Genomic DNA, 72,089 nt, shown 5'->3' with positions numbered 1-72,089 from the left:
CAGAAGGGTTTGTTGAGAAAGGCAAGGAAGATTGGGTATGCCAGTTGTTAAAGAGTCTTTATGGCTTAAAACAATCACCGAGGGCATGGTACCATAAATTCCACAAGTTTATGCTTTCTCGAGGCTACAAACGTAGTGAGTTCGATCATTGTCTATATACAAAGAAGGCTAAGGATGGTAGTTGGCTGATCCTTATTTTGTATGTGGATGACATGTTGATTGCTGGCAAGCACTTGGAAGAAATTTCAGCTTTGAAGTCAAAGATGGCAAAATCGTTTGACATGAAAGACATGGGTGAGGCCAGTCATATACTTGGTATGCGCATTGAGAGAGACAGATCAAAGAAGTTGATTTGGTTATCTCAAACAGAGTATATTGACAAGGTTTTGCAACGTTTCAATATGGAGAAGGGAAAGGCACTGAGTGTTCCATTGCCACCATATGTGAAACTTAGCAAACAAGATTGTCCTGTGTCTGAGGAAGAACAAACTGAAATGGATAAGATTCCATATGCGTCTGCAGTGGGTAGTTTGATGTATGCAATGATTGCTACTCGCCCAGACATTGCATTTGCAGTGGGAGTAGTAAGTCGATACATGTCAAACCCAGGCAAGAAACATTGGGAGGCAGTGAAAGGAATATTGAGATACCTGAAAGCTACAAAGAGTATGCGTATATGCTATGGGAGTCAGGAGCTAAGTGTAAAGGGTTTTACAGACTCAGATTATGCAGGTGACTTAGACAACCGAAGGTCTATGTCAGGGTATGTCTTTACATTGGCTGGTGGAGCAGTATCATGGCGTTCTAGATTACAAGATTGTGTTACTCAGTCTACTACAGAGGCTGAATATGTTGCAGCATCAGAGGCATGCAAAGAATCAATTTGGCTTAATCGACTAGTAACAGATTTGGGAATCAAAGAAGAGATGCGTGTGTTATATTGTGATAGTCAAAGTGCTATACAATTGGCTCGCAATCCAGTTTATCACTCAAAGACAAAGCATGTGGATGTGAAGTATCATTTCATCAGGGAAATGCTCGAGGATAAGCAACTTCAGCTTGTCAAAGTTCACACCACAGAAAATCCTGCTGATCTACTTACAAAAGGACTTCCCTCAGAGAGCTTTGCGCATTTTCACAAGCAGTTAGGTGTAGGGTAGTACATCACTTCTCTACATCTCTTGTATATTAGCTTCTCTCACACTTAAAGTACCACATTGGACTTTAAGTGGGAGGTTGTTGGGGTATAAAGCCCAATGTGGTCGCCCAGGTAAGTGGGCGGGCTGCCAGGTATGTACACATATTCTTTTGTAAAAACCTAATAAGAACTCACTATGCTCTACACATTACAGTAGAGCGAGTTCACCATATCGTCGTGCTCTTCTTCTCGCATTCTCTCTCTAGTGTCGCACTTCCGCTCGTACTCCTTCAAAACATTAGGGCATCGTCAGTAGCACCTTCATGTGCAAAATCAACATTGTCAATATTCATTCTACTCTATTTATTATTGTCAGCCATGCTAACTAAACTTTTGTATATGCTACTTTGTGCTTGGTAACCTCAAAAACCTTAGTTTCTACTTTTCTTTACCTTCAAAAATTAGCTCTCAAGCAGACACACCCGTGGTTTAGAGACTATTGATTGCAAAAGTAGTGGAGAGGGTCTAACATTGATGTGTTGATAATGGTTCCTGTTGAGCTTGCTAGTAGCTCAATAATGGTTAAGCCAAAGGCAAGCCCCGAGAGACTCCATTATTAAGTCTATAGTTCCCAACAATGTACCTTAAACTAAGTCCTTTTCAACCAAGATAATAGATCCCTATCCCACTTGCCCTCTTACAATGAACAGGTCCAACCTTTCATGGACAGCTTAAGGAATCTCTTGTAACATTTAATGGTCTAGTAACTTGTGTGTAGCGGAAAATAGCATAGACATAGTGAGCATTTCATTAGAATAGAATCCTAATGAGCATAGCAAGAGTGCTTGGATGGAGAGAGCAACAAAAAGCATAACACCTAGTTAGATAGGCATGAACAATACTTCAAAGAGAGAGAAATTAAGCTATTGACAATAGTTGAGGACCGGATTTACATGGAGCCGGTCCCCCCTCCAAAAGGCTTTGTATTATAGGTTTTCCCCATCAAGGGAGACATTTTACAATACAATACTTTGTGTTCCTTCAATAAATTCTCGGTGCAATGAAGATGGAAGCTTCAAGCACCATGCTCACACTTATAAAACACAACATCAATTCCCTCATGATCTCAAACCCAAGACCTCACACACCTTCGAAGGGTGAGAGCTAGCGAGGTATGAGAGTAGATTGAGAGGAAGAAGGAATATTCTTACAAAAAAGAAGTATATCTCCTCACATAATCACTCATAAAAGCTTAACATAGCTTAGTAATTAGCATGGTAGAGGAGATGAGCATGCATTGGAGCTTGGTTGGATTTGCATCACAAAGCCAAGAGTTGTTGGTGTAGGCCTCCCTTCTCACAAGCTTGGAGTAGATGATGAGCTTTCCATTAAAGCTTGAGAATGAGAGAGAGTCTTCTTTACTTCACACATGAGATTGTGTGAGTGTGTGTGTGTTTCTCTCTCATCCCCTACTAAAAGGGCTCGCCCCCTCCTATCTAGGGATATGTGAAGACTTTTTGGTCTTCACATAAGCATTCAATATTACCTAGAGTTTGAGCATTGGATCTAACCTTTGAATTTTGGAGCCTTAGCATTTTGGAAGTCTTAATGGGCTGAACCTTAGGGTCTTTGAAGCCCATTGTTACACATTGCTCTTTTGCAGATGGCCCCCCTTTGGATCCCTATTTTCCCTCCTTTGGATCCCTATTGTGGCCGGTCTGCCAGCTTAACCAATATTATAGCTGTTCCCCCCTTGGTACTTCCCCATATTAAATGATCAGTTTAACATGAGAAAATCATTTAGGAGAATTAGATATTAGTTATTATGACATTACCTCTCTCTTGAAATCATAGTTGTCCTCGACTATGGGATAGAGAAGATAAAGGCTATTCATTAGTCCTTTTTCTAGCGGGTAGAGGATCCCTATCTTACCCTACAACATCGTTCCACAATGGATGACTAATCCATTTGGCGCTTGAGAGCCTAAGCTCCCGCAAGCATGTCTGCGCATTAGTCCTATCAATCTTCCATAATAGAGTGTGTTTGGGAGACATCGTCTCCGCAAAATTGATCCTAAGCATGCATACTTCTTAACATTTGTGCACAATAAAGAAAAAGAGAGTCTTATAAGACAAAAACTTTGTTCATTTTAAACATTTGTACATTTGCTTACTCTAGGGAAGCATTGTAAGAATGGACAAGGTTTAGGCTATCCTTTAATTGTATGCCTTGCATCCATCTAGAATCTTCAAAAGGATAGTTCTTAAACTTAATAAGATACCATCGGATAATCTTACCGCCTCTCAATAACTTGTCTTTATGTCGGAGAATGGACTCGGGCTGCAGTACCTCTTCTTGGTCCTCAATCTCCGTTGGGTCTTCAGTAGTTGGTTCTTGAGGTGGTTCTCCTTTGTAAGGCTTTGGTAGGCTCACATGAAAAGCATCGTGTATGAGCCAATGACTAGGCAACTTAAGTTGACAGGCCATCTCATTGATTGGTCTAAGAATTTGGAAGGGACCATAGTACCTTTTTGCTAGCTTAGCATAGTACTTTTGGTGTCCCGTAGGATTCTTGCCCGTCATGTGCCTTAACCGAGCCTTGGAGAATTTAAGCAAGACCCAATCATTATCTTTAAAGGCTTGGACTCTTCTGTGCTTATCAGCAGCATCCTTTTGCCTTTGCTGTGAGATAGAGATAACATCCTTAATCTTTTGGAAAGATTATTGCAGGTCTTGGCTATACTCATCTGCAACGAAGAATTTCTCGTGTCCCTTAAGTAGTAGGGGACTTTTAGATCTTCCCTCAAATACCTCAAAAGGTGTTTTTCCCATGGAGGTATATACAGTATTATTGTAGACATACTCCACCAAGGGTAAGTACTTCTCCCATTAGGATCTTTCATCTACTTCCGTTACATAGGCTTTTAGTAGATCAAGAATTGTTAGTTTAGCTATTTCACTTTGGCCATCCGTTTGCGGGTGATAGGCCGAAGAGAAATTTAGCCTTGTCCCTAAATTCTCAAAGAGACCCTTCCAGAAATTACTGGTCATTCTAGGATCTCTATCCGACACTATGGACATTGGCAAGCCATGGTACTTGAAGATTTGTGATATGAAAGTGTTGCCATTTGATGGGCTTTGATAGTCTTTTGACATGTATAAAATGAGCTTGTTTGCTGAACCTATCTACTATTGTCCATATTCCCATATTCCCATGGATAGACTTAGGCAATTCAAAGATAAAATCCATGGATATGCTCTCCCATGGTGAATTAGGGATTGGCAAAGGTTGAAGCAATCCAAGTTGCTTCCCTCTATTAAACTTTGTCTTTTGGTATACCGCACATTAGAAGCATACTCTTGTATGTTTGCTTTCATGGCAGGCCAATAGAAATATGTTTCAATCTCTTTTAGGGTAGACGGAATCCCTCTATGCCCCGCATAAGGAGGAGCATGAGATTCATACATTACTTTCTCACGTAGTGAGTTAGTAATGCATAGTGTATTGCCATAGAGAAGATAACCATCTTGTAAAGTAAACGGATCCTCTTTCCTCCCTAGTGCAAGGGCTGAAATCACATCTCTAAAATTGGGATCAATAGCGTACTCATCTATCATAGAAGACAAATCATTGTGAGTTGCTATGGAAACCACATTCACTCTCGGGCGTCTTGAGAGTGCATTGGCTCCTTGATTATGCTTCCCAAAAATGTGAGCAATATGAAAATGAAATTGCAAAAGGAAATTTGACCACCTCATTTGTTTGTCGGAGAGCTTGGTCTGCATCATGAAGTACTTAAGGCTTTGGTGATCCATCCGCGGAATGAAAAGAGTCTCCAATAAGTAGTACTTTCACGAGTCTAAGGCATGTAGAACTGCGAGGAGTTCCTTTTCATATATGCCTAAAGCTTGCTCAACAAGGTTGAGCCTTTGACTTTCATAGGCTATGGCGTGCCCTTCTTGGAGCAAAACAGCTCCAAGGCAATCACCACAAGCGTCACATTAGACCTCAAATGGCTTTGAGAGATCCGGCAGTGTAAGCACATGTTGAGAGATAAGCTTTTCTTTAAGTTTTGGCAGACCATGTATACCTAACATTTTTCTTTGTTAGGTCATGCAATGGTCCCGCGATTTGTCAGAACTTTTCTATGGAGCATCTATAGTATGCACACATACCTATAAAGCTTCTTAGTTCATGATGATTCCTTGGATTAGGCCATCCTTTTATTACCTCTAACTTTGATGGATCCATTTGGATGCCATCTTGAGAGATAATGTGACCTAAATACTGAATCTCTTGTAAGAAAAACTCGCTTTTCTTTCGATTAATATAAAGTTTATTCTTTCATAAGACTCGCAATATTACCTGGAGGTGTTGCTTGTGTTCGTCTAGTGAATTAGAGTAAACGATGATATCATCAAAGAACACTCCAGTAAAGGTTCGGTGAGGCCTAAACAGCTTCTCCATCCAGTGATTAAATGTGACTGGTGCACTGGTCAAGCCAAAAAGGCATGACAATGTATTCGTACAGACCAAATGTAGTGCGAAATGTGGTCTTTACAATGTCTTGATCAACTATCCTTATTTGATGGTAGCCACTTTTTAGGTCAATCCTACTGAATTAGGTTGACCCTTGCAGCTTATCAAATAGGTCTTCTACCCATGGAATGGGAAACCTATTTTTGATAGTGATCCTATTTAGTGCTCTATAGTCGACACACATACGATATGTGCCGTCTTTCTTTTGCACTAATAACACGGGTGAACAAAATGGAGATGAGCTAGGCCTAACCATGCCCTTCTCAACTAACTCATGCACTTGCTGCATAATCTCCTCTTGTTGAGCTTGAGAAATTCTATAAAGAGGTTTATTAGGCGGTGAACTTCGTGGCAGAAGTTCAATTGCATGGTCATCATTGCCTCATTTAGGGGGGTAGTTCACAAGGGATATCGTCAATAAAAAAATCGTGATATCCGGATTGAGAAAATTGGATAACTCTAATTCTTTGTGATTATTTATATTTTCTTTTGTTAAAGCATTAGCTTCATTTTGAGAATCTTTAACAAAAATCATGTACACGGAAATAGAGCTCTTTATTGACTTATGAAAGCTTGCATATGTACAATGGGTATGGTGTTACCCAACTCCTTAGCATCTATGTACATATCTTTTTCCCTGAACCTAAAGTAGATTTGCCTTTCAGGGAATTTAACATTGGCATCCATGCGATCAAACCATGCTGCCCCTAGGATTACATCCTCATGCTTGAGAGGAGAGATAAAGAAGTCCTCTTTGTCCACATAGCTTTGGACATGGAGCCTCAATTTCCCAATTAAGGGAGTGACTGAAGCTTCTTGCCCCTTCAAAGCACCATTGGCGGGTAGGACGTCTCTCATCTCATAAGCTTGGTGGCCAACTCTGTGGATATGAAATTGTGAGTAGAACTAGGGTCAAAGAGAATAAAAGCATCATGTTCTCTTACCTTTCCCAAGCATGGCATAGAGGAGATCCTTTGTGGTGAGCATCCTCTTCTTGGATTTCGACCAAGGTAGCTCTAGGAAGCTCATTTTGTGTATTCTTGTGGGGGCAAGCACATGCCCTTGCTCCCCACACTTGAAATAGCGATTATCTTTACGATAACGCTCAAGCTCTTCAGGAGAGAGTTTATTTTTGCCTTTATAAATTTCCTTCTCCTTGGAGAGAGTTTATTTTTGCCTTTATAAATTTCCTTCTCCTTAGCTTTATTGTTGTTGGCGTTGCCTTTAGGAGACTTTTGGACAACGTCCTTCCCCTTAGGCTCATTATTATGGTCCTTGTTCTCCGTGGGCTTAAGATTTCTCTAAGTCCCTTGTTGAAAATTAGTTCGTGAAGCCACGGATATGGTGCTTGGCCTTTGGGAGTTGACATACTCCGCCATATCTTCAGTTAGACCCGCACAAAATTGTTGTTTTTGCTCTCCAAAATCCATCATTTTGAAGACAATGGCTTTGAGATGTAAGTCCCAAAACTTGTCTAGATATTTATGAATGGATTTTTAGGGAGAGAGCTTCAAGCTTCACCATTCGGTGAGTACTTTGTCTTTGGCATCGGTGGCCAAAAATTGTTTCATGATGGAAGCTCTTAAAGCTTTCCATGTTTATGGAGCTTCACCGTTTGCCCGTAGGCTAGACCACCATTGCCTGGTGGACTTTTGAAAATGCATAGCTACATGGCATAGCTTAGAGGACTCCGTGAAGCCGTCATCTCCAAACATCGCATCAAATTGTTGAATGAAGTCCAAGACTTTGTCCGTAGCACCAAAGGTGCCATCGTAGGCAAGGAAAGAGATGTTCTTTCCTCCCTCTTTGAACTTTTTGAGGTTGGACGATCTCTTCCATGGGGCATAGGATTTCCTATGGCCTCTTCTTTTTGGTGGTTCAAAAGTTGCACCATCACTTTCTTCAAAGGAGGAAGATGGAGAAGAGGGTGACCTCTTTCTCGCCTTTTTCTTCCCTTGTTCGTACTTGTTTGCACCATCACTTTCTTCATAAGAGGAAGAGGATGAAGAAGATGGAGAAGAGGGTGACCTCTTTCTCGCCTTTTTCTTCTCTTGTTTTCTGTCATCCCTCTTTGAATTATGGAGTGGAGAAGTGTGTGATGGTCTTCTCCATTTAGGGGGTGTTGGAGAGCGTTTTGCCGATCGCCTTGGTGGAGCCATCTCCACCAAGGTGGCAAGAGACTCACTTCTTTCTCGTTCTTTAGGTGGGGGCTCTTGAGTTCTCCTTTAGGAAGGAGATGCGTCGTCAAGTAGTACATTTTTGAGCTCTTCGTACGGATCCTCTTCTTCTTCCCGAATCGGAGAGAGGCCTCTTTTGGAAGTCTCACAAGGAGGCTTCCTAGGTACTCTCTCTTCTTGGTGGGGAGTTTGGGGAATCCCATGAGCACGAAGCTACTGTTGCACTTCACTTTGGAGGGATGGATTGCCCATGGCTTATTGAAGCCTAGAAACAAGGTAGTTAACAAGCATAGGGGCATCATTAGTAGCCTGCTCATTAGCAAAATCAAAGCTATCAACATTAATTTCACTCTCTTTACTATTGTCAGCCATTCTAACAAATTTTAGGTGTAAACTTTTTTAGGTGTACTTTGGCACTTCAAGCCCTAGTTGCTACTCCTCTTGACCCCTTTAGAAAAGCACTCAAGCTCCTGTACCCGTGGCTCGAATATCATTAATTGCAAGGAATAGAAGAGAGGGTCTTTCAACACCCAAACAATACCAGCTCCTGTCAAGCTTCTTATAACTCAATAGTGGTTAAGCCGTAGGCAAGCCCCGTAAGACTCCACTATTGACACCATAGCTCTCGACGATGATGCCCCGTTATCTGTACGAAGCAGGCGCACAACAAGGCTAAAAAATCCCTATTCTACTTACTCAATTGCAATTAATAATACCAACCATTTATAGTTAGCTTGAGGACCTCCCTTATTGAGCAAGAAAAGAGAAGCCATGTGCTATGATACCAATGTAACATTTAATGGTCTAGTAACTTGTGTGTAGCGGAAAATAGCATAGACATAGTGAGCATTTCATTAGAATAGAATCCTAATGAGCATAGCAAGAGTGCTTGGATGGAGAGAGCAACAAAAAGCATAACACCTAGTTAGATAGGCATGAACAATACTTCAAAAGAGAGAGAAATTAAGCTATTGACAATAGTTGAGGACCGGATGAACATGGAGCCGGTCCCCCCTCCAAAAGGCTTTGTATTATAGGTTTCCCCCATCAAGGGAGACATTTTACAATACAATACTTTGTGTTCCTTCAATAACTTGCTGGTGCAATGAAGATGGAAGCTTCAATCACCATGCTCACACTTATAAAACACAACATCAATTCCCTCATGATCTCAAACCCAAGACTTCACACACCTTCGAAGATGGTGAGAGCTAGCGAGGTATGAGAGTAGATTGAGAGGAAGAAGGAATATTCTTACAAAAAAGAAGTATATCTCCTCACATAATCACTCATAAAAGCTTAACATAGCTTAGTAATTAGCATGGTAGAGGAGATGAGCATGCATTGGAGCTTGGCTCTTGGTTGGATTTGCATCACAAAGCCAAGAGTTGTTGGTGTAGGCCTCCCTTCTCACAAGCTTGGAGTAGATGATGAGCTTTCCATTAAAGCTTGAGAATGAGAGAGAGTCTTCTTTACTTCACACATGAGATTGTGTGAGTGTGTGTGTGTTTCTCTCTCATCCCCTACTAAAAGGGCTCGCCCCCTCCTATCTAGGGATATGTGAAGACTTTTTGGTCTTCACATAAGCATTCAATATTACCTAGAGTTTGAGCATTGGATCTAACCTTTGAATTTTGGAGCCTTAGCATTTTGGAAGTCTTAATGGGCTGAACCTTAGGGTCTTTGAAGCCCATTGTTACACATTGCTCTTTTGCAGATGCCCCCCCCTTTGGATCCCTATTTTCCCTCCTTTGGATTCCTATTGTGGCTGGTCTGCTAGCTTAACCAATATTCTAGCTTTTTCTCCCCTGGTACTTCCCCATATTAAATGACCAGTTTAACATGAGAAAATCATTTAGGAGAATTAGATGTTAGTTATTATGACACTCTTCTTAAGCAAGAAAAGATAAACCAATAGCTCCATTACCAATGTAATGGAATTGGACTATAAACATTGAGAATAGCGGAATTTAAAGAGCTGTAGCTGAGAGCATTTTCATAAGAATACTTTGAAAAAATAGAGAGAGAACTTGATTAAAGGTAGCAATACAACCATTATACCTAATTAACTTGGCATGGAAAATACTTTGCAAGAGAGAGAATTAGAGAACTTGACAACAGTTGAGGACAGGATTTATGTGGAGCCGGTCCCCCCTCCAAAAGGCTTTTGTATTATAACTTCTCCCATAAAGAGATACTTGGTACAATATAAGCTTTGTGTTCCTTGAGACCTTGATGGTGCAATGAAGATAGAGAGCTCCATGCACCACAATTATACCTGTAACTTAGCTAAATGAAAGCATTAACTTGTCCCTGGCCTCAATCCCAAGACGTCAAACACCTTCGAAGGTGGAGAGACCTAACATGGAATGAGGGTAGAGAAGAGGAAGAAGAAGTATTTTTACGAGAAAGAAGTAGTGTCCTCTCATACCATTACTCATAGAGCTTAGCATAGCATAGTAGCATAGTAATGGAGATGAAGAAGATGGCTAGCATAGCATTGAAGCATGGCTCTTGGTTGGATTTGCATTTCATAGCCAAGAGTTGTTGGTGTAGGCTCTCAACTTCTCAAGCTTGGAGAAGGAGATGGAGTTCTTGCACAACACATCATGAGAATGAGAGTGTGTGTGAGTGAATGAGAGGGGGTATATGGTCAAGCACACCCCCTCCTTGCTTGGGTCGACCCCCTCTTCTAGGTCAAGCCTGAAAGTGATTGGACCTCCTCAAGTCGGGCCAATCACATGCTTTGTGCATATCAAGCAACAAGGGTACCATTAGGACAAGTTTCCTTATTACCCCTTTGAGAAAGAGCGCTTGAATAATTCTTGAAAAATTAATTAACACACTAAAATCTTATTGGATCCCTTTAGAGGCCAACCAATAGGTTTCAGGCACCTTATGAGGACAACATGGGGAAGAACTTGACATGTGTCCTTGTTGCCTCTTTTGACTTGGCTTGCCTTGAGTGAGTGAGTGTGTGTTCTGTGTCATGCCCCTACTTGTAGGGCTCCCCCCCCTTGTGTAGGGATGACTTTTTGGAACATCTCACCCCTTAAGCACCTTAGCCATGAAGCCCCTCAAGCACCTTAGTCACACCTTAATCATCAAGCATGACAAGCACCTCAGTCAACAAGCACAACAAGAACCTTATCAACAAGCACGATAAACACCTCAAGCTTGGCCCGGGTTCCCATCTCAAGCTCAGCCCTAGCTTGCCTAAGGTACTATGTCTAAGGACTTTTAACACTAACTTGTGGAGAATTTGATGAAGCTAACCCTAAGGTCTTTCAAGCTCCATTAGCTAGCATAGCTCTTTGACAGACCTTCTCCCATTGGGACCCATTGACTTTGGTCCCGTGCTAAGATAGATCCATAAGTACATGTCTATATTGTAACTCTTGTTCCCGTTCATTCTCCCACATTAAATGATCAGTTTAATATGAGAAAATCTTTTGGGTTAGTTAGACATTAGATTTTATAATATCAAAACATTTCAATTCAAAACACAGAGTTTCATACAAAACACTTCAGCTCATAGGAAGTGGAGATGAAGTGTTAGACTGAAGCATCAATATCAAAAACTTTTGCAAAAGTCACACATTAAAGGGATTAGTCACTCTCAAAGGGTGAAACCTTCCCTATGCGCTCTGTATGAAGATTTGGGATTAGACACATCTTCATTTGAGGTAAGGCCTTCCATATGAAGTGTTACAAAATAGGACGTAGCTAAGTAGACATTAGAGTAGTTTGCTTGATGGAGAGAGATAATTTTCACACACGAGAGATTAGAGAGAGAGAGAGAGAGAGAGAGAGAGAGAGAGAGAGAGAGATACTTGGTTCACCCAATGTGGGCTACGTCCACGGGAAAGAAACCACTCAATGGCTTTAGTACTTCAAACTCGAAGTAGGTTACAAAGGGATTATACCCTTAATAGAGCTCCCACTTTGCTTCAGTCTCACCACCTCACATGCACCTTGCTTCATCAACTTCACAATTCTCCACAATACATTTTGTGTGTAGAAGAGGTCTCCTTTCATAGGCCAAAAGGGTTGCCCTTGCTCATGAGAGGCATCGTGTGTAGCCGTCCTTGTGTAAACAAGTCCTTCTTCTGTTATGAGCGCGTATAGAGCTAGAAGAGAGCAAGAGGAGGCACTCACAATGTACGAGAACTTGGGACTCGATGATAAGCTTAATCTTGATTACAAGACTTAATTATTTATCAAGAGAGCTAGATACAAGACTTGGATTACATGACTTGAGTACAAGACAAGGCTTGATTGCAAGGACAATACTTGAACATAAGACAAGAACTAGAAGAGGGCTTTCCTCATAGGAGCCTCACAACTGGTGTTGGCAAGACTGAGGGGTTTGTGGCCCAAGACCCCTATTTATACTAGTGCTTGAGGAGGTTACTTGAGGAGGTTACTTGAGGAGGTTAGGACTTTCTAGGTTCTTCTTGAGGAGGTTAGAATCTTCTCGAACCTTCTGGATCCTTCTTCATCTTTCTAGAGCTTTCCAGAAACTTCTAGGTTCTTCCATAATCTTCTCCAAGCTTCTAGAAACTTCTTGATCCTTCTAGTTCTTCTAAAACCTTCTAGATCCTTCTTCAACTTTCTAGAGCTTTCCAAAAACTTCTAGATTCTTTCGGAATCTTCTCTATGTTTCTAGAAACTTCTAGATCCTTTTAGATTCTTCTAGAGCCTTCTAGCAATGATGTAGGCGATGATGCAGGCAGCGACTGACTCTCACGTATCCATGACATCTTCTCCCATGTGCCCATATGTGGCCGCCCTTGAGAAGACAAGTCCGCCTAGAAATTGACCACCAGCCAAAGACTTTCGCCCATTGGCCATTGACTATCGGCCAACTGATCGGCCATTTTTTTATCACTTTTCGATCGTCATCCATCCATATTATTCCGACAAAAAAAGGAATTTTTTCGACGAGAATTTTTGACGAGTGATTTCTTACGCGTGATGGCTTCTCCTCATAACGGGGACCTTACAAATGTGTGTTTTTAAGACTAAAAATTACAAGGGGTAAATCATGCTCCATATTTAAGAGGAAGCATATCACGACCCTTCAACATTAGAGGAGAAAACAATTATATGAGGGAAGGGCACGTTCCTTATGAGCCAAGCATGCGAGCACAAAATACATTTCCCTTCATCTTTTGAAAACCACTAGTATGTGACCCGCGTGTTGTTGCGGACAAAGAAACATCACCTCTATTTTTGTAGGGCTATCTTCTCTTCCAAGTGGAACACTATCAATACTCCCTTCCTACATGTATAGTCTATTGCATTTCTAAAAGTGATGCATGATACAACCTCTTGATAGAAGACAAACATGAATATATGTAAGATGCTGCAAAGGTTCTCATATAAATTATTTTCATGAGGTGCTAGCGCTTATTCAAGAAATTCAAAAGTGTTGTACTTATATTGGGGTAGAGAGAGAGAGAGAGAGAGAGAGAGAGAGAGAGAGAGAGAGTCCTTTTGGTCTATCTCGGTCTAGCAATGCCATGATACTTGATTATACACATTAGATAAGTTAACATGGTATGAAGAGATGAAAGCTACTAAAACTTATTTGGAGAATGAAGCGGGTTCTGGAATTGATTTCAGCAATAGGAACACAATTGAATTTAATTTCTCTGCTCCACTCTCTTACTTGCTTCTATCCTTGCGTCTTTCTTACGAGCAAGGCTTGGAAGTAGTGCACATCATAACCTCCTATATAGTAAGAAGGATGTCTTTCCCTTAGTCTACCTAGGGTTGACAAAAGTGTTACCAAGTCGAGAAGAACAAATTGGGTAAGCCAGCAAGTTTTTAAACATGAAGGCCCATAACTGCTACACCGTGTAATTATAAAACTTTTCATGTCAAGCTGTGAAAATATTAGGGCTTATAGTTTCCAATATATAAGGAAAGCTTCAAGTTTCAAAGAGATGAGTTGGCTTTCTTTTGTGCACAAGCATGGTAATGGTTTACATCATCACCTTATCACAGAAATGCATAAGTAGCTTAGTACGATAAGGTGCATACTATTCGTTCATGTACACTTTCATATCATTTGTATCTTAAATCGTGATAGAAATGAAAGAAGAATAACGTGCGTAGTTGTTTGTTTTTGCAAGAGTTTTGGCCATTATGCTAAATAGCAAGATGTGGTGCAAAATTGCATGTCATTGATCTCTGTTTTTCTCTCCCCAAATTACAAAATCATGTCCCTCTTTGAGAGAGCAGATTGTATTCAACCATTTACATGCTTGAGCCTATTCTCGTACGCACAATCTCTATCGTAACGACCATTTCAATTAGCTCCTACTCTCTTAAATTTGAGATCGGATGAGGCAGTGTAGGAGACCCTCCTTTTGTATACAAATTATGTCCCTTTAAAATTTGAGAGTATGAGTATTATACCCTACTTAGTGCTTAGCTTTGGATCACATCAAATTTCTTTTCTTGCATTTTAGCCGGGACCATTGCCTACATTTATTTATTTCTCTCAGAACCTTCATGGATTATATTTGTCAGTTGTGACCATTATAACCATAGTCTTCAAGCATGCTACATGTTGAATTTGGTCATATAGGTCTTCAAGGATGTTATGACTCTCTCTCTCTCTCTCTCTCTCTCTCTCTCTCTCTCTCTCTCTCTCTCTCAGAGTCTCATGTCATTTTGATTGTTTCTAAGATATTAAAAACCCCACCCCCTTTCCCTCCTTGAGAAAGTATGTGCACATGTAAGCAATTGCATTCAATAATTAAGACTTGCTGCCTATATTTTTTTAGGCCTCTTGTGTACTTCTTCTTCTTCTACTTCTCTCTCTCTCTCTCTCTCTCTCTCTCTCTCTCTCTCTCTCTCCCCCCCTCAAAACTCAATTGATAGTACTTCTCCCTCAATTATTTATTCTGGTGATGTTAAACATTGTGTGTGTGTGTGTGTGTGTGTGTGTGTGTCTTATATAAGATATGCAATAGGATGACTCCTTGTGAGTAGTGTTTAGAGAAGGTTTGCCTAAGCTTAGCCATTGAGATTTTAGGTTAGCCAGTCTCAAACTGGGTTCAAAGGAAGTGTAGTAAGTAAAAATAGTAAAAAATGCTCTAAAATTGTCGATTTTAGAGATTATTAGTACCTTTGGTGTGCATCTTAATTGAAAGGAGATGGGCATTGTAGATACATCAATAAAATAAAGTCCATTTTGGCTACAAAGGGCAAATGCCAAAAGGTTGATCTTGAGGGCTTGATTGAGAGAGAGAGAGAGAGAGAGAGAGAGAGAGAGAGGGAGAGAGAGATCGCCTACTCAAGGGAGACACACATGAGGCGACTGCTATTTGTTGATACATGGGACTGTCAGCATCTTCTCTCAACGACACTATGCATAGGTAGAAGGGGAGGGTTACGTGTGGAGAGGTCAAAAGTTTAGGAAACTTTTCATGTCAATAAAGAAGTTATAGAATATTCTAACGTCATAGAAACAACAACAAATTATTTTAAAGATTCGAAGCATTCAATAAGATTGGAGTAATATAGAGATGACATGCATAAGTTGAGATCTCTCTCTCACACACACACACTATATATATATATATATATATATATATATATATATATAGATGCTTAATTTGAAGATTTGTCACCTAGGTCTTGAGGCCTCTTGCTATTGTTCCAGTACGGTAACTATGAGATTCAAACTTCATTTGCTCCCCCCGTGCCCCATCCTCCAAAATCTCTCTCTCTCTCTCTCTCTCTCTCATAGGTATATCAATTGTTGGACTTGTTGTGTCACTTTAATGTCTCTCTAGATTGTTCCTACACCCTTAAACATTTTCTCTCTCTCTCTCTCTCTCTCTCTCTCTCTCTCTCTCTCTCTCTCTCTCTCTTCCCCATAGGTATATCAATGTTGGACTTGTTGTGTAACTTTAATGTCTCTCTAGATTGTTCCTACACCCTTAAACATTTCTCTCTCCCCTTCTCTCCTTGTTGCATCATTTGTTAGGCACTAAAAAATTGTCCTCTCTCTTTCTATCTCTCTCTCTCTCTCTCTCTCAGGCTGATTTTTTATGAGCACCCTTGCCTGTCAAAATTTAGAGAATTTATAAAATTTTAATCAAGTCCCATGGTTTTTATCTTGAAACTAAAAAGAACAAAATATCCCAAAATTGGTAAAAGCCCCCTAAACTGGGGAATCTCTCTCCCCATTTGGGGTGCCAATGAGTGTTCATGTTTGTCGAGCATTTTGTCATTTTCTACAAATGAGAAATGTTAGCTACTCTTTTAAAAATACACTATAATGCCAAGAAAACCATAATAGCTTGAAAATTTGAAGGGCTTGAAGGGTGCCCTTGGTACTCTCGCGAAGTTCTTGTAACTGATCTTGGATGCTTTGCAATGCGTTGATGACACCTTCCATCGTCGGCTCCATGATGGCTTGAGAAGATTAAGAGATGGTAGTCGTGCCAAACTGTTATGAGCGCGTATAGAGCTAGAAGAGAGCAAGAGGAGGCACTCACAATGTACGAGAACTTGGGACTTGATGATAAGCTTAATCTTGATTACAAGACTTAATTATTTATCAAGAGAGCTAGATACAAGACTTGGATTACATGACTTGAGTACAAGACAAGGCTTGATTGCAAGGACAATACTTGAACATAAGACAAGAACTAGAAGAGGGCTTTCCTCATAGGAGCCTCACAACTGGTGTTGGCAAGACTGAGGGGTTTGTGGCCCAAGACCCCTATTTATACTAGTGCTTGAGGAGGTTACTTGAGGAGGTTAGGACTTTCTAGGTTCTTCTTGAGGAGGTTAGAATCTTCTCGAACCTTCTGGATCCTTCTTCATTTTTCTAGAGCTTTCCAGAAACTTCTAGATTCTTCCATAATCTTCTCCAAGCTTCTAGAAACTTCTTGATCCTTCTAGTTCTTCTAAAACCTTCTAGATCCTTCTTCAACTTTCTAGAACTTTCCAAAAACTTCTAGATTCTTTCGGAATCTTCTCTATGTTTCTAGAAACTTCTAGATCCTTCTAGATTCTTCTAGAGCCTTCTAGCAATGATGTAGGCGATGATGCAGGCAGCGACTGACTCTCAAGCATCCATGACATCTTCTCCCATGTGCCCATATGTGGCCGCCCTTGAGAAGACAAGTCCGCCTAGAAATTGACCACTAGCCAAAGACTTTCGCCCATTGGCCATTGACTATCAGCCAACTGATCGGCCATTTTTTTATCACTTTTCGATCGTCATCCATCCATATTATTCCGACAAAAAAAGGATTTTTTTCGACGAGAATTTTTGGTCTTTTGACGAGTGATTTCTTACGCATGATGGCTTCTCCTCATAACGGGGACCTTACAAATGTGTGTTTTTAAGACTAAAAATTACAAGGGGTAAATCAAGCTCCATATTTAAGAGGAAGCATATCACGACCCTTCAACATTAGAGGAGAAAACAATTATATGAGGGAAGGGCACGTTCCTTATGAGAGGGGCTGATTTTGGCAAGGCATTATCACACACACACTCACACAATCTCTGAGTGAAGCAAAGAAGACTCTCTCTCCTTTTCAAGCTTTAATGAAAAGCTCATCATCTACTCCAAGCTTGTGAGAAGGGAGGCCTACACCAACAACTCTTGGATTTGTGATGCAAATCCAACCAAGAGCCAAGCTCCAATGCATGTTCATCTCCTCTACCATGCTAATTAGTAAGATATGCTAAGGTTTTATGAGTGATTACGTGAGGAGATATACTTCTTTCTCGTAAGAATACTCCTTCTTCCTCTCAATCTACTCTCATACCCCGCTAGCTCTCACCATCTTCGAAGGTGCGTAAGGTCTTGGGTCTGAGACCGTGAGGAAATTGATGTTGTGTTTTATAAGTGTGAGCATGGAGCTTCCATCTTCATTGCACCAGCAAGTTATTGAAGGAACACAAAGTATTGTATTGTGAAATGTCTCTTTTGATGGGGGAAACCTATAATACAAAGCCTTTTGGAGGGGGGACCGGCTCCATGTAAATCCTATCCTCAACTGTTGTCAATAGCTTAACTTCTCTCTCTTTTGAAGTATTGTTCATGCCTATCTAACTAGGTGCTATGCTTTGTGTTGCTCTCTCCATCCAAGCACTCTTACTATGCTCATTAGGAATCTATTCTAATGAAATGCTCACTATGTTTATGCTATTTTTCGCTACACACAAGTTACTAGGCCATTAAAATTTTACATTGGTATCAGAGCACAAGGTTTCTCTTTTCTTGCTCAAGAAGGGAGGTCCTCAAGCTAGCTATAAATGGTTGGTATTATAAATTGCAGTTGAGTAAGCAGAATAGGGATTTTTCAGCCTTGCAGTGCACCTGCTTCGTGCAGATAACGGGCCATCACCGTCGAGAGCTATGGTCTTAATAGTGGATTCCTACGGGGCTTAACCACTATTGAGCTATTAGAAGCTTGACAGGAGCCGGAACTGTTTTGGTGTTGATAGACCCTCTCTTCTCTTCCTTGCAATTAATGATATTCGAGCCACGGGTACAGGAGCTTGAGTGCTTTTCTAAAGGGGTAAAGAGGAGTAGTAACTAGGGCTTGAAGTGCCAAAGCACACCTAAAAAAAATTTACACCTAAAAGTTGTTAGAATGGCTGACAATAGTAAAGAGAGTGAAATTAATGTTGATAGCTTTGATTTTGCTAATGAGCAGGCTACTAATGATGCCCCTATGCTTGTTAACTACCTTATTTCTAGGTTTCAACAAGCCATGGGCAATCCATCCCTCTAAAGTGAAGTGGAATGACAGCTTCGTGCTCATGGGATTCTCCAAACTCCCCACCAAGAAGAGAGAGTACCTAGGAAGCCTCCTTGTGAGACTTCCAAAAGAGGCCTCTCTCCGATTCGGGAAGAAGAACAGGATCCGTACAAAGGGCTCAAAAATCTACTACTTGACGACGCATCTTCTTCCCGAAGGAGAACTCAAGAGCCCCCACCAAAGAACGAGAGAGAAGTGAGTCTCTTGCCACCTCGATGGAGATGGCTCCACGAAGACGGCGGGCAAAACGCTCTCCATCACCTCCTAAACGGAGAAGACCATCTCACACTTCTCCACACCATAATTCAAAGAGGGATGACAGAAAACAAGAAAAGAAAAAGGCGAGAAAGAGGTCACCCTCTTCTCCATCTTCTTCATCCTCTTCCGCTAATGAAGAAAGTGATGGTGCAGACAAGGAGGAACAAGGCAAGAAAAAGGCAATAAAGAGGTCATCCTCTTCTTTATCTTCCTCAAATTCTTCATCTTCTGAAGAAAGCGATGGTGCAACTTTTGAACCACCAAAAAGAAGAGGCCATAGGAAATCCTATGCCACGTGGAAGAGGTCGTCCAAGCTCAAGAAGTTTAAAGAGGGAGGAAAGAACATCTCTTTCCTTACCTATGATGGCCCCTTTGGTGCTACGGACAAGTAGTGGCCTTTATCCAACAATTCGATGCGGTGTTTGGAGGTGAGGGCTTCACGGTGTCCTCTAAGCTACGCCATGTAGCTATGCATTTTCAAAAGTCCGCCAGGCAATGGTGGTCTAGCCTACGGGCAAACGGTGAAGCCCCACGAACATGGAAAGCTTTAAGAGCTTCCATCATGAAGCAGTTTTTGGCTTCCAATGCCAAAGACAAAGTACTCACCGAATGGTGAAGCTTGAAGCTCTCTCCCTACGAATCTATTCACAAATATGTAGACAAGTTTTGGGACTTACATCTCAAAGCCACTGTCTTCAAAAAGATGGATTTTGGAGAGCAAAAACAACAATTTTGTGCAGGTCTAACTGAATATATGGCAAAGTATGTCAACTCCCAAAGGTCACACACTAAATTTGCGGTCATACACCATACCATGGTGACTTCACGAATCAATTTCCAACAAGGGGCTAAGAGAAATCTTAAGCCAACAGAGAACAAGGACCTTAACAATGAGCCTAAGGGGAAGGAAAATGTCCAAAAGGGGCTCCTAAAGGCAACACCAACAACAATAAAGCTAAGGAGAAGGGAGTTTGTAAGGGAAATGGCCTATGAACTTTGTGGGTAGCGGAATTAGGAAATTAGATGAAGCACTTTTGTGGATTACTTTGTGACCATAGCGGGTGAACTTAATTAATGGTAACAATATAAACACGGTACTTAGTTAACTTAATTGATGGTAGCAACATAAACATGGTACTTAGTTAACTTGTCATGAACAATACTTTTGCAAGAGAGAGAGTTTAGAGAACATGAAAAAAGTTGAGGATCGGATTCATACGGAGCCGGTACCCCCTCCAATAGGCATTTGTATTATAGTTTCTCCCATCAAGAGAGACTTGGTACAATACAATATTTCTGTTCCTTGTGACCTTGGTAATGCAATGAAGATGGAAAGCTTCATGCATCTCAAGCATAACATAAACTTTGTAGAAAGCATTAACTATCCCAAGCCTCAGTCCCAAGGCCTCAAACACCTTCGAAGGTGGAGAGAGCTAGCAGGCAATGAGGGTAGGGAAGAGGAAGAAGAAACATTCCATAGGAGAAAGAAATAGTTCCTCACTTATCATCACTCTTCTTGCTAGCATACATAATAGCATAGTAACGAATATGGAGAAGATGGCAAGCTTAAGCATTGAAGCATGGCTCTTGGTTGGATTTGCATTCCATAGCCAAGAGTGTTGGTATAGGCTCTCACTTCTCACAAGCTTGGAGAAGGAGGTCGAGCTCCTCAACTATCACCAAGTGAGAATGAATCCACAAAATGAGTGTGTGTGTGTGGTGTATATCCCCCCAGCACCCCCATTGCTTGCTTGGGGTGAGTTGTAGCTTTTACACATGTTTCAAGCTCATTGAACCCCTCTCCCCCCTAGCCAATCACATGCAGCATGCATTCAAGTACATGGGTAGTCTTTGGACAAGTGTCCTCCTTACCCCTTATAGAGAGAGAGCTTGAAAATATCTAGATATTTGTTGGATGGAACTAGAAGATCATTGGAACGCTCTTTAGCCCAACCAATAGCATTCAAGCACACCATGTGGTTAAGCATAGGGAGAGTTTGACATGTGTCCCATGTGCCCTTTGAGAAAAGGGGTACCCTTTGGGTGAGTGGAAGGTTAAGTCAAAGATTCTCCTAGCTTTGGGGCTTCCCACCTCCTTTGTAGGTCTCTTTTTGACTCAAGCACCTTACCCCCCTGTGCATAGGAAGCTTCTCAAGCTCCTTCCTCATTAAGTTTGTAGGGTCTCTTTTTGACTCAAGCACCGTACCCCTCATGCATGGGAAGCTTCTCAAGCACCTTCCTCATTAAGTTTGTAGGGTCTCTTTTTGACTCAAGCACCTTACCCCTCATGCATGGGGAGCTTCTCAAGCACCTTCCTCATTAAGTTTGTAGGGTCTCTTTTTGACTCAAGCACCTTACCCCTCATGCATGGGAAGCTTCTCAAGCACCTTAGTCATCAAGCATGACAAGGACCTCAAGCACCTTAGTCATCAAGAACGACAAGCACCTCAAGCTTAGGTTGGGTTCCCACCTCAAGCTCAGCCCTAGCTTACCTAAGGTCAAAGGACTTTTAGCACTAACTTTTGGAGGTCTTTAATGAAGCTAACCCTAAGGTCTTTTAAGCTCCATTAGATGCACGTGCTCTTTGATAGACTACCTCCTTTTGGACCCGTATTGAGATGCAACCATATCTCCTCTTGGTCCACTGTTGAGATAAGTTTAGAAGCACTTATTGCACATTGCTCTTTGGTAGACCGTCTCCTTTTGGACCCCTATTGGGATGCAACCATCCCATTTTGGTCCTCTGTTGAGATAGGTATAGAAACACATATCTCTATTCTAACTCTTGTTCCCGTCTATTCTCCCACATTAAATGATCAGTTTAATATGAGAAAATCATTTGGGTTAGCTAGATATTAGATTTTATGACAGAGTTTATAAAGGCAAAAATAAACTCTCTCGTAAAGAGCTTGAGCGTTATCGTAAAGATAACCGCTGTTTCAAGTGCGGGGAGCAAGGGCATGCTTATCGTGCTTGCCCCTATAAGAATACACGAAACGAGCCTCTTAGAGCTACCCTGGCTTAATGCAAAGCTCATCATCTACTCCAAGCTTGTGAGAAGGAAGGCCTACACCAACAACTCTTGGCTTTGTGATGCAAATCCAACCAAGAGCTAAGCTCCAATGCATGTTCATCTCCTCTACCATGCTAATTACTAAGCTATGCTAAGGTTTTATGAGTGATTATGTGAGGAGATATACTGCTTTCTCGTAAGAATACTCCTTCTTCCTCTCGATCTACTCCCATACCCCGCCAGCTCTCACCATCTTCGAAGGTGTGTGAGGTCTTGGGTCTGAGACCGTGAGGGAATTGATGATGTGTTTTATAAGTGTGAGCATGGAGCTTCCATCTTCATTGCACCAACAAGTTATTGAAGGAACACAAAGTATTGTATTGTAAAATGTCTCCCTTGATGGGGCAAACCTACAATACAAAGCCTTTTGGAGGGGGGACGGCTCCATGTAAATCCTGTCCTCAGTTGTTGTCAATACCTTAATTTCTCTCTCTTTTGAAGTATAGTTCATGCCTATCTAACTAGGTGTTATGCTTTTTGTTACTCTCTCCATCCAAGCACTCTTGCTATGCTCATTAGCAATATATTCTAATGAAATGCTCACTATGTTTATGCTATTTTCCACTACACAAAAAGTTACTAGGCCATTAAAGGTTACATCCCTTTTCCATTTCACATTAATACCACCAGTTTTTGAATTTTCTCAAGCTGGTACCCCCTACCTCCCCCTTACAATATCCTCGCTCTACTCGCTCCTCATCATATTATTCATAACTTTTGAAGATTCCTCCGTAGATTCCCTAGTTTGCCGGTGCAAGAGCCCAAAGCATGAGCAAGTTTCAAACCCCCACTACCAGCGTGCATGATCTTTGCATATTATAATAGCCAACCAGCACAGGCACGAGATGTGATAACATTCATCTTTCATAATTTAAAACAAAAACAATTCGTCTCCTCACCCACCTCGTCGCCTTCTTTCCCTTCTCTTGCTGCGTGTAAACAACCTGTAGGTGGCCTCGTGCCCTGCTATATGGTGTTTTTACCCTTGCCTACGCGTGCGGCTCATTTGAGACAGAATTGAATATACCCTCCTAATGAGGGATTTTTTGAATTTCCCTCAATCAGTACCTCCTATTCACTCCTCTTATTTTATAAAAAAATAAAATAAAATGCTTTCCTAACGGCTCTAAAAAAATAAAAGGTTTTCCTAATGGCTTGAAAACACTAGAATCAAGAAGAAAAACACAAATTATAAGGTGCATTCGACCATCTCTATTTATATGCTCACAAAAAGTCTCTTTACTTTCCACCTCCATGGTCTTCTTATTTCCTAAACTCACCCTTCACTTATGCACTTGAGATGTTTTGAAAGGATCTTTAATTTTCCGAGATTGGGGAGACCTAATTGCTCTTTTATTTACTAGAATCTTCGCGGATTCCTCCTCTACACGTTCTCTCAACATAAGACCCACAACAAACCAAAAATGTCGTGTCGTCAAGCAAGACTTGAAACCTAGTGTGCAAGAGAGTAAATGAGACACATTAGCTAACCATGCAACCAGTACAAGGTGGCCGATGTCAGCTCGACACTTTTACAATAAAAAAATTAGCATTCATCTACTCCAATACTTAATTACTCGCTCAACTTAAAATAAATCCCACTAGTTATACGATTCCCCTGGGATATACCCCCCCCCCCCCCCCCCCCCCCCCCCGCGCGCATTGCCTCTCAGCAACATTGTCCTGCCACCACCACCCTCTATTCTCTCACCTTGCTTCTTTGACTTGTAGGCTGCAACCACGTCGTCGGCTTGAGGCTCATGATGGTCACAACTACAAATGCAACGAGCTCTGAAGGCTCTACGTCTGCACACACACACACAGCCAAATCCCGTGCTAGGCATCCAACAACCCCAACAAGCAATCTGACGTGACTTCTCCCCTCAGAATCGAGAGAGAGTAGCACATGAGCAACATGGAGGGCAGAGAGAGAGAGAGAGAGAGAGAGAGAGAGAGAGAGAGAGAGAGATACATCATGAATAATTGTCCACAGCCTTCTCTCTCAAACCTTACCCATGCACTCGCTGACAACAAGAAGTAAGCTTTCTACCCTTGTTTGCACCTTCCCACTACTTTTGTCCCCTCTACCTGCACTAGAGGCCCCCCTCGCACAAGGTGCACAAGCTGTTCGACAACAGGTTGACTGTCAGCCTCACACACATGGGCTCGAGTAGGATGGGTGTTTGGAGAGATGTGGAGCCCGTGTCGACCTCATGAGAGAAAGGGGGAGAAGTCGGTTCTAGCTTCTAGACATTGCGAGAGAGAGATACATACCAACAAACAGGTCCGTCATCGTAAATGGAAAGAGAAATAGAGGATGTGAGAGAGAGGGAGAGAGGGGGGGCGGGGGGAACAAACCCGAAATCTCATCACCAATTTTTCCACATCTTCTATGCTCGCCACCTCAATCACGCCTTTCCATTCTTTAGTGATCCAGCCACGGAATCTTCTCCACATTCCACTTAATTTGTCATTTTTTTCAAAATCGACCACCCATACTCCCAAGGGCTACCCCAGCTCGCCTGTGTTTCCTATAAAGTAATCAAGGGCATACTAGGTTTATCTATACTATAGATGAAGGAGATAGGAATTCAGGCGACCACATGGTAAAAGCTGAATCAACTAGCGAGTGTTCTCTGAGTCTCTCAAGTCAGTCGGCTAAATAGCGAGCGCGACACGCCGCTAAACGCGACGTCCTCATGCTCTGCAATGAACGCTTTAAAGTGAACTGAGAGAGAGAGAGAGAGAGAGAGAGAGAGAGAGAGAGAGAGAGAGAGAGAGAGAGAGAGAGAGAGAGAACCCCCTCTCTGTGTGCGCTCATGAGAAATGTGTGTGTGATGGGAAAGAAATGAAATGATATGTTAACATCAAAATTGAGGCCAAAACTTCAAGAGGCCGTCCAAAAGAAACAGCTAAAATTACCAAAATACCCGTCTACTTTATGGAATTTTCCAAAATACCCCTCAAATTTCAAAAATTCCCAAAGTTGTGGTTGTGAGATTAAATTTTTCCAAAGATAATTTTTTTTGTAGCTTTTCATAAGAAGATTGCTTGTCTATCAATACAAGATGCTATAACGAAAATTTGAGTTGGTTATGTAGGCTTTGGAGATGAATTGCTTCATTATTTTCAAACATAATTCCCTTTTTTGAAGGATAATTTGTGACATTACATGCTAAGTACTCAAAAACAGATCTCAATTGTTAAAAAAGAATAACGATTAGAAAATCTTGATCAATCCATTCAAAATAGATACAAGGGTGTTTTGGGGAATTTTGAAATTTCAGGGGTATTTTGGAAATTTCTATAAATTAGAGGGGTATTTTGGTAATTTTTCCAATAATATATTAACTTCTTCAAGAGGCCAAAATGACCTATGAGACACAAACTGGTAAATTTGCTATCATGTTTGGGTGCGAAAGAAATATAAAATGAAACAAGAAGTGCTACTAGCTGAGAGAGAGAGAGAGAGAGAGAGAGAGAGAGAGAGAGAGCAAGCTAGATCATCATCATCGTCAGCATCATCATCAACGGTAGGTTTCCTCTCTCTCTCTCTCTCTCTCTCTCTCTCTCTCTATTGTAATCGTTCTAAAAAAATTTAATGGTGTTAGAAAAAAATAATGTTTTTAGTAGATTTGTGATCTTTTCTGATGGTTTTGAAGAGAGAGAGAGAGAGAGAGAGAGAGAGAGAGAGAGAGAGAGAGAGAGAGAGGACTAATTAAGAGAGATAGAGAAGTTGTTACCCTCTCGGGCTACGTGGGAGAAACTAAATCAAACGACGAGTGTGCTCTAAGTTTGACAAGTTAGCTCGGCGAGACAGCGTGTGTGACACACACACACACACACACACACACACACATTGTTCCACTGAACGCAACAAGTCGTGACTACAGATGCGTGCGCACACTTATAGGGTCCATGTTGATGTATATGAAGCAAGTTGTGAACTGGGTTGCTCCTTGGAGGATATCGAGTTTGGACTTTGTAGAAGCTGTATACATGTTCCAGATTGTGAACTCGGCAACATGACAACGAGATCATGCTCTTAGAGAGATAGGGTATCAACGACCCATAAATACACTACCTTCCTTTGGATTTGAAGCAGAGAATTGGAAAGTGAGAATGTATGTTATCGATGATACTCCAAGGCTTGGACGAAGTGTGCGATACATTGGGCCCTAGGTGTTATGAGTGCGAACCCGTGTCTATCGCAAGCTTCGTTTTAAACATAAATGATGCCTTCTACAATGGGTTTGGTTTGATGGTGATTTGTGTTTGAGCTTAGGATTCCTTATGTTTTATCCCTTATGTTTTTTATGATTACTCTCTTATCAAGAAGCCTCTTTTTTGTAACAGAACTATTGGCTCTTATTTGAAATGAAAACCATGTTGCGTTTTTTGTTAGTGTGCGTGTGTGAAAGAGAGAGAGAATCATGAAAAGAACTAATTAAAATCATACAAGCACAACTTATGAATACCATGTGTGTCATCAATTTAATTTGTGTCATAGTAAGAGCGGGCAAGGTGGGTCGCAGGGTGGGTCGCACAAGTTGGCGCAGGTTAATGTGGAACTCATTATTGCAATTTTACTCCAAAAGCCTAGTGTGAACGGTTCAAGGGGAGATATTTTTAGCTTTCCAGGCTCCGAGTATTCTTCTTCTCAAAAATGATGGCAGGAGTCCTTCAAGCTGTTGCCTCTCCCGCAGTGGCCTCGCTGGCAAGCGAGGGTAGCCGTCCATCCCTCGGCGATGGCCACTCCAAGGCTTCATTCGTTTCAAGTAGCAGCAGGCATTTTCTTGGCAAAGGGCGAGTGTTTTGCACCAACTCCAACTTCATTTTTCAGCAGAACTCCCCTCCTTCTTCTCCTCCTCCGCCGCCCCCCTCTCCTCCTCCTCGCGCCAATTCCCAGAATAGCTCAACTCCCCCACCAACGCAGCACCCCTCCGCCCAGCAGAACTGCCCCGAAAGCACCTCCTATCAGGTTAGTGCAGAGAGAGAGAGAGAGAGAGAGAGAGAGAGAGAGAGAGAGAGAGACAGAGAGAGAGACACGGTGCTGGACTCCAAGAATGTTCTTTTTTTTTTTCCTTCTTCCGCTTCCTCCCCCTTTCTCTATTCTGCAGCCTTTGAAGTTTTAGTGCTGCCTTCCTCCTTGTTAGGACATTGTGCAAATCGAAGTCCCACCTATACACACGTGAATCGCTTGCCTGTTACACCATTCCATTTTCTTGCACGCCAAACTGTGAGCCTCACCAGTGGTTCCATGCAAACAAGATATCAATGCAGCCACAAAGAAGAGAACAATTGTGTAAATTCCAGCCAAGTCTTTGGATCTTGGGCTTGGATCAACCAAGTACACCAACATTGTTATGCATTCCCCTTCAAGAAGGACGAAACCTTTCTGATTGTTGTGGAGGCCTCTAACTACTGAGAAAGTTGAATCAAACTAATGTACGAAAGTAAGAGCTTCAATTATCTTGTGTATCATGGAAAGTGTCACATTTTCTTTGGAGTTCATCTGATCCTTTGTGCTTCTAATTGATCATAAGCAGAGGCTTCATGAAGAGTATTTCCGGTACCATTTTTGGTGGTACGAAAAGGTGGTCCTATCCCTCCTCCACACATACCTCCATATTGTGGCGAAAAGGCAATATATATGTATGTATGTAGAGAGAGAGAGAGAGAGAGAGAGAGAGAGAGAGAGAGAGCCTTAGCACATGGTCCTCTCCGGCCTCCGCTCGGCTAGCTTTGCAGCTGGTCGGTCGTGGCAGAGTCTTGAGCACATGGAGGGGCGACCGTGAGGATCAGCGAAGAGGAGGGAGACGCGTGTAATGTTCAAGGCAGGAGCTGCACTGAGTGGACACCAAGTAGTGAGCCAGCTGGCCGTGGAGGTCAAGCCCTAGCCACGACCGGCCTTCGGCCAACAAAAAAAAGCGGATTACACGTGGGTTGTCACCAGCGTGTGACTACTATCTATCCTTTTTGTTGATTTCTTTCTTATTATCTATTTACTTTCACTTTTTGGAAACACCCCTCGGGAAATCTAACTGCCCTGCATTGCATAGCTAGTGTGGAACTGTCCAGAGGGAGTCCAGGCCTGAGGGCAAGAGAGCACTAAGGTTGGACAAGGACTATGGTTAGCCAAGTGGGGTCATTGACTAGCCAAAGTGGAATCTTTTGCTACAGAGGCTACATTTCAGTTTTGGATGTGGCCGCAGTGTACAAAGAGGGTCGGATGACCTAGAAAGATGCAATGGCAGCATCTCCTAAAATTTAGGGAACTGCTATTTTGGGACCTGAAAATGTGTTGGCGTCATTACCTCCGGAATGACAAAGGGAACATTTTCTTACTCTGCCGTGAAGTCAACTGGGCAACCGGTTGGGATATTTTTAGGCGGCAACCCCGAAACGGGAAAATGCTTGTAAATGTGCCAAGTGGCACATTCTGGTGCAGTTTCTAATGCAAGAGAGAGTTGGCGCTGAATTTGAAGGGAAGAAGGGCTCATTTGCTGATTTTGTCACAGGTTAAGAGCTATGGAGTGCTTGCTTTCCCTCTTATGCACAGTGCGGTGCCAGGAGTGATGCCCTGCACGCTACGCACTGCCCTCTCTCTCCCCTTTGGCAGTATGTTATGCCCCTCTAGTGGGCTCTTCATTTGACCAATGTACAGTTGTGTGGGTTCATGCGCGATTGCCGAGGCAAGAGCCTCTTGCACAGGTACTGGATTAGCTAGCGGCTAATCCCCCCGCAGGTACAGGTGAATTCGGAGAGGTTTCACGCCAGAAATCTCGTCCGATTCAAAGGGCAAGCAGCCCTACAGGTGCGGGAGCTCGAGGACTTGCTAGGGATGCGACCGGCACGCGAAACGGAGCCCGAAACAGCGAATTACAGCCTGCTGTGTATTTTTGCAGGTTTAGGGTTTTGGCCCTAAACGGACCCTAATACCCCCAGGAGTTTCGGGGACGCAAGGGGACCGCTGTACAGGCGATCTGGCGCATTTTCAGGGCTGAAAACAGAGAATTCAGCGTGCTGCAGATTCTCGCCAGGTTTTGCAAAGTGCCCGTATGCGTCGGGAAAGTCAGTCAATGCGTGGGAATACTGACCGTGAAGGGTTCTAGTACAGTTATGCTGTCGAAATCGGGCTGGAACAGAGGAAATTCAGCCGAGTTTGTGCGGGGCAGCTTGTAGGAACCACAGCGTTTATTCCCTCTTTTGAACAATAAAGAAATACCGAAAGGGGCGCCTAAGTTAGGGGCCAATCTGGTGTCCGTCTACTCATACAGGTGCAATCTAGCAGCCTGTATCCCTCTCCCCTTTGTTGTGTCTTGAAAGTACAGGTAAAATAGACGACTAATAATGGGTGAAAGCTAAATCAAGGTTTAAAGTAAAGTCTACCGCCCTTTTTGGATTGAACAGGCCGGTTTCATGGTTCCATCGACGGGATTAAATCACTTTTTCCCATAGAAGTGAGCCTTGGTCAGTTTTGGACTTGAAGACACAGGGGATCATAGACCAGACACAGGGAATTGCAATTATGGCTGACAGACCGATGATGTGACTGAAGAGGTTTCCTCTTCACAGGGTCAACAGACACATGAAGTGGGTGAGTCCTCAAGACCACCACAGACTGATGATGATATATTCAGGACCCAGTTGGCTACTGCTGTGGCTATGTTCACACAAGTAATGCAGAATCCGAGGTTTTTAGCCTTTCTGCAACCTCCGGTTCCGTCTCAGCAAGTTGGGTCACTGGATCATATTCAAAAGCCTGTTAAGGCTCGAACACAGGTGATTCATACCGCACAGTCAATGGAAACACCTGTACACTTGACGGAGAACATGCAGTCTCCACAACGTATGCCTAAGGTGCAAGAACAGGTGGCTGAGATGCCAGTCTTTCAAGCTGTACCAATTCAGCCCGCCACCTTTCAACCGCCTATAGCTGGTTCTAATGGGCAGGGAAGCAACTTACAGGCTATGCAACAAGTCTTCCCACCACCTTCTGTACACCCTGGCTATTTTGGAGGTAAATCGGTATTTCAGAGCATGGCTGGTCATGCACCTGGAAATCAGTTTTATACGCCAGGAACAGTGTTTGCGGGTGCTCAAACGATGATGCCTAATCCCATGTACAGTGTCATGGGTATGCAACCAGGGTTTCAAAGCACTCAGGGACAATTTGGGATGCCACAAGCAAATTTTGGTATGGCTGGAATTACAAATCAGCAGCCAAATATGGCGTTTCCAAGTCAAGTTAATAGCGGCCAAGGAACACAGATGAACCCTAATAGTGTTCCCATGTTTCAGTCACTTCCATATGACAATTTAACGCCGCTGGAGAGGCCAACTCCGTACAAAGAAGGTGGCAAAGGTGTGTCATTCACGACCTTTACAGGGTTTGATGACAGGAAGAAGGCTCTTTCATTCCTCCAGCAGTTTGACAAGGCCTATGCAGGGGGAAACTTTACAGAGGCTTCAAAGGTCCGCAAGGCAGCCACTTTCTTGACAGGCAATGCGGGACAATGGTGGACAACTTTATTGCTTCAAGGGCAAGCTCCGTCCACATGGATTTACTTCAAGCAGATTTTTGCAGCAGCATGGTTATCTGATGATTTCGAAGCAGATGTCATGACAGAATGGCACCAGCTTAATGCTGCCACTTGCAGAAATCTGGATGATTACAATCGGAAGTTTTGGAAAGCTCTACTTCCAGTAACTTCCTATAGGTTTGTGCCATTGACAGAACAGATTGAAAAATACTGTTGTGGCCTACCCAAAGGATTGAGAAAATACTGCACGAAGACAAAAGTCACTACTTTGACGCAGCTCATCGAGGTAGCAAACACTGGCAATGGTTTGCTCAAGGGAGAAGATTGTGAATTTAACACTGGCGTCAAGGCAGGATCAGGCAAGAAAAATTCAGCCAAGAAGCACGTTCCCAATGAGGCTCCTAAAGGGACTCAGGAGTCAGCCAACGCAGGGAAAGACAAAGCTACGGCTGAATCAGAAAAAGGACCAGCAAAGAAATGGAAAAGACGTTTTCCTCGCAAGTCAGAAGAGCAAAAGAAGGTCCTGAGGACAGAGAACAAATGCTTTATATGTGAGCAGCCTGGCCACATTGCTTACAATTGTCCTACAAAGAAAAGGCCAGCTGATTCTGAAGACAAGGAAGACAAGAAAGGAAAGAAGCCCATGGCTGGTCTAGTGCCAGATATGGTGGGCGACAAGCCAAATTCAGATGCAAGTGAGCTTTGCAGAGCATGGGGAAAGGTTAGGGATCAAACAGTGCTTATCTTCTTTGATCCAGGTGCTAAAGCCAACTTTATTTCCCCAGAATTGGCTTCAAAGTTGGGAATCAGACCTGAAGAGATGGGGTATACAGCAGAGGCAGGTTTGGCATGTCCTGGCCATACAGAGGCTGTGACACCCATCATTGGAAAGTTGCGTCTACATATCCAGTCCTATGTAGATGCTGAAGAATTTTACATCATGCCACTGGACGGATGTGATGTGTTGTTAGGTATTCCTTGGTTATTTCGTGTACGGGAATCATGGATGCCTACAACAAAAAGATCACTGTACAGAGCAGGGGAAAGACTCACATTCTGGATGTAAAGCTTAAAGGGGAGTCTATTCCTACTGTATCAGCTTCTGCTATTACTTCTGTAATGAAAAAGCATCTTTCTGCGTACTTGGTTTTTGCACGTGAAGTGTCAGATTGTGATGAATCAAATTTATCTGTGCTAGATAAAGAAAGGTCAATGTTTTTACAACAGTATAGTGACTGTTTTTCCGATTCATTACCGTCTCAATTACCGCCAGAGAGACCCGAGGACCATGCGATAGATTTGGTGCCAGGCTGTAGCCCACCAAATAAGCCTCCGTACAGGGTTAGTGCGGCTCAGCAGAAAGAGATAATGGGCCAAGTACAGGAGTTGTTAGAAAAGGGGCTGATTCAGCCCAGTTCATCTCCATTCTGTTCTCCAGTGTTGGTGCAGAAAAAGGATGGCTCATGGCGTATGTGCATCGACTACCGTGCACTGAACAAGAATACCATCAAGAATAGGTTCCCTATACCTAGAATTGATGATATTATGGACAAATTAGAAGGAGCAGCTATGTTTAGCAGGATAGATCTAAAGAGTGGGTATCATCAGATCCGCATTAGATCAGAGGATGTGCACAAGACTGCTTTTAGAACGACGTTTGGCCTTTACGAATTTTTAGTGATGCCCTTTGGTCTCACAAATGCTCCTGCTACGTTCAATAGGATGATGGACAGAATTTTCCGTCCACACCAGCAGTTTGTTGGTACGTTCTTTGATGACATGATAGTCTACTCAAAGAATGAAGAGGAGCATAGGCATCACTTGGCCATTGTGTTCAAAGAGCTACGCAGTCATAGGTTGCTCATCAATGCAAAGAAAAGTGAGTTTTTTCTGGAAGAGATTCACTTTCTGGGACACATTGTCTCAAAGGATGGTGTCAGAATGGATCCTGCAAAAGTCGAAGCGATCAAGTCATGGCCAAATTTGAAGACGGTGCATGATGTCCGAAGCTTTTTGGGACTATGCTCCTATTACAGAAGGTTTATCCGAAATTTCGCTGAGATTGCTTCACCTTTACATGCTCTTCAAAAGAAGGCAGTCACCTTTAGATGGACACAAAAAGAGATTTCAGCTTTTAATCTCTTAAAGGAAAAGATGACTTCAGATCCAATCATTGTGTTGCCAGATCTTAGGAAGTCATTTGTGGTCCAGTGTGATGCCTGCGGTAGTAGCATTGGTGCTGTGCTAATGCAAGATGGCAGGGTAGTAGCCTATGAGAGCAGAATTTTGCAAGGGCCAGAGATGACCATGCAGGTCTATGAGAAAGAGTTACTGGCTGTGATTCATGCGCTCTTAAGTTGGAAACACTACCTGCTAGGTGCAGATTTCGTTGTCCAAACGGATCATCAGACCTTGCGATACTTCTTGACACAAACAAAGTTATCTGAAAAGCATATGCGATGGGCAAATATTTTGTCCATGTTCCATTTTCAGATTGTGCATGTGGAAGGCAAGAAGAACGTTGTGGCTGATGCCTTGTCAAGGAAGCCACAAATTTCAGCTGTGTCAATTCCTTATCATCATGAACTTGATGATATGAGAGAACACTATGCAAATGATGAAGATTTTGCAAGGGTCTTCGAGCAACTAATGGATGGACAACGTCATGAACACTATCTTCTTAAAGATGGGTTCATGATGATGCATGGCAGATTGTGTCACAAAGCCATTGCGACGTAAAGTTATGGAAGAGAGTCATGTCCCACCGTATGCAGGGCATCGTGGTATCGATGCTACAGTTAAAGCGGTTGAGACATTCTTCTATTGGCCTACATTGAGAAGGGATGTGGATGCCTTTGTGCGAGAATGCCTAATATGCCAAAAGGTCAAGTTTGACAGGCAAAAGGCACCAGGGTCATTGCAACCACTACCTATTCCAGATAAACCATGGGAAAGTATTGCTATGGATTTTATCTTTGATCTTCCGAGAACGCAGACAGGAAATGATGGTATTTGGACCATTATTTGCAGATTCAGCAAACAGGCTCATTTTATTCCTGTCAGGAAGAAGATAAAGCCAGATCAGATGGCACGCTTGTTTATGAGCAATATTTTCAAGTATCATGGCATGCCACAGTCGATTATTAGCGACCGTGATCCACGCATGACAAGTTTGTTCTGGAGAGGCTTGTTTTAGAATATGGGCACCACGCTCAAATTCTCTTCGTCATTTCATCCTCAAACAGATGGGCAGTCAGAAGAAGCAAATTCTACTGTCCTAGATCTGCTGAAGTGCTATGTGTCAGAGCATAAAGGAAAGTGGGAGCAGTATTTGCCATTGGTGGAGTATGCATACAATAATACAGTGCATTCATCAACTGGCAAGGCACCCTTTGAGATAGTTGAAGGTGGCAAGAAAGTTCCTCCCATACTGCATACAAAGGACAAGATATTTGAAGCAGATAAGTATGTTCAAGACATGGATGAAATGTACAAGAAGGTCAAAGTGGCCTTAGAAAGGACTCAGGCAAAGCAAAAGAAAGCAGCTGATCGTCACCGCCGTGAAGTGGTATATTCACTTGGTGATTGGGTGCTTTTACGCTTTGAAAAGGCAAGGTTAAAGAAGATGAAGGGCAAGGAAAGACTATTTCCAAAGCTCAGCATGCGTTACTATGGGCCTTTTCAAGTATGCGACATAATCAGTGATGTTGCATATAGGCTGAAATTGCCTGACAGTTGGAAGATTCACAATGCGTTTCATGTGAGTCTTCTCAGACCCTATGTGGGTGATGTGCCAGAAGATATGCCAGCTGAAGATCAGCCGGAAGTCGAGGAACTTGACGAGATCTTGGTCCCTGAACAGATTTTGGCACACAAAGAAAGGAAAGTGAAAGGCAAGGTTGCTAGGCGTTACTTGGTAAAGTTCAGAAACTATCCACCAATGGATGCTAAGTGGATGGAAGAAGGTGAACTTGCAGAGTCACCAACTGTGTTATCACTTTACCTGGAAGCCTTCAATTTACAACCTACCTTGACCCCTTGACTTTTAAAGCTACATGGATTGTCAGTGTGACAATGGCTTCTGAAACAAATGATGTACATGGTATTTAAAGTGAGCTCAAATCAAATACCTGTTACATAAATGTTAGAGCTGTACAGATTGTCAGTTTGGCAATTGCTCTTATGGAATGTCCAAAAGTTTGATTAGTGCTATAGAAGTGAGTATTTCTTGTCAGTTTGTCAAGGATACAGTGATTGCTTCTATTGAAGAGTACATGTGTAACTGCATTCTTAAACTGTCGGTTTGGGTATGCTCGAAAGTGTTACGGGATCCAACGTGTACTATAAGACAGTGGCAACATGTGCAGCTACCATTTTGTCATTGGAAAGTTAGTGACTCAAAGCAATGACAGAGTGCGAAGCTACCACTATGTCATTGGGACAGGGTTCACACGCAGGCAATACATGAGTCGACGAGGTGTTGAATACACCAGGGTTGACAATGAGCATGTATGTGTCGTATATGTGTCGACAGGTGTTGAATACATCAGTGTTGACAGTGAGCATGTACGACATAGATGCAAACGAGGACGTTTGAGATTTCAAGAGGGGGGTATGTCACCAGCGTGTGACTACTATCTATCCTTTTTGTTGATTTCTTTCTTATTATCTATTTACTTTCACTTTTTGGAAACACCCCTCGGGAAATCTAACTGCCCTGCATTGCATAGCTAGTGTGGAACTGTCCAGAGGGAGTCCAGGCCTGAGGGCAAGAGAGCACTAAGGTTGGACAAGGACTATGGTTAGCCAAGTGGGGTCATTGACTAGCCAAAGTGGAATCCTTTGCTACAGAGGCTACATTTCAGTTTTGGATGTGGCCGCAGTGTACAAAGAGGGTCGGATGACCTAGAAAGATGCAATGGCAGCATCTCCTAAAATTTAGGGAACTGCTATTTTGGGACCTGAAAATGTGTTGGCGTCATTACCTCCGGAATGACAAAGGGAACATTTTCTTACTCTGCCGTGAAGTCAACTGGGCAACCGGTTGGGATATTTTTAGGCGGCAACCCCGAAACGGGAAAATGCTTGTAAATGTGCCAAGTGGCACATTCTGGTGCAGTTTCTAATGCAAGAGAGAGTTGGCGCTGAATTTGAAGGGAAGAAGGGCTCATTTGCTGATTTTGTCACAGGTTAAGAGCTATGGAGTGCTTGCTTTCCCTCTTATGCACAGTGCGGTGCCAGGAGTGATGCCCTGCACGCTACGCACTGCCCTCTCTCTCCCCTTTGGCAGTATGTTATGCCCCTCTAGTGGGCTCTTCATTTGACCAATGTACAGTTGTGTGGGTTCATGCGCGATTGCCGAGGCAAGAGCCTCTTGCACAGGTACTGGATTAGCTAGCGGCTAATCCCCCCGCAGGTACAGGTGAATTCGGAGAGGTTTCACGCCAGAAATCTCGTCCGATTCAAAGGGCAAGTAGCCCTACAGGTGCGGGAGCTCGAGGACTTGCTAGGGATGCGACCGGCACGCGAAACGGAGCCCGAAACAGCGAATTACAGCCTGCTGTGTATTTTTGCAGGTTTAGGGTTTTGGCCCTAAACGGACCCTAATACCCCCAGGAGTTTCGGGGACGCAAGGGGACCGCTGTACAGGCGATCTGGCGCATTTTCAGGGCTGAAAACAGAGAATTCAGCGTGCTGCAGATTCTCGCCAGGTTTTGCAAAGTGCCCGTATGCGTCGGGAAAGTCAGTCAATGCGTGGGAATACTGACCGTGAAGGGTTCTAGTACAGTTATGCTGTCGAAATCGGGCTGGAACAGAGGAAATTCAGCCGAGTTTGTGCGGGGCAGCTTGTAGGAACCACAGCGTTTATTCCCTCTTTTGAACAATAAAGAAATACCGAAAGGGGCGCCTAAGTTAGGGGCCAATCTGGTGTCCGTCTACTCATACAGGTGCAATCTAGCAGCCTGTATCCCTCTCCCCTTTGTTGTGTCTTGAAAGTACAGGTAAAATAGACGACTAATAATGGGTGAAAGCTAAATCAAGGTTTAAAGTAAAGTCTACCGCCCTTTTTGGATTGAACAGGCCGGTTTCAGTTCACGCCCCTTTCTTCAGCGGCTGGCTGGTGTTGCTGCACCGATGTGCTCATTACAAGAGAGAGTGAGAGATTTCATTCTAGTACTTGAAGATCAGATACGACCCATGGGATCATATCATGTGGGGTGTGTGGAGCTAATAAGTGACTCTCGAGGCTCAAGAATTGTGGAAATGAGCATTTCAAATACAGTGTCCACATCGTGTTTGGGTGGGGAATGTGTTTTGGGAATGCTCATGATGCTGAAAATGTGGGGAAAGCAAGCTCTAATGTGATCAAAAGTTAAGCACTCTTGTAGGGTGTATGATGCTCAAACTCTTGCACTTTGCGGGGGCTTAAAGTGTAAAGCCGATGAGACTCCCTCCCCGTGCCCCAACGCCTTCTCTCTCTAGTTTGAGAGAAAGATATGATGCTTTACCTCTCTCTTTCGCTGTGAAAAGATCCCAAAAGGCCCAGATCCCAAAAGGCCCATATAATGTTTTTCCACTTGTCAACCACACGTAGGATGCACATGGGTATGGAAGTACGGACTAGACCCCCCGGAAATTCCACACGTCCAATAGCCTACATATGATACTTGAAACTTAAAAGTTAAAAGCCTACATACTACACCATCATGTCTAAAACTTTATACAGGAACGCAAAATCATAACCGCAACATGCTCATGCGGCAATAAACGAGCAGGCCGAATAAAAATTGCCTCCATTTTTGGCTCGCTGCTCGGGAGTACGGAATCCTTTTCCCTACTCTTCCATATCGGACTTGTACGGAGGCTCAGCCGTATGGGTGCGAAAGAAAAACTATGGGCCCATATGTGCTTAAAAAAATCAGAGATTGTAGTTTTTTTTCCCTTCTTTTAAAATGGGGGCCTGGGCGAGGGGCTGTTTTTTGTGCAAATCTCATATTGTTGGCTGCTTTTGTGGGTGCCAGCTTTATAGAGGATGCATGCCATAGTTTTGGACACTTTTTTTGAATTAGGATCTATTTAAGAGAGTCGTGATGCGTAAGTGTAGGCGCTTGACACATAGAGGACACACAGAGCTCGTGCGTACACACACTAGATGCAAGAAGATAACAACTTTGATGAAGAAGACTTGTAGTTTCTTGTCGTTTGTTGCACACACCAATGTAATGTGCATCATACGTGATTTATGGTGATAATTGAGGATAAATGCTTAGTGCGTATTGTGCAATAGACTAGAGAGAAGAGAGAATGACACTGTGAGTGAAGGTTTTGTGAGAGTGAGAGAGAGAGAAGAAGACTAACACCGGATGGGGTCCCAAACCTCCCTCCAAGGCCCCCTTCTCTATCGCTATAGAGGTACTTGCTTTAGACTGCACAAATGCTGATACAATGGTCCTACATGCTGATGGGATCTTGCTGTAGGTGTTGGGATCCGCGAGGCTACGAGCTGAAAACTGAAAACGCTGGCTGAAGTGACGGTTGAGATTTGTAATGGCTGATCTGATGCAAAAACGCTACATCGTTGTATGCGGAAGGGTTGAAAAATACTAACTTCGGGGCTGATCTGGTATTGCAGGCTGAATTTGGTATTGTAGGTTCATGTTGGACTACCGAAATATTGAAAGAAATACCGAAAGGGGCGCCAATGTTTGGGGCCAATACTCTCTGGGGTGGAATTTCACCACTCCGTGTCGCGTGTCGTCTCTCTCTCTCTCTCTCTCTCTCAGTTCTGTTTTTATTGAAGTGCTAAAAGTTTGTTCAGTCTGTCCTTTTCTATTGGCACGTGGTGCCCCTCTTGTGACAGTGGTATCAGAGCATCGGGCATGTGCTTTTTCTGAAAGTATACCGGTCCTACCAAGAGCAGACAGAGCAAGATTGCACTTCCAAAGTTCATTGGAAATTTTGGCTTCGTGCTCTGACCCCGGACTTATTAGCCACTCCCACCCTTACTACATCACGCATCGGGTGCGCTCCCGTCGTCACCGCTCATGTCTTACAGGCATAAGCCAAAAGGATCACTTGCTAGAGAAGGATCCAAGGTTTGTTTCGAGCTGCTGTTTTTCTTAGAGGCAGTGCCATGCAGATGTTGATAGCTACCAAGCAGCATACTCCAAGTACTTGGCAAGCTTTCAAGAAAATTTTTCCTCGAAGCTATATGGTTTCTGGCATCTTCCTTCGGAGTGCAACTTCTGGCAAAGTGGGGTATCCTGAAATGCTTGCCATGGAAACCCTAGCATGTTATAACTTGAAATTTCTCGACATCTCCTAGTAGATGTCTCTTCACGAGCAAATGACCTTGGAGGTCAAGTGCGATTGCTATCTTGGGACTACCATCGCCACTCGCGGGTTGAGGGTGAGAAATGATGTTTGAGAATGCTTGTTCATACTCATGGCCCAGACCCTTGTGGTTATTTGCAGGGGGAGTATTGAATGATTGAAAAGTGTTGTTACTCATGGCCCAGACCTGCATGGTTATTTACGGGGGGAGTATTAAGAAGTCTAAGTAGTGGTTATTCTCAGCACCTCCAAATGACGCAGGTTGCCGTCTGGGGGGCGTTTGGTTGCAAAAGGCCTCTATATCTCATGGCCCGAACCTTTTTAGATTATTTGTGGAAGGAGTGATGAGGGAGTCGTTGAACAGCTCATGGCTCGAACTTGGAGGGTTATTTGCGAGGGGAGTGTTCATCGGCGGCTTTATGTTTCTATGTCTTGTAACATGCATATGTGAGCATTTTTGTTGCATTGTGATGTGCTAACCACTAAATATTCCTAATTGGATGAGATTGCCTGGGTATGTAATTTTAGTGCATCAAGACACCTGTGGAAGATCAATATGGTCTGGGTGTGATGGCTAATTTTACTACGCCGGAATATCAAGAGTTCGGATCTGGATGGAAGGAGAAGCTAACTCCTTGATCAAAAGAGCCGAAGGAGAAGCTAACTCCTTAACAAATAGAGCAAACTGATTGTCCCTCGGAATGTCCCTCGGAATGACCCTCGGAAATTTTTGTGCTAACTTGAGTTGTTTTGCAGATATGCTGTAATCGCGGACAATTACTCTCCTTCAAGAAGGGGAGATGTCACAAACTACTGACGTGTCAAAGCCCTGAAGAAGGGAGCCAACTTGCAGATGTCGGCCTAGGGGCCTAAACCCTAAGAAGAACAAGTAACAGAAGAAGAAGTCCTATCAACTTATGGGGACCCCGTCCGATGGGACCCCAAGTGACAAAGGAAATAAAGCAGGACCCACACACACACAAATCGCGTAGCTGTTGATGACTTGGCAGATTTTCGAAAAATACACTGGCTGATGATGTGGCAAGCTGTGCGGATTTCCGCGTTTTGTGCTAATGGCTATCGTGGCAGCTGTACAGATTTCCATAAATTACGTTGGTAGCTTTTGGCATTGCTTTTGAGTTTGAAGGCTTTTCATGTAAATTGCTTTTCATAGGCCAAGGGCCTTAAAATATGTGCTAAGGGCTCATTCTCTGGCATGCTTTCTGGAGAAGGTGCAGAGTCTGGAGTACCAGCTTGTATTGTGTTTGTGCAATATAAAAAAATACTGAAAGGGGCGCCAAGGTTTGGGGCCAATACTCTTTGGGGTGGAATTTCGCCACTCCGTGTCGTGTGTCGTCTCTCTCTCTCTCTCTCTCTCTCAGTTCTGTTTTTATTGAAGTTCTAAAAGTGTGTTCAGTCTGTTCTTTTCTATTGGCACGTGGTGCTCGTCTTGTGACAGTGGTATCTGAAAGCATACCAGTCCTACCAAAGAGCAGACAGAGCAAGATTGCACTTCCAAAGTTAATTAGAAATTTTGGCTTCGTGCTCCAATCCTAGACTTATTAGCCTCTCCCACTCTTACTACATTGCGCATTGGGCACACTCCTGTCTTCACCGCTCATGTCTTACAGGGCATAAGCCAAAAGGACCACTTGCTAGAGAGGGATCCAAGATTTGTTTCGAGCTGTTGTTTTTCTTAGAGGCAGTGCCATGCACATGTTGATAGCTACCAAGCAGCATACTCCAAGTACTTGGCAAGCTTTCAAGAAAATTTTTGCCCGAAGTTATATGGTTTCTAACATCTTCCTTCGGAGTGCAACTTCTAGTAGAGTGGGGTATCCTGAAATGCTTGCCATGGAAACCCTAGCAGATTATAACTTGAAATTTCTCGACATCTCCTAGTAGATGTCTCTTCACGAGTAGATGACCTTGGAGGTCCAGTGCGATTGCTATCTTGGGACTACCATCGCCGCCAAAGAAACACTGTTTGTCCAAGAGCTGATGGACCATGCTGTGCTCGGCTACGACCCTATGGAATGAACCTAACCCTAATTTTTTGGTGCAGGTTTCTGGATGTAAAGTCAGTCCACTTTTCGAGCTCGACTGATGTCGAGATTGCTTTTTAAGTTTGAAATCTGTTTGAGAACTTGTTTGGTGAACCTGTTTGGAATTTGTTTGAAATGGATGGTGTCTGTTTTGAACCTGTCTTGGCGTCGATTTGAATTGTTTTACTCTGGTTTTAATACTGGTTTCAATGATTGGTGATTTTACTCCCGGGTAGAGGGTGAGAAATGATGTTTGAGAATGCTTGTTCATACTCATGGCCTGGACCCTTGTGGTTATTTGAGGGGGGAGTATTGAATGATTGAAAAGTGTTGTTACTCATGGCCCGGACCTGCATGGTTATTTACGGGGGGAGTATTAAGAAGTCTGAGTAGTGGTTACTCTCAGCACCTCCAAACGACGCAGGCTGCGGTCTAGGGGGGCGTTTGGTTGTAAAAGGCCTCTATATCTCATGGCCCGAACCTTTTTAGGTTATTTGCGGAAGGAGTGATGAGGGAGTCGTTGAACAGCTCATGGCCCGGACCTAGACGGTTATTTGCGGGGGGAGTGTTCATCGGTGGCTTTATGTTTCTATGTCTTGTAACATGTATATGTGAGCATTTGTGTTGCATTGTGATGTGCTAACCACTGAATATTCCTAATTGGATGAGATTGCCTGGGTATGTAATTTTAGTGTATCAAGACACCCGTGCAAGATCAGTACGGTCTAGGTGTGATGGCTAATTTTACTACGCTAGAATATCAAGAGTTTCGATATGGACGAAAGGAGAAGCTAACTCCTTGATCAAAAGAGCCGAAAGGAGAAGCTAACTTCTTAACAAAAAGAGCAAACTGATTGTCCGTAAGAGTGTTCCTTTAATGACCCTCGGAAATTTTTGAGCTAACTTGAGTTGTTTTGCAGATATGTTGTAATCGCGGACGATTACTCTCTTTCAAGAAGGGGAGATGTCACAAACTACTGACATGTCAAAGCCCTGATGAAGGGAGCCAAGTTGCAGATGTCGGCCGAGGGACCTAAACCCTAAGAAGAACAAGTAACAGTCCTACCAACTTATGGGGATCCCGTCTGATGGGGCCCTAAGTGACATAAAGGAAATAAAGGAGGACCCACACACACACACAAATCGCGTAGGTGTTGATGACGTGGCAGATTCCGAGAAATACGCTGGTGATGACGTGGCAGGCTGTACGGATTTTCGTAAATTACGCTAGCAGCTTTTTGGCATTGCTTTTGGGATTAGAAGCTATTGAGTTTGAAGGCTTTTCATGTAAATTGCTTTTCATAGGCCAAGGGCTCATTCTCTGGCATGCTTCTTGGAGAAGGTGCAGAGTCTGGAGTACCGGCTTGTATTGTGTTGGTGCAATATAAAGAAATACCGAAAGGGGCGCCAAGGTTTGGGGCCAATATTCTCTGGGGTGGAATTCCGTCACTCCGTGTCGTGTGTCGTCTCTCTCTCTCTCAGTTCTGTTTTTATTGAAGTGCTAAAAGTCTGTTCAGTCTGTTCTTTTCTATTGGCACGTGGTGCCTGTCTTGTGACAGTGGTATCAGAGCATCAAGCGTGTGCTTTTCCTGAAAGCATACCGGTCCTACCAAAGAGCAGACAAAGCAAGATCGCACTTCCAAAGTTCATTGGAAATTTTGGCTTTGTGCTTTGACCCCAGACTTATTAGCCACTCCCACCCTTACTGCATCGCGCATTGGGCGCGCTTTCGTCTTCACCACTCATTTCTTACAGGGCATAAGCCAAAAGGATCACTTGCAAGAGAAGGATCCAAGATTTGTTTCGAGCTGCTGTTTTTCTCAGAGGCAATGCCATGTAGATGTTGATAGCTACCAAGCAGCATACTCCAAGTACTTGGCAAGCTTTCAAGAAAATTTTTGCCCGAAGTTATATGGTTTCTGACATCTTCCTTCAGAAAGCAACTTCTGGCAGAGGGGGTATCTTGAAATGCTTGCCATGGAAACCCTAGCAGATTCTAACTTGAAATTTCTCGACATCTCCTAGTAGATGTCTCTTCACGAGCAGATGATCTTGGAGGTCCAGTGCGATTGCTATCTTGGGACTACCATCGCGGCCAAAGAAACGCTGTTTGTCCAAGAGATGATGGACCATGCTGTGCTCGGCTATGGCCTAATTTTTTGGTAAGGCTTCAGGATGGAAAGCCAGTCGACTTTTGGAGCTCGATTGATGTCGAGATTGCTTAAGTCTGAAATCTGTTTGAGAACTTGTTTGGTGAACCTGTTTGGAATTTGTTTGAAATGGATGGTATCTATTTTGAATCTGTCTTGGTGCCGATTTGAATTGTTTGACTTTGGTTTTAATACTGCTTTTAATGATTCGTGAGTTTACTCCCAGGTGGAGGGTGAGAAATGATGTTTGAGAATGCTTGTTCATACTCATGGCCCGGACCCTTGTGGTTATTTGCGGAGGGAGTATTGAATGATTGAAAAGTGTTGTTACTCATGGCCCGGACCTGCATGGTTATTTACGGGGGGAGTATTAAGAAGTTTGAGTAGTGGTTACTCTCAACACTTCCAAACGACGCAAGCTGCGGTCTGGGGAGGCGTTTGGTTGTAAAAGGCCTCTATATCTCATGGGCCGGACCTTTTTAGGATATTTGCGGGAGGAGTGCTAAGGGAGTCGTTGAACAGCTCATGGCCCGGACCCGGATGGTTATGTTCGGGGGGGGGCGGGGGGGGGGGGGGGGGGGGGGGTGTTCATCGGTGGCTTTATGTTTCTATGTCTTGTAACATGCATATGTGAGCATTTGTGTTGCATTTGATGTGCTAACCACTGAATATTCCTAATTGGATGAGATTGCTTGGGTATGTAATTTTAGTGCATCAAATTTTACTATGTTGGAATATCAAGAGTTCCGATCTGGATGAAAGGAGAAGCTAACTCCTTGATCAAAAGAGTCGAAAGGAGAAGCTAACTCCTTAACAAAAAGAGCAAACTGATTGTCCCTATGAATGTTCCTCGGAAATTTTTGAGCTAACTTGAGTTGTTTTGCAGATATGCTGTAATTGCGGACGATTACTCTCTTTCAAGAAGGGGAGATGTCACAACTACTGACGTGTCAAAGCCCTGAAGAAGGGAGCCAACTTGCAGATGTCGGCCGAGGGGCCTAAACCCTAAGAAGAACAAGTAACAGAAGAAGAAGTCCTACCAACTTATGGGGACCCCGTTCGATGGGGCCCCAAGTGACATAAAGGAAATAAAACAGGACCCACACACACACAAATTGCGTAGCTGCTAATGACATGGCAGATTTCCAAAAAATACGATGGTTGATGAAGTGGCAGGTTGTACGGATTTTCGCGTTTTGCGTTGACTGTTGACATGGTAGCTGTACGGATTTTCGTAACTTATGCTCCCAGCTTTTTGGCATTGCTTTTGGGACCAGAAGCTTTTGAGTTTGAAGGCTTTTCATGTAAACTGCTTTTCATAGGCCAAGGGCTCATTGTTTGGCATGCTTCTTGGAGAAGGTGCAGATTCTGGAGTACCGGCTTGTACTTGTTGATGCAATGTAAAGAAATACCGAAAGGGGCGCCAAGGTTTGGGGCCAATACTCTCTGGGGTGGAATTCCGTCACTCTGTGTTGCGTGTCGTCTCTCTCTCTCTCTCTCTCTCTCTCTCTCTCTCTCTCTCTCTCTCTCAGTTCTGTTTTTATTGAAGTCCTAAAAGTCTGTTCAGTCTGTTCTTTTCTATTGGCACGTGGTGCGCGTCTTGTGACAGGTGCTGTTGCCCTTGAATTGGGTATCGATTTTACTAATTGATGCCTGGAGAAGTGACTCCAGGGTCACTTATATAGGGCAAAAGTGCCGGAACTTACTTAGAAAAAGTCACTTATTCATAAGTTTGCATCTTACTGATAAGAGGTGCTCAGATGTAGTTACTACCTAGGTCGGGTATTATGAACTGTAATAGGAACTCTCCCAAGTGCCTACACCTAGCAGACATTGAGGGTGCTCATGTGCAATGAGAGGGTATGCAACTACTCTAAAGTGCCTGGACATTGAGGTCTTGCGTATAGGCTCACAAAGGTGCAAGAACACTTCCTAGGTTGTCTTAAATCCTAGAAGTAGGAGTTACAACTTGTTCATATGCACATAGGGTTAGATGTGCACGTGACACTCAACTCATGAACAAATACTTGACTAGGGGTGTTGAGAGTGGCGGTTTAGGGCCATGGACTCTTGTGTAGGAGCATCTTGCTCCACCACCTTCTTTATCTCGCTTCACTCTCTTGTTTTGGTAAGTTATCAAGGCTTGCAGAATGTGGTAGCTCATTGATTTCCATACAAGGTGGATAGGTATGATAAATGGGGTGCATAAAATTTATTGAAAAACGTTCTACAGTATGGGTAGTCGCTATCAGTACGATAAATACATCATGTATGAAGATTTATGAGAAAATATACAAAAAGACACATGGACTTGGGTTTGTATATAATTTTGTTTGTATAAGAACATACACATGGTATATGATGCACGGATGAAAGCTAGATGTAGGTATATGACATGCATGGGTATACACACATGAATATACGTCTCTAAAGATAATAAGTACATAAATGCATGCATTTATGCATGGCCATCTCTCTCATATACCATGTATCTTGTATCCTAGCCTCCCATGAATCACCCCCTCCCCCCTTACCACGGGACCACATTTTGTTGCTTTGTACCTTTGTCCTTCCTCGATAGATGGAAGACACTCGTGTATTTGATTTGTCTCATTGGCCGACTTTGGCCTCTAATAGACGTAAATCTCTCTCTCTCTCACATCTTTGAGAAACAACAGAGCCATTTTATTGGAAATAGATCTTTTTGTGTGTCTCTTGACTTTTTGGAGGAACAACAAAGGTAAATTTACTAGAAAATAGAGCTGAATTTTTGGAAAAAGGGAACAAACTGACGGAAGTAAGAGCCGAATATTGAAAGATGAGAGTTAAATGAAAGAGGTAAATTTACTAGAAAATAGAGCTGAATTTTTGGAAAAAGGGAACAAACTGACGGAAGTAAGAGCCGAATATTGAAAGATGAGAGTTAAATGAAAGAAAATAAAAAGCAATCTGTCTCTGCCCCCTCTTGTCTCTATACACTTGAAAACCCCGATTTGGGAATGATTTGCAATTGATTATAAAAGCCTAAAATCTGATATAGAATCTAAAATAATGTAGAAAATAACGGATACAAAATGTATCACCAGTATGTACTATATTGAATAGTACTTTTCGTACTGAATTTTTAGTACTACCTTGTTTCCATATGGTCACTCGTCAGAATTGGTTACAATGGTATGAGAGATCTGTTGCTTCCTTACCCATCTGCAAAGGGAAGCACATACTTTTTGATGAAGAAGAACAACCAGGCAGATCAAAACAAATTCTGGATCCTCATGCGAGCCCGATTCAACAATTGTATCTAGGGGAGACTCGTGCACAATATATGATTCAACAATTGTTGCCCTTGGCCGATCAGCGATGACACAACCCGATGAATGACTAGATGCACTCCAAGGCCGTGGGAATTCTTTTAATTCTTATGTTCCACCTGCTATCCCTCAATAAAATTCTTATGTACCCCCTTCTCATGGTTCTATATGATCTCATCATCCCTTACAAACCGCTTTTGGACTAATGTTGCTCAATTTCCAATAGGCATATGTGTCAGAGATTGAGGAGCGAAGAAAGCTACAGAATGTATCATCGAGGCCAAGGAGTGCATACGTGAACATCTATTTTTGTTTCTTTTGTTATACTGCGTATCAATGAATAAATGTATAATGATTATGATGATCTTCGATGAGCAATCTGCATGGAGGAAAATCCAATTTCCTTTTATTGACATTGGCTATGATATTGGCCACATGACAATATTTTAGATGCAACCGAGGTCTCTATAACTAGCTTGATTACTTTCTGCCGCACAAAGCACTAGAATGTATGATTGCATAAGACCATACGGTGTACATGTCTTTGATGTGTGTAGTTTTCTTTTTATTAACTTTGGAATCCTCTCTCTTTTTTTTTTGCTTAATGCATGCAATTGAGGACAATTGCTTTGATTTGTGATGGCAATATGTGATGGATTTTTGGGCTGTTGTTTTGCAGCTAGACCGGAAGGGCAAGTGATCTCTTTATATTTTCCGTCCTGTCAAAAAATTCCTCTCTAGAAAGGTGGTCCCTGCCAATCTTTGAGACATAGCGAGAATTTTCCAAGCCGTACATTGACTCTCTCTCTAGATTCTCCCTTCTCTCTCTAGTCTCTCTAAACCTGAATTTTATTGTTCAATCTCTCTAGAACAGTCTTCTCTCTCATATAAATTGCTTTATCTCTAGATTTTTGGCACATTTTCTCTCTAAAAGAGAGGAGTGAGAGCTGAACTTTTCTCAAGTCAGAGAGAGAAATTTTACCTTTTTTCTCCTCTCCCTCGCGAATCCATGCTTAGAAAAAGTTGAGATTGCTATCTCTTTTTTTTTTTTTGGGGGCGGGGAGGGGGGAGGGGGGGGGGGGGGGGGGGGGGGGGGGGGGGGGTTCTTTTTCCCACAGATCTCAGATTTTGGGCTGCTTTTTGGGGCGCCAGCTTTCTAGAGGACTAGTTAATTTTGTGAGCATGCAATGCTTGTGGACTTTTTCTTTTGAATTAAGACCTATTTAAAGAGTCATTAGTGTAGGCACTTGACACATACAGGACAGAGTGTGCAGACACTAGGTGCAGGAAGATTACGATTTTAAAGAAGAAAACTTGGCTCTGTGTGTGTGTGTGTGTGTGTGTGTGTGTGTGGACAATTCGATCCAACAGACTTGCAACATGGCATCAATTTCTTAACACAATTAAAAAGGAGTATGATGAGGACAAAGTTGTAACCACCACCAGCGGAAGACAGTGAACTACCACAATCCACAATTCTTGCTTGATACACTTCAAAACAACTGATAACCAAACAAAAGCAGAGAGTGAAGGGAGAAGAAGAAGATGGTGGAGTGGGATGTTGCTGCACACAAGAGTTGGTGGCCCTGAACCGCTGTGTCAATGCCGCTGGTCAAGTCTTTGTTTAATGATTGTGTGCGTGCGCATAGCAGAGAGCAGGAACGAGAGAGAGAGAGAGAGAGAGAGAGAGAGAGAGAGAGAGAGAGAGAGAGAGAGAGAGAGAGAGAGAGTAGGGGTGCATTGCTTTTCGTCTTGTAAAAGGCAACCTTGCATGTGTTTTAGGGATGGCCAAGACCGGTTCAAAGCCAGCCTCCTCAATACCAAAACCAGCCTCCCCAGTATCACTCAACACAAAATCAACCCCCTCAATACCAAAGGCAGCCCCCTCAATACCAAAGGCAGCCTCCTCAATACCAAAACCAGCCTCCCCAGTATCACTCAGCACAAAATCAACCACCCCCTCAATACCCAAGCCAACCTCCCCAGTATCAGTCTAACTACAGTAAGCTAAGGCAATATGAAGGCCAGCCGCCTCAGTATCAAGGCCAGCCACTTCAGCATCAAGGACAGCCACCGCAATACCAGGGACAGCCGCCTCAGTATCAAGGACAATCACCGCAATACCAGAGACAGCCACCGCAAAACCAAAACCAGCAGTCACCGCAATACCGAAACCAGCAGTCACCACAGTACCAAAGCCAATGGCCAATGCAGTTTCAAGGCCAACAGCCAATGCAGTACCAAAGCCAGCCATCACACCTTCAAAACCAGCCCCCTCAATACCAGGGTGAGCCTCAATATCCTCCAATGCAAAGCTGGCCTTCTCAGTACCAGAATCCCTCATATCAATATCAAACCCAGCCCACCCAGTACCAATATCAAAATCAGCCGACAAAATATCAGCCAAATCAAAGTCGGGCGGTACAGACCCAGCCCTCACAAACTTCATCTTTGTTCCGATCAGCCCAAACCCAACCAATGCAAACTGTTGCGCAGACCATGCTGAGTACTCCGCCAATGCAATCATCATCCCATTCAACTTTGAGTACTCCGTCATCATCATCCCATTCAACTCTGAGTACTCCGTCATCATCATCCCACTCAACTCTGAGTACTGTATCAGGCCAGCCAACAGCCCAGACCACTGTGAGTTCTCCATCCACTCACACACCAGCGCAGACTACTACAAGTTCTCCATCCACTCAAACACCAGCCCAGAATACTCTGACTACTCCAGCATCATTGACGTCAAGCTCTTCAACCCCCTCATACACATCAGTATTCGATTCACAAACCTATCAAAGAGCTGCAATGTCCAATGTGAGAAGACGGCCTTATGATCCCGAGGCCAAGATGCGCATGAAGCAGTATCGGAGGGAGGCTATGATAAGACAGCGCCAGGAAGAGCTTGAAAATTTAGAGAAGAATTATGTGCTGGACACAGATGCTCTCTACAAGAAAGGTGATCCGGGCACTGTTCAAGGTATTGTGAAAGATATCATCACAGTCGGGTATTACATGAAATTGCCAGATGGCAGGGAAGGATTTTTACCATGCATGCAGTTCAATGATTGCCCAGGAGGCACTCCTCTTCTAACACGGTTGTTCAAAGTGGGAGACGAGATCACTGTGAGGCAAGAGAAGATGTATGATGGAGGGCTAGATAAGCTCCATGCGAAGCCTTAGTTGTATGGTCGCTTAATTAACAACGTGTCGCATGTCACTATAGTATGTATGAGCAATTGGTGGTGACCGCGGAATGGCCATTACAATGTATGGGATTGATCACACAACATTCTCATGTTTATGTCATTTCAACTCTTCAGGGAGTGATTGTCATTTAGTCTCTGCAAATGAGGCTGATGATTATTCTTTGTAAACCATGCTATCATTGGTATAGCTGGTATTTGTCAAGCAAGTACTTACTTGGTATCAGTCAAGGCTATTTCTAGGCGGCAGAAGTGGTAGCTTACTTGCTGGGTAGAGATCTGGGCAGTTGCCACCACTTTGTTTTATAGCTTTATGAGTCTGGTTGTGAAGTAGTCTTTTGAACATACAAAGAGTTTACCCTGTTCTTGGGTGTTTGGACTCCTTTTGCACCAGTACTGACGAACTCTAGATACCTATCCTCAGCTGGACGCATCTAGGTAGCTGTGTAGTGGAAGAATAACCAAGCTTCTCTAGTGTATGCTTTGTCCAAGTTGAGGCCTGTTGATAATGTGTGAATCCTATTTTTATAGTTGTCTGTGGCCTATTTTTTTATCATAGTCTTCGAACACTGCAACTTGTGAGTGCGAGGCGTTGGGCCTTGGATCATGGACATACATGAGCCACATACCACTGAACTAAAGCCATGCATAGTGTGTGCGAAGGAACAAATGTGGGACTCTCAAGCGTGGCCTCTTGCCTTCTGTAGCTAAACGGATTATTAGAATGTAAGGATTATCGTTACAATTGAAGGAAGTGAAGCAGCGGGGTGATGGTGTGGTGGTGACAGCCTCTGGTTGGAAAGTTTTTATTCAGAGGATAATTATGATGTTCCTAGTTGGAGAACACAACTAGGAGTGTGCAAGTGAGTTTGGGATGTGCAATCGCTGGGGTGGTGGTCTTATTCTTGAAAATATGAGTTGAAGGCCTTTGTTATTGTGAAGATCTTGCACTTCATGTCATTAAGAGTTGAAGAAAAAGGGGAGTTGGCCTCTCCAATCTCGAAGTAATAAAAATCCTTTCGAAACATCTCAAATGCATCAGTGAAGGGTGAGTTCAGGAAGTGAAAAGGCCAATGGAAATGGAAAGTCAAAAGATTTTCCTTGTCCATATTAAGACGTGGGCGAGTGTGCATTGACACATTTGTATTCATTGCCTTTCTTTTAGCGCTTTCTTCTAGTTATATTTTTTTTGCACTATGTAGGAAGTGGATGTATCTGTTTTGAAGCCATTAGGAAAGAGGAGTTGGCCTAGTGAAAAAGGCAAGGGGCTTGAAGGGTGCTTGCGATGGATCAACCCCTAGACATGCGAGCGTTGGGGGGTGGGTGTAATCTTGTAAAACTAGTTGATGCAAAGCAGCATATTGCACAATAGGCATTCTAAAACGTAAGAAATGAGAAGGCGGCTTTGTGAGGCTATGAGATGAAGAAATGAAGGGATCTCTTTAAAACAAAGAAGATGGCTAAGGTAGGTCCTTAAGTGTTGAAATGACTAAATATTCAAATGTGACTTAACTGCCTTCCTCGCTAAGGCTTGTTTTAGAGAGCCAAAAAGCACGAAATAACAAGGCACAATGCATATTGTAAACAATATGCAAACAAGAAAAATCAGCATCTTTTGGAGCTAAAGAACATTAACATGCCATCTCCCATGATGCGCTGGTGCTCTTGCATAGGAAAATGGATAGGGCTAAATTGAGTCTAATCTGCATAAAGTAAATAGCAATCACAACTTGTATACATCAAATAGACCTGCAAATGTAAGACTTTTTATGTATAGTCTCACTAGAGTTAGCAGAAGGTTGTGAGTTCAAGGTCCCCTTTCTCAAGAGAGACTAATTTGCATAAAGGATATACCAATCACAACTACTATACATTGAATAATGAGCCAATTCAGCTCTATGCTTAAATTAATGCTTCTATTGTAGTCTCACAAAAGATGGAAAAGGAGAACGGGAGGTGAAAATCCCCTTGCTGATGCGTTTGATGGCCAGCTCTTCCACGCAAACATCGATCATCAATCCTTTGTGGTAAATCATGCTAGATTTGTCACACTCCCCGAATGTTAAAATTTAATATAAATCTCTTCATTATGCTTAGTGAAAGCTCTCTTCCTCTCTAAGCGATATGTGCGTGGTGGGAGGGTATCAAGGGTGAGCGTGCATTTTGCGGCCATGGGGAAAACTGGGGTTGTGGATCTAGCACCTTGAATTAACAAAACGTTTCCTAAGCACGTGGATCTACTAAATTCCCCTGTATTTACATACCAAGTGAGCCCAAGTGGTTGGGGCAACAAGCTCCCAAGGGTGACAAGTTGAGCAAGTCTCAAGGTGGACAGGCAGGACTACAACCGAAGTTAACATTTTGTCCTTAATTTACAATTTTCACACGAATTTACGAGTAGCACATCGGATGCCTCCCCTGTTGAGATGTCGAGCTCTACACCTTGAGCTGGCATCCACTACGGGTCTTGGCCGCTTATGGTATTTACTCACTGGCGCGTTAGGTGACCGACACGGAGGATCTCTGCCAGTGATTCTACAGCTAGACTACACTTATAGTGCCAGCCTAGTACGCTTCTAGCGAGTTCACACTTAGTGACCACATGTACATATGTGCTACTTTTCAGCTTTAGCACTTAGTCATTTTGTACTCTCTTTTCTGAGAAGAAGAAGAAGAAGCTTTCCATCTCTGTGTGCTTTGTGCTTGTCTTGTGTAGCTCTCTTGTATCCTCATTCTTTACATGGTATCAGAGCTTGGTGCAGGCAAGAGAGGCTAAGAGAGCAAGAGCATCACAATCCCTTCGTTCGCAATTTTAGGGGTTTTTCGCACAAGTTTCTGAACAGGTCTCCAAAGTGCAGTATACAGAGATTTACTATATAAGTACAGTGGTTGTATGTACGCTTGATTGTGGACACTCGTTGAGTGTAGAAAGCGTTACAGGAACCACGATAGCAGGTTCAGTAGATTTGCAGGTTTTTGCAGATTGCAGCTATTTTGTTTTAGTGCTTCAAGATGTCTGACGGTTTCAGTCAGATTGTTACTGAGAAGCTTGAGAAAAATAACTACCCTGCATGGAAGTTCAGAATAACAAATTTCCTAAAAGGAAAAGGTTATTGGGACTATGTAGAAGGAGACAATGAAAAGGAACCAGAGATTCTCGAGGCAAATGCTACAGCAGAACAAAGGAAAGCTTTGAGGGACTGGCAACAAGGCCAGAGCAAAGTGATGTATTGGCTGTCTATGAGCATCACAGATGGCATGATGGGATATCTACAGGATGCTGAAACCCCCGCCATTGCATGGAGAAACTTAAGCAGAGTGTTCGAGGTGAACACCAAGGCCAAGAAGCTTCAACTAAAGTCGGAGCTAAATCAGGTTAAGAGAAACAACCTCTCAATCAATGATTATGCTTTGAAGATCAAGAGTATCATTGAGGCTCTTGGGTCTATTAAAGTCTCAGTGGAAGACGATGACATTGTCCGTGCATGCTTGGATGGTTTAGGAGATGAGTATGTACATTTTAGGTCTTCCATGAATACAAGAGACGACATCCCCGTGTTCCAAGATTTGATTTCTATGCTTATTCTTGAGGAGAAGAACCTTGACACATCTTCTTCTGGCAGAAATAATTCTGAACAGGCCTTCTATTCTAACTCCAACAGAGGTAGAGGTAGAGGTTGTGGTCGAGGCCCAAGGGGTTGTAGGGGCCAATTTCTGGAAGGTCAATCAAATCAAAACAATACAGGTGGCAGGGGAAACCAGTCTCAAGGCAGGGGGAGTCAAAGAGGTCGTGGTGCAGGATCAAGCAGGCAGCAGCATACTCCAGATAGCAGAGAATGTTGGACTTGTGGTGAAAGAGGTCACATGTCACGTGACTGTCCAAAGGGAAAAGCAAGTAGAAAGAGAGAACAGGGCAACTATGTATCTACTAGCAGAGATGCAGATGACAGCAAAAATGAACGCATGTTTGTTATGCAGCATGTAATGAATACAATGACTGCAGAGAATTCCACCCAAGATGATGTTTGGTATGTGGATTCAGGTGCCTCTAATCACATGACGTCTCGTGGAGAGTGGTTTAGAGATATGCGCAAACCAGATGTGTCAGGCTATGTACAGACAGGAGATGACACAGCTCACCCCATTGCTCATGTAGGGGACATACCTCTAAATACGAAGAGTGGGAAATCAAAGTACTTAGCAGATGTACTTCATGTCCCAAACATTACAAAGAATCTTGTTTCTGTTGGACAAATGGTTGAGCAGGGTTTGCAGGTTCGCTTCAATCCAAATGGCTGTTATGTAGAAGATTTCCAGAATGGCTGTAAGCTAGTCACAGAGGACAAATGTGTGGGCAGAATGTTTACGCTGAATGTAAACATGCCTGAGGTAAAAGCTGCATTATTTGCACAGGGCACAGGTGTTGTGGCTGATGTTGACATTTGGCACAAACGCATTGGCCATGTCAATGAGCAGAGATTGCGCAGCATGCAATCAAAACAGATTGTAAAAGGTTTGCCCAAATTCAAGGTGGATGGTATGCATAAAGTGTGTGCAGCATGCCAGTTTGGAAAACAGTCAAAGGGCTCATTTCCACATGAGCGCAATGTATGTAAAAAGACACTTGAGGTGGTGCACACAGATGTTTGGGGTCCAACCGATACTGCAAGTATACATGGTTGCAAGTATTATGTCTCTTTCATTGATGACCATACAAGGAAAGTATGGGTCTACTTCATGCGTAACAAAAGTGAAGTGTTTGGTCACTTTCAAGACTTCAAAGTCATGATTGAGAAGGAGACAGATATGCAAATCAAGACATTGAGGTCAGATGGAGGGGGAGAGTACTTCTCCAATGATTTTTCAGATTTTCTGCGAATGCATGGTATACACAGGCAGTTTACATGCAGATATACTCCACAGCAGAATGGGGTCGTAGAAAGGAAAAACAGGCACATTGCAGAGGTTGCACGTGCATTGATGAATGAGAAGAACATGCCTCATCATTTCTGGGCTGAAGCTGTAAATACAGCTGTGTACATTATGAACAGGACACCTACAGCTGCAGTGCATGATGTAACACCTGAGGAAAAGTTTACAGGTACAAAGCCTGATTTGGCACACTTGAAAGTGTTTGGTTGCATAGCTTACGTGCATGTACCAGATGAGTTGCGTAGGAAATTGGATCCTAAAGCAGAGAAATGTATTCTTGTGGGATATTCCCTTGAACAAAAGGGGTACAGGTGCTACAATCCTACTACACGAGAATTACGAGTGAGCAGAGATGTAGTCTTTGATGAGATGAGCAGCTAGTACAGTAATGCACATGGCACTATTGGGGCTGATGTAAAAGATGATGTGGTTGTACAAAATGTGAGGCCACAGTCACAGGTTTTGAGTGGACCACAAGAGTCCTCTTCTCGTGGCTCTGTTGAGAAACCATGGAATGGTAGACTACGTACGCAGGTTACTCCACCAACAGGTACAGGGAATGTATCACGAAAAGGAAAGGAAAAGGTTGATGAACCTCCCTTTATGGTTGATGCATCATCAGGTTTTTCACATGTAGACATGGATTCAGATGGTTCTGAACAAAGTCTTGATGAGGAATTTGGAATTCCGGCTGTCAGGACACCTGGTGTAAGGAAAGTACAAGAAGATGCTAGAGGGCAAAGGAGTGACCAAGGACCACGCAGATCTAATAGAGTCAAAAATCCAGTTCAGAAATTGACTTATGATGGGTATCTAGCGCATCACCAAGCCTACATGGCTAAGGTGATACAGGATGTGGAGCCCACATGTTTTGAGGATGCAGTTGGAAATGTGCATTGGGATGATGCAATGAATGAAGAGATGGCTGCATTGGAAGCAAATGACACATGGGAGCTGGTGCCATTGCCAAGTGGCAAGAAAGCTATTGGCTATAAATGGGTGTATAAAACCAAGCATAAGGCTGATGGTAACATTGAGCGTCACAAGGCAAGGCTGGTCGCAAAGGGTTATGCACAGACGTATGGCATAGACTATGAGGAGACCTTTGCTCCAGTGGCAAAGATGACGACTGTGAGAGCTGCCATAGCAGTGGCTGCATCTAGAGGATGGATTATGCATCAAATGGATGTAAAGAATGCCTTCTTGAATGGTGAGTTGCAAGAGGAAGTGTATATGGATCAGCCACCTGGTTATGTCGATTCAGGTTACCCAGATTATGTATGCAGACTTCTCAAAGCTTTGTATGGTTTGAAGCAAGGCTCTAGAGCATGGTATGACAGGATTGCCAAGTATCTTGTCAGTATTGGTTTTAGGAGAGCTCATGCTGATCATTCACTCTATGTACGTGAGAGTGATGTGGGGATTGTGGTCATTACCATATATGTAGATGACCTTATTATTGTTGGTGACAATGCTATGGAGATTGACCATGTGAAGGGTCTTCTCAAACAGGAGTTTGAAATGAAAGATTTGGGCGAGTTGCGCTACTTTCTTGGCATTGAGGTGATCAGGACTCCAGAGGGTGTATGGCTGTCACAGAGACAATATGCTTTGGACATGTTGTCAAAGTATGGTATGGCTGATTGTAAGCCGATTTCCATTCCCTTGGATGTGAATGCAAAGCTGAGTGCAGAGAAGGGTGATGTTGTTGAGGATGTCAATATGTACAGGAAGATGGTGGGTAGTCTAATCTACTTGACTATCACAAGGCCAGACTTGAGCTACACAGTAGGCTTGGAGAGTCAGTTCATGCAGCTTCCGAGGAAGCCACATTTGGATGGAGTACGACGCACACTTAGGTATGTGCAAGGGACTCTTGACTACGCATTGTTCTATGCAGCAGATGCACCATTAGCATTGTATGGGTATACAGATGCAGATTGGGCAGGTAGCATTGTTGATAGGAGGTCTACGAGTGACTTCATGTTCTCTTTTGGGAGTGCTGCTGTTACTTGGAGCAGCAAAAAGCAGCCTACGGTTGCTTTATCAAGCACAGAGGCCGAGTACAGAGGTGCAGCAGTTGCGGCGTGCGAGGTAGCTTGGCTACGCACATTACTTGAGGACTTGGGAGTGCAGGGGGACCAGCAGATTGTCATTCATTGTGACAACCTCAGCAGCATGCAGTTGGCTAGGAACCCAGTGTTCCATGCTAGGACCAAACACATAGAGGTCCATTACCACTACGTTCGAGAGCGAGTGTTGGCGGGCGACATCGACTTGGTCTACGTCAGCACAGAGGAGCAGATAGCGGATATCTTTACCAAGGCCCTCGGAGCTGAGAAGCTTCGACGTTTCCGGACTATGCTTGGACTCTGCGACATGCAGAGCTCGAGGAGGAGTGTTGAGATGTCGAGCTCTACACCTTGAGCTGGCATCCACTACGGGTCTTGGCCGCTTACGGCATTTACTCACTGGCGCGTTAGGTGACCGACACGGAGGATCTCTGCCAGTGATTCTACAGCTGGACTACACTTATAGTGCCAGCCTAGTACGCTTCTAGCGAGTTCACACTTAGTGACCGCATGTACATATGTGCTACTTTTCAGCTTTAGCACTTAGTCATTTTTGTACTCTCTTTTCTGTGAAGAAAAAGAAGAAGCTTTCCATCTCTGTGTGCTTTGTGCTTGCCTTGTGTAGCTCTCTTGCATCCTCATTCTTTACATCCCCCGCCTATGCGAGTTAGTGCTGTGAAAAGCTCTCCTCTTTAAAACAAAGATAGTAAGGGACTACAAAAGTTCAAGAATACATGCAAAGAGTTCCTTGTGTATCTAGTTCTAATCTTGAATAAGATTCTTAACCAGAGAGCAAAAGAGACTCTCTACTACCAAGGAGGTTTTAGTGGTGGTTTGAGTTGTACTCCTTCCTAATAGTGTGTGTATAAATACCCGAGAAATTTTCAAAATTTCTCAAAATACCTGTCATATTTCGCCAAAAGTACGCAAAAATGCCCCTATCTTTTTTCAATTCTCCTAAAATAACCCCTTGTTATTCTCACAAACATATCTAAACACTTTCCTTTTCACAATTCTCATAGGAAGATTAATTCTCCCTCAACCAAAGATGATAGAACTAGGATTTTGGATGGCATTGTGCGCTCTCATGTTGAAATGGCAATTATTAGTAGACACAAATGCCTCTATTTGTGAGCTCATTAATGAAATTTTTTACATCAACGCTTATAGTCTTTATTGTTAAAAAACTAAACTATTCAAAATTTGGAGCAATCCAACCAAAATTGATACAAGGGTATTATGGGGAATTCCCCAAATTTCAACGGTATTATGGTATTTTTTCTAAATATAGATAAATAAATAACTATATATATATATATATTTATTTATTTATATTTATATATATATATACACACACATACGTGTGTGTGTGCGTGTGAATTAATAGACGTTATCCACAACTTGAGCCAAAGATTCGAAAAGAGATTTTACACAGGCCAATATAAGTGAGTACAAATATATTTCTATAAATAATTGTACATAATAAAGTAACTTTGATGATAACTACATCTTAAAAAATGAAAAAGATATTGTAGTTGCAACAAATGGTTTTTGCAAAAAAAGTTTGAACAACCACTGAATCCAAAGATAAAAGAAGCCGCAGTCCTCACCTGCACTCATACAAACAAAACCAACAAGCCATTAGTTTTAGATGTGTACTATAGGTATAGAATGGACAACAATTGTCATCCATGTCGCTATTATCTAAGAATTCAATTTGCTCACTATACAAGAGATAACAATCCCAACTTAAAGCTATCATCATAAGAGAGGTTTTGCTCAAAGAGAGTTCTTTTGGCAGTCCATTTGTGTGTACATTGGTGATGGAAGCTAGTGAAATCATACTTAAATTGTAAAGTCAATTGAACAAGCGAAATGCCCTTTAATAAGTTTTATCAACTTCATCACTCTATGTAATTTGAAAGTGGTTTGATTGGCATGACACACCACTCCCCTTTTTTTAACAGAACTAAGGATCTTTCAAAGATCTACACTCGTGGGAGATCCAAGTGTGGTGGCCTTCTTAACCTAAGAATTATGAAATATCCGAAAAAACTATCAACCATCCAAGAAAAGGTTTATGCAAGCAAGCATGACTCTTAAAACAAGGTAGGTTTGGCGTCGATTCAAGACATAAAGTCTTGATCACGATGACATTTTTAAAAAATACAATAAATGATGGAGACCCACCCACCCTTGAGCCGAACATAAGGATTTTTGTTTGGCTAACCTAGCAATGGACATGGTTGTATGACATAGATAAGCATACAAGAAAGCTAAAAAGCGGGTAACAGAAGAAATTACAAAACCCACAACCAATTCAATAGGATTACAACCAATGTGTAGCTATCTACAATGGGATTTTAAGTTGTGTAGTATGCAACATGTACTTTGCAGTCGTTTTTTTGTAGCAAATTTAATCAAGGCAAGTAAGGAAAACCAAAATCGTAAGCTTCAAGAGGTGAAGAAACCAAGAACCTAGGGAATTCAATGTTTTGCTTCTTTGAAATTTGTAAATTCTTTTTCCTTCCATCAAAATTGTAGTGGGTTGAGGTCTCAGAAGGTGGCCATTCATAGTTGGATGACCAGTTTCGGATAGACATTAGGACATTTCGGCCAAAAAAACAACTAGACAATTTGAAAAGTGAACCTAACATCACTTACGTGTAAAAATATTAAATGGTAATGATGTCAACAAATGGTCACTAAACTTTCCATTTGAAAAGGACATGAAGCTACCAATAGTGGTAGAGTTTGAAGCTTGTAACACCGCCAATGCGTTTTACACCCAACACCCCCTTTAGGAGGGCTTTTTGCCCTTTTCTTTCTCTCCAGGTGTCAGAACAAGGCAAGTAGACATCAACTTTTAAGGTTTTTGAGTGTTCCAGATGCATTGGTGGTGTCAAAAGCACCATTAAGAAAAACCTCCTTCAGGGGGACTTTTTACCCTTTTCTCTCCCTCAAGATGTCAGGACAAGGCAAGTAGACATCTATTTTCTTGGTTTTTGAGCATTTAGGACGCATTGGCGGTGTCAAAAGCTTCAAATTCTACCACTACTTGGGAGTTTCATGAGCTTTTTATTAGGAACTAAGTAGCTAAATAGATATTAAAGTAATTTACTTATTGAGAGAGATAATTTTCACACACAAGAGATTATAGAGTAGAGAGAGAGAGAGAGAGAGAGAGAGAGAGAGAGAGAGAGAGAGAGAGACACGTGGTTCACCCAATGTGGGCTACGTCCACGGGAAAGCATCTACTCAATGGTTTTAGTACTTCAAACTAGAACTAGGTTACAAAGGGATTATACCCTTAATGGAACTCCCACCCTGCTTCACTCTCACCACCTCACATACACCTTGTTTCATCAACTTCACAATGTGTTTGTGTGTAGAAGAGGCCTCCTTTTATAGGCCAAAAGGTATGTCCTCTCTCATGAGAGATAACCGTGTGTAATTGCCCTTGTGTAAACAAGTTCAAGTTGAACTCTCCCATGCGCCCATGTGTGGCCGTCTTTGAGAAGACAAGCCCAACTACAAACCGGCCATTCGCCTATGTGCAATTGTAGACAAGTCCGCCTACCCATCATTGAATTCGGGCACCAACCAAAGACTTCCGCCCACTGACCATCGGTCATTGATCGACCGGCCATTTTTCGATCACATCCGACCATCGTCTAGCCATCATATTCCAATTAAAAAGGCAATATTTCGAGTGTGAATTTTTTGCTTTTTGTTGACAAGTGATTTTTATTATGCACAATGGCTTCTCCTCATACCGGAAGCCTAACAAATGTGCGTTTTTTAAATTAAAAGTTACAAGGGGTAAATCAAGCTCCATACTTAACACTTTTTTCATTTTATTTATGACAAAAGCCGTATTGAATGAGCGACACTTGCTTTATAAAAAAGACACTATGAAAAAGTGACCGGCATTCTTGTAGAGTGTGTTATTGGACTACATAAGGAGTCCTTAGTGAAGGGTAGATTTTTGGGTGCAAATCTAGACCATTGGAAAAAGCTTGTCGATTAATGCCACATGACAAGCTAACCATTATTTTAATTACTTTTTATAGGGCCTTGTGAGAGGGTGTTCACATATGTGTACCTCTGTCTTTAAAGAGGGGCATTGAGTTTTATGTCAAACATTATTTTTTATGCCTTTGGAATATATTGTAATAAAAACAGTTTATTGTTAACATCTTTTTTCAAAAAAATATAATATTATATTGTGATAATACATGTTTAAAAATAATAGTGTCACTTTCTATTTTTCTCAAAGAAGCTTTCAATATCCTTTTGTAGGCCATAGTGAATTTTCACCTTTTGACAAATTTATATTAAATTTATATCCTATAGTAAAATCTCATGTGTAAGGTTTTAAAAGGCCAAATCCTAAAGTAAAATAAGTGGTACCACACGTAAATGACTCTCCATTTAGCCAAATTATCTTCTTTTTTGTACTTTAAATCTCAAATGGATATACGCAAACATTAGTATTCAAACTAAGGATGCCTTTTATATATCGTGAAATGTGAAAAAAATATTGTCAATCTCTTTTGTGGTTAAAAGCTAACCCCATTGGTATCCTTTTTTATTGTTTAAAACATCTTTCTCCGAGTTGAGCAATGTTATTGTGTAGAGCAACCAATGAAGATGTAAAAACAACTCTGATTGGTTAAAGTGAAAAGAAATCTGAAAGACGTTGTATATGCTTTTTGCCCCAACATGGATTCTTGATAAGCGATATAGAAAAAAGTGTCATTTACTATATTTCTGAAGGCAAGGTCAGATAATTCGTTCAAAGTTGAGAGAAGTCCCAAAGGTCTATAAATAGGAATCTTTTCATCGCAGTGTGTGATATCAGCTATGTAGATATACATAATATGCTCACCGAGATTCAAGAGTAGTTATATATTGTTTTTAATAACCCAATAAGGACTATAGGTGACACCAAGGAATTCTTAAACTATTTTTTGTTCAATTGCAGAAATGTTTCTTTAATTCAAGAAGAATTAACTTAAGACATTTAGTAATACGCTCAATGATTTATGTGTAAATACCATTAGATGTATCTAAGATCCATCTAAATTTGTGTTTATGTGCTTTATATGTTGTGAATAAAAAATGAAGTTTTCTATTACAGGAGCTATAACCAAGTTTTTCAAGTTTGTGTAGCAACTAAAACACTAGTTTTAGTTGGATTGAGAGAGGTGGGAGAGAATTCCTCCCATGTAAGTCGTTCCATAGTTGTTACAAAGGTAAGTTGTTTACAAATACTTGAAGCCATGTTTTTAGCTTTGTTGAGTCTGACACTAAAGAATTTTGTGGTGAGAACATTGATTTTAGTTAGTAGGTAGAGAGTGAACCATAAACTATGCTAAGCCAATGTGGGTCTAAGGTTACAATCCTTTTAGAGAAAGATTGAAAAAGTAGTTGACAGAAGCTCTGATGAACCCAGACTGCAGTTGGAGTTTATTACCCAATTTGGTTAGGCAACAAAATTAAGCAGAAAATGCTAAGTGGAGATTGAGAGGGGGAAGTGGGGGGGATATGATCAAGTCTTTGTTGGGCAAAGCTTAGGATTTTCACAAATTTCTAGGTTCGAAGCACACATATCTACTCTTAGATTTATAGAAACAAAAGTAAATTAGTGAATTTATGACAGTGAAATAGGGGGAGAGCCATTTTGCTGAAAGTAAGTATTGTGGAACCAATCCTTAAGTGGCTCCATGTATTTCCATCCAAATATAACATGATCGAGAAGTGAAGTGTTACCAAAAAAGCAAAGAAAAAATATTTCTAAAAATAGCTTTAGGTGGGTACAGTTCAAGGATCTTGTTCACAAAGAGACAATGCACATAAATTCGACTCCCATCTTCCTCCTTACTACTAAGGACCTTCCTTCCAGCATGGTTGATTACAACCTGAAAGCACTAAAATTCATGTAAGGACTGTTTGATTGGTTGAAGATCAAACAATCCTTATATGAAAGGAATATAGAGGAGACTAACCTCCGTAGAATTCACGCCAAGGAGAGGAGCATTAAGACAGAGGGCACCAACAAAAACACTCTGCTCAGAACGATCAAGGTTAGCAAACGCCATGCTACCATCTCCTCATTGATTGAAAACCATGGAGTTCACCACAAAAACCCTGATCATATGGGCAAAGTTATGCTAGATCATCTCAACCAAATCATTGGAAAGGAAGACTCTCCCTCTCCCATAATCAGAGAAGCTAGGGCTAAAAACTTTACTTCCACCCCAACATTAGTGGACCTAGACTGAGCGAACTACATGGAAAGTCCCTTTACCATGGATGAGTGTTGGTTGACACTTAAAAAGTTGGGCAAAGAAAAGTCACCAAGATGGGATGGAACCACAATCGAGTTTTGTCAAGAGTTTTGGAAGTTCTGAGCCCGTCCTTCTTGCTTATGGTCATCAGAGCCTTTTCTAAAGGCACGCTTGAATCAGGTGTGAAGAAAGTAATAATCAAGCTCATCCCCAAGCAACTTGCTTGCTTGCAACTCAAACACTGGAGGCCAATCACAATGATAACAATAGTTTGCAAGGTGTTGGCTAAACTCATTGTGGAAAGAATGGCCCCAGTATTAGCTGAAGTCATCTCTCCCCATAAACATGGATTTATCAAAGGAAGATCAATTTTTGATAACATACTTGCGGCCATGATTGGTATGGAATATGCCAAATTCAGGAAACAAGAATATATCCTTTTGCAGTTGGACCTTGATAAAGCCTATGTGTCAGACAGAGGGGACTGGAGCATGCTCATCACCACCCAACCATGCCCTATATAGACCCTTGACTTGCTAAACATAGGGACCCCTTTGACTGCATGTCCATCCTAGCCCTTGGCCCTGTCCGGGGGTTCTACCCTTGGCATGACATTACTCCCCCCTTAGAGAAGCATTTTCGTCCTCGAAAACAAGAGTGATGTTACATTAATGTTTTCCACCGTGGAATCCGTCATGGATCCAGTTGTTCGCTTGACCGGAGCACAGTTCAGTAGGAGGTTCAATGAAACCAAGAGTAACATCTTGATTTTCCAAATTGTCGTCCATTTGCAACCATCTTATGTTATCGGCTCATATCCAACATAGTGTGTAGACTCCATTTAGAACGCACATAAACATGCTAAACGAGTTATCACAACAAAGATGTACCCAAAAGAGTACCTCTTTTCACTTTCCATAAGTCAAGGACTCAAACCGAGCCATGACCTCTATTGGTGATTGTTAGATCTATGTCATGAATGTGCATGCCATTCCAAATCAGCTCTTGCTAAACACTAGGGCCCATGACACCTAGTGTGCATGTTTTTAGCAAAAACAAATTTGAACCAGCATATCAATGTCCTTTCTGACATTGGCCCATAATAGGATGTGAAAATCAATCACACCTAGGTACCAATGAAACATGTTCATCAACAGAACAGAGCCTTGCTATAAACAACTATCCATTAAATTTGTTTAACAATACTTGTACCTTAACAAGTCTGACTAGGTATCCGACAATTTTTGGCCACTAAAATTGTTCCTTATACGTGGTGCATAAAATGGTCTTAAACACAGAATTGACCAGCATCTAGAGACTCTTAGCCATTCCAAAATAGGGGACTCTCTTGAGTTCAATCTTGAAAGCAAACACTTATGGATTAAAAAAAGATGGCTCTTAGCCATTCCAAAATAGGGGACTCTTAGCCCTTCAAAAATGGATGGCTCTTAGCACTTCGTGTCACAATATCATCACAGAAAGATTTTAGTAAAATCGTGCCTAATTTCACATTTCTCGTGGAGAATTAGGAAGGAGAGAGAGAGATTGCTGGGTTGAGGAAATTCCTATATTCTACTATATTGAATGCCCCCTGCATATGCCTCTATGCAAACAATGGTCGTGTGGTAGCTTATCCTATAAGCGTACAACAGTGTACTTGTACCACACTCTTGTAGGGAGAGGCACCATAAGTCACATCTTGACCCACTTACCTTGTATGTGATTGTGATTGTATGTGGGTGCGTATGTATGGCACTTTGGCTGTGAATAAACATAAACACAAAATGATTTAAAACATTAATAACTTAGCTCGTCCTTGATAGAGTAGCTAGTGCTATAGTGGAAGCGTATGCAATGATGGGTGTCGTACATCCATCATACTAGTATTCGTACATCCATCGTACTAGTATGCCATGCATACATAGCAAAAAATAGCATAATAAGCCCTTGGATTCAATGAAAGTCTCAAGCATGTGAGTTTCTACTATACGTGCCTTGCACAATCACACTATGAGCTTATATCCATGTAATGTGTGTTATTATCATTGATATGAAGTCAATCGATAATACCTTGGCACATAAGAGAAGTCTTGCTTCACATGAAGTCTGGCAAAGCACTTTGTGTTGCACCATAAATAAATCTTTTTGAAATGGAAGGTAAATTGTAGACAAAACAAGCACAACTTTAAATTTACTAACCTTGTCGCCCCTCTGAGATGAATAGGCGTTGCTTGAAGTTGGCTTGAAGCTGTATATGCTGAGAAATTGAGAGCTATCAGATGAACCCCACATGTCATCGTGGCTTGGGTCATACTGACCTCCAAGAGAAAATCAAATAGACATTGTGCCAAGTTTCTCAAAGTCCGTATGCTACCAGCATATTCCAAACTTCAAAAACTTTTATGCAAAATGTCTTGAAGTGAAGCCTTGCTTCGCATAAGTTCATCAAAAAGATGAGAGGGTGTGTATCCTTTCATAGCTAACATGTGTTCCTATTGACATACATATGTCAAAGCAGAGAAGAATCAACCTCGTCAAAGTTTCATAGAGAATCGGCCTTGTTAAGTCGTGCAACTTATAGACAATAATGAGATTTCCCAATATTGATAGAGATAGCATCTACAACTTAGCTATCAAGTGTCATCTATTGCCAAACACGGCTTGATCAAAGCAACATTTGCTTGTCAAGGTGGCATTGTGAAAATTCTTGCAAAAGTGAATAGCTTCAAAATTGAAACTTAAAGTTAATGTACTTACCGAATGCCCTTGGCATCGAAAGTCGGAACATCTAGTGGCATGATTGTCCTTTCAATGTACTTCACGTACCTATTTGCATGCACACTGGCAAGCTACAATGGCCTTGATGATCATGCATGCAATGCATGGAGCCGTGCTCCTAGAAGCCTTGCTTTTTTGTAGTGTTGAATAGCTTGTCCATTCCTCTATAGTATGTTGGAGGCACGAGGTTCCAATGTTTTGAAAGCCTTGCTCATGGATAGCCTCATACGGAGTCATACTTCATAGGAAAAACATTGGCGATGTACCTTGGGCGTAAGGAGCCATGCTCTAATCTTATGATCCTTATCATAGTAAGTAGAGTTACCCGTTGATCCTCAACCTTGTCGAGTAGGGTAGCGTATTCAAAGCATGTAAATATGTATAATAATTGCACTGATAAGGCATACCTTGGTTATCCAATATGCATCTGTATCCTGTTGGAGCTTGCATGTCGACCATAATGTGGTTTACTACTTCCAGGTCAAAAAAGATATGCGTAGGAGCCATGCCCTAAGAAAAATTATAATGCAAAACTCTGGCCTTGCCACCCCCTTTCCAAAGGCCTATGCCTGATAGCCCTTGCCTGGACTTGCCCTTACTACTAGGCAATTTTGTCGACATGCATCATCGATCGATAATTAACTCAAGAAAAAAGTAAAAGAAGTCACCTTGTTCAATTTTGAGCGTTGTAGAACACTGCTTCGATCCAGACAGTATTCCTTATTGTGGAGCCCATATAATCCAATTCAAAGAGAAAATTTCATGTTCATCAACGGTATATGGATCCATGCTCCAGTTTGCCTAAATCTTTTGCTCGTAGCCTTTGCTGATTTCCAACTGTATTCATCCTCGATCCTCAGCTCGTAGCCTTGAGGACTGTGATCCCTGTTTGACCCCTTGATGCACCTTGCCCTTGAAGATCGTAGAAAAATGTTATTCATTGTTGGCATCGTCACCCTGGCTTGCCCTTAAGATTGGAATCATCATTGATTCCATTGCCTCTTGCATGCTAGCTGCACACCCGTGCGGAATTTATTTCCAAAATTGTTGCCAGTTTCTGCAACCTCAAGCTCCTTGCTAAAAGTTTTTTTTGCAAAATTTCGTCTATTGTGGGGCTTCAACAGCACAATAGTTTGTAGGCCGTAACCATGCCAAACTGGATTGCATCCAAAATGATGCATAGGCGGACCTTGCGAATGTTTGTGAGTGTCTAGCGGGTGGGCATGCACCCTTAATGCATTTTAAGTTGGCCAAGGTGTGCAAAGAAGCTCCAAAGAGCTCATGAGAGCACGCATGCGATGTGATGCGAGAGAGAGAGAGAGAGAGAGAGAGAGAGAGAGAGAGAGAGAGAGAGAGAGAGAGAGAGAGAGAGAGAGAGAGAAATCGCAGGGCCTTGCCCAATTTTCCATGCCACAGAGTCAAAATTTGGCCAACACAGCAAAGCAAACCCGTTGATAGCCTCTACACTTGATTTCATTGAGGTCGGCTCTCGACCTCCCCCTTCGACAAGGGCTATTGCCCACACGCCGGCTCCCCTTGACCCCTTGGCAAGCTTGCCTGCACACACGGTTTCCTTGACCCCGACCTTTTCTTAGCAACCTTGCACGCACAGTTGAGTTGCAGCTTCTTTTTCTCCCCCATGCAAGGCACGCAAAAGCCCCCCAATCTTGAGGACCACGCCCTCCATGACGAGAGAGAGAGAGAGAGAGAGAGAGAGAGAGAGAGAGAGAGAGAGAGAGAGAGAGAGAGAGAGAGAGATGCAACAAGCCATGCAAGGCCATCTTCCCCCTTCCTCCATAGCTCTCCCCCTGGAGCTCCAATACCAATGTAAGATAGAGGGGACTGGAGCATGCTCATCACCACCCAGCCATGCCCTATATAGGCCCTTGGCCTGCTAAACATAGGGACGCCCTTCACTGCATGTCCATCCTGGCCCTTGGCCTTGCTCGATCCTACCCTTGGCATGACACTTTGATAGGATAACCTGCTCATTTGTGCAAGAAACGTTGCAGACTTTTGGGTTCGGTCCATGAATTTGTGAAGCAGTAAGTACTCTTGGGGAAGGGAGGTCCTCTAAATTGCTCTTCAATTCAAGAATAGTTGGTTGTTTTGATATCAAGAGGTCCATTTTTCAAGGATTCCCCCTAGCACCGCTTTGGTTCGCCGCCTACACCCACCCTCTGATTGTTATGTTGGAACTTTTGGCAGCAAGAGCAAATCCAAAATGATAAGCAACTGCTTATTAAGATGTTTGTTGATGACTCTTTACTTTTCCTCCAAGCGGAAGGTGGCAATGTTAGAAAAGCCTTGGAGATTGTTTGGACGTTTGCCATAGCGTCAGGGTCTCAATGTAACATAGAAAAGTCAAGACTTATCTCCTTGTCAGAGGAATATAATTTTGATCCCTGAGGATGGAATGGAGAGGTTAAGAGAAGCAACATCTTCCATCACTTAGGGTTCCCATTGGAGAAGGAATTACTCACAAGACAGCTTTTGACTAGGTTCAAGAGAAAGTTAAGAAGAAAATGAAGCATTGGGAGTTCATCGTGATTCCTTTCCACTATAGAGCTTTAAGAATTAATACCTTCTTCATCCTGCATATAACCTTCACATAACCATTCTTGCAACTATCCCAAAAAAAATGGAATACCTTTTTTAAGCCAATCAAGGAATTTTTCTAGAGAAATAAATTGATTGATGGCAGACCATGGCAATGGGGAAAATGGGAGGCTATTGCTAAGCCTAAAGCTTAAGGTGGACTAGGCAATTCTGACCTTGTCACTCATGATCTTGCTTTATGTGCTAAATTTTTATGCACCCTTGCCAGTTCTAAAGAGAGTTGGGCATGTATGGCAAGGGATATGGTAATGGAAGACCGCATGAGGGCTAAAGGTGGCTCATGGTCCAACCTCAGCATTCACAATAGACTCCCCTCCCCCCCTCTTCCCTCTGCGGTGTAAGGTCTCAATTAGGTGGTTTTACTGGGAAATTTATTGTAAATCCATTGAGGCACTCATGTGGAAGGAAGAGAGTAGGTACCGGAAGGTTACGGCTCGTCATTGATCTCCTTGGGTCTCTATTGTGGAAGACTTGGGCCTTAGTAACCATTGGATTGAAATAGCCAAGAATCTTAATAATAAGGGTTTTGTCACCTTGAATTCTTTTTGGGACTATCAAAATGGCAATTGGCAATCCTTGGAACATCTTAGCTATGTTACAATCTCTCACTCCAAGAGGCCATCCTCATCGGTAGACTTTTTTAACCCTCCTCCCTGTTGCACACCGCTGGATTGGAAAGCTTGGAAGTGGCCTGGAGAAAGACTGTTCTGCTTGCCCAAAACTAAATTGATATATGAAAAGTTATGCTCTTTAAAGGGGTGGTGTGAATACCTCAATAAGATTTGGTACAAAACATACCTCAATAAGATCTGGTACAAAAAGTAGGATGCAAGAAAATGGTCTCAAGTGGTTGCGAGCATATGGAAAGCCAAATGTGAAGAGAGAGAGACAAAGTTTTCGTTTGGAAGGTTCTCTTTGGATTCGTGCCAACCGAAGATAAATCTAGATCCAAAGGACTAGCTGAAGGTTATTGTGTTAGATGCAAGCACCCAAATGAACCCATCACACACCTATTCTGGGGATCTCCCAAAATCAAAAACTTCACGGGCATTGTCTGCAACTGGGCATTCATACATGTAAAAACTCCCTTCTTTGACGCGACCTTGCTTTGGGCTCTAGACGCATCAACAATGAGAATTTATTGACGGACATGTGCCTAATAAGAGCTACGGTATTGAGGACCGTATGGCAGTCGAGAAACGAGTTACTCTTTCAAAAAAAGTGTAAGCCACTAGACACAAATTCTCTTATGGAGTTGGCTCATCCTCTATTAGTAAAGATTTTAGCTTTCCCTCTACCAAGAATAGAGCTTGAGGCAATAAAAGGGGCTAAGAAGGAGGTAAGAGAGTAAGGAGTGTTAGTAAGAGAATTAGGGTGTTTAAGAGAAGGAGTACTTTCATTACAAGGGGCCTTTTGTTGTTGTGACACTTAAAAAATAAGTGGGAGTCGCTCGATTGTCACTTATGCGATGCCAGCAAATTTTCCTGCCAAAGTAATGAAAATGTCACTAAAGTCGTTGTTACAAGCATCGCAAACAGCATCGCGTATGTGATACTAATTTGTGATGCCTTTAGTAACATTTGCAAATTGTCTGATGTGGCTTATGCTATGTCGCATAAGCGACACCTACAATTTCAAAAAATTATCTTGCGAAAAAGCCACGAGGAGCCATTTTCTCCCACAACTTCTTTGAGAGAGCAAGGGAAGGGTTTGACATTGTTGCATGTAGGCCAAATAAGCTCCGCCCCCCCCCCCCCCCCCCCCCCCCCCCTGCCGCCGCCAAACACACGCGCACACATGCACATAGAGAATGAAATGAAATATTATAGTAACATCTTCTAAAGGCCATATTGTTGGGAGTTCGGGAGGACGTGCTAAAATTCTTCAAACTTTTTTCTCTCTCTCTCTCTCACACACACACACCCATCAACCTCCACCATCTCTACCTTAACCAAGTACAATCACAAATAAACAAGGACACCCACGTGCGTGTGCACACACACACACACACACAATAAATAGATATGATGGTAATAGCTTGTAAGAGAAGAAGATGTTGACACAATTAGTACACATTTTAGCATAAGAGAAAAGAGAAGAGAGGAGAGAAGAGAGTAGTTGAGAGAAGTTCAGACTCCAATTGGAATTTATTGCCCAAAATGGTTAGGCAATGGAATAAAGCGGAAAATGCTAAGTTGGGGGGGGTGGTGGTTATGGTTAAGTCTTTGTTGGGCAAAGTTTAGGATTTTCACAAATTTTTAGGTTCTACGCAGACACATCTGCTCCTAATTTTTGGTTTTTTTTCAAAACTCACAATTGTGAGTGATTGTACTATATAGTCACCGACAGATATACAAATCAGCCTCAAGCTTAGGCCAAGCCTTGAGGGATGGAGGGATACAACCAAACATAATTACAAGTACTTGGAAGCAAGGCCCCCCATAGTACATTCCATCCGCAAGCCCCCCCATAGTACCTTCCAATCTGCCTGTCCGCAAGGCCTCCCATAGTACCTTCCACAAAAATATCTTCATGAACTGAGGCCACTTTGGATTCCAGATGTTCATCGTGACCTCTACCCATCGAGCCTCTGACCATTGCTTGTTTAAATGGGCGAACCAATTAGCCTCATGAATTAACATTTGCAAGTCTCAACTTCCAAAAGTACATCAAACCTATAACCAATGATCATCTTGATGAACTCACATGATACACATGAGGTGGAACATCCCCCTCCCCCTTGGATGTCGTTGTTCCTTCCAATATTATTGCATCCATAGAGAAATTAAACTAAAGACAAAGCCGTGTCAAGCACTACGTTAAAATATAGCACAATTTTGTTACACAAAATGTAAACACAGTTGCATGTTGAGTTCCTCTTGGTTAATTTTCAAATGTTTTAAATTAGCCAGACTTCTATTTGTGTTCCAAATAGAAAGCTATAACTTTGTGATGACACTCTCCAACGTTTCCACCTTAATCTATTCATCAAACCTACCTTTTCTTTGAAATTCTTGAATCATTATCTCAAACATTTGTACACATAGAAAAATGCTTAGAGTTACACAAACCAACCTTAAATTGACATTTTTATTGATGCTGCATTCTTGATAAATTGAAGCAAGATGATAGAAGATCCAACTTTGAGAAAGACTAGAAAGGAATAGCCATCCTCCCTCATAGGCTGGGTGTGGGTAGGGAGGTGCTAGTAGAGGTTGTGGATGCAGCCATGGTCAGATTTGAGTGCAGAAAGACACAAGAAGACTTCTAAGGTAGTGAAGATAGAGTGATGCCCCCTTTTAATAGTTGGGTTCTTCCCAAGGGTTCTTCCCAAAAAGGGCTAGCTTCCAAAGATGGCAAAAAATAGGTGCAAATTTTGGCTGAGTTGCTAAACAACAAAGAGGTGGTGCACAACTACACATATGCAGGGCCAAAGCCTAACAATAGTGTCAAGCTCTTGTGAACATGACAAATGATTGTTATTACAAAATATCTTACACAAAACAACCAGTGCAACATGATACTTCACATTAGAGTTTATAAATATCATTTACAAGAAGAGAATGTGTTCATATAGCATGGTTCCATCCACACTCGAGTCATCTTGGACCTTCATGTTGGCCTCCATTCTTGGGATGCTAATGATGTGCATAGTCATGTGATGTTTGTGCTTCCTATTAAGAGTTTCATTACTCCATACTAATACCAAAGCAAGCATGGGATAGACTAGCTTCTTTCAATGCCGATTCAAATTTGGAAAAAATTGCTTACCTTTATAAAGAGATAGAATCCAAGTTTATGCAAAAGG

General features: G+C 42.4%; 1 protein-coding gene across 1 annotated transcript; it reads left to right on the top strand.

Moving 5' to 3' along the window:
* The first annotated feature begins 26,619 nt into the window (after window positions 1–26,619).
* Window positions 26,620–49,966, top strand: LOC147433830 (uncharacterized). The gene is made up of 2 exons (XM_086490448.1): window positions 26,620–26,973; window positions 48,161–49,966. The coding sequence occupies exons 1-2, from the start codon at window positions 26,659–26,661 to the stop codon at window positions 49,562–49,564; spliced, it is 1,719 nt and encodes a 572-aa protein (XP_086346574.1). The 5' UTR covers window positions 26,620–26,658; the 3' UTR covers window positions 49,565–49,966.
* The last annotated feature ends 22,123 nt before the right edge of the window (window positions 49,967–72,089 follow it).

The sequence above is a fragment of the Adiantum capillus-veneris genome, chromosome 19, assembly GCF_014529385.1.
Source record: "Adiantum capillus-veneris isolate H3 chromosome 19, ASM1452938v2, whole genome shotgun sequence".
Lineage (NCBI taxonomy): Eukaryota > Viridiplantae > Streptophyta > Polypodiopsida > Polypodiales > Pteridaceae > Adiantum > Adiantum capillus-veneris.
This window is presented reverse-complemented; position numbering and strand designations above follow the sequence as displayed.

What these genes read in the sequence shown, in the direction of transcription:
- LOC147433830 (XM_086490448.1), top strand. Translation starts at nt 26,659, where the DNA reads ATGATGGCAGGAGTCCTTCAAGCTGTTGCCTCTCCCGCAGTGGCCTCG. An exon ending in CCGAAAGCACCTCCTATCAG is followed by an intron (nt 26,974 to 48,160) that starts GTTAGTGCAGAG and finishes CATGTGTTTTAG; the next exon opens with GGATGGCCAAGACCGGTTCA.